Source organism: Indicator indicator, chromosome 10 (assembly GCF_027791375.1).
Source record: "Indicator indicator isolate 239-I01 chromosome 10, UM_Iind_1.1, whole genome shotgun sequence".
NCBI classification, from domain to species: domain Eukaryota; kingdom Metazoa; phylum Chordata; class Aves; order Piciformes; family Indicatoridae; genus Indicator; species Indicator indicator.
Window position 1 is genome coordinate 11,532,355 of NC_072019.1, and position 71,811 is coordinate 11,604,165.

Consider the following 71,811-nt stretch of genomic DNA (forward strand, 5'->3'; position numbering starts at 1 on the left):
TGCTTGTTCTGCTGCTGTGCCTCAGCTTAGCATAGCGTCTTGATTGCCAAGTGAATGTGGATTCAGCTAGCTCTGACCAGCTCTGGCATTTGAAAAAATCCTTTTTCTTCCGCTTGAATTTCTCTGCCAGCTGCCTGCGACTCAGGATTTCCCAGCCAACAGCTCTTGTTATTATCTGTTTTCACTTGCCTTAATATTTACTAGATTGGGCTGCTTTTATCTCTGTTAACCCCACATCACTGTGGAGCTCCAGTATTGCACTATATGCAGCTTGGGCACCAGGTGAGAGCAATAAATAAATAAATAAAAAATTCACCTTATGGAGGAAACAGCAAGGTCTAAAGTGCTAGCCAAAAATAATGCAAGCATTGATGATCTCATGGAAGAGAATAACTAAAGGCCAAATGAAGGTATTAAAAATCAAAGCTTAAAATAATTGACAGCTCATTAGATTCAATCTGAACTCTGCTAAAATTCTCCACCAGATTAAAATGCTGGTATGAAAATAGTGATGAACAGCTGAGAGCAGGACAATCTGGCCTGATTTTCTCCGCTCACAAAAGTTGAATTGCTGCTAAAAAGTGCTTTTGTTTGTAACCCTAGATACATCTTACAGTCATGTAGACTAGAAGATCTGATTAAAATGCCTCTAAAATATAAAGGGGAGATTCTCAATCTTTAAAAGGCCATAAAACTATTCTGGACAAGCACCTAAGGACCATTTTCCATCTCCAAAATGAAGAAAGATTTGGAAAAAGATTAGTCAGTATTTTCTTGTGATCAAGTTCAGTATGTTTTCAAAAGTGGTAGATTACATTCAGTTCAAGTTAAAATCCTCACCAGATCTGGTCACTTGTCAAGTCAGTGTTCAACAATGACTTGAGGATCTTGTGCCATTTCATTTAAATGAGGAAAAAAGTTTCTAATGATTTTGGGGTGTCAGTTCGACTCCTTCCGCAGTGTGCTGGGCTCAGTCCCCGGGATGGCAGTGGAGAAATTGGTCCCTGCGTCCCAAACAGCTGCTGCCCCTCTCTTCCCCCAAAGCTAAAGGTGCCTTTGACTTTCTGCTTCCCTAAAGGGCTCAAGATAGATGCAAGAAAACAATGGAGTTTTTTCCCCAGATAACATTTTAATAATTAAAACATAAGTTTAGCTTGTCACTGGTTTAGTTACCTCACGTACTACACTTCATTAACCTGCACAACGAGAATAATCAGACTCTATGATTCTATAAGCCGTTGGTTTTGCTGCAGACTTGCTTCGCTTGTTACCGCTCCCGCTCCAAGGCGCGCCCCGCAAACACCGCTCGGCGCCCCGGCACACAGCACTACATGGGGCCGTGCTCGGGCCGCGCTTAGCAGCCCCCCGACTCCCCCGTGCCCATGCGCTTGGAACTCCAACGCCCCGCGGGCACCTGAGCTCGGCAGCTGCGCGGGGGGCGAGCGGGCAGGCCCGCCCAGGCTCTCACATGCGCGGCGCCGCGGGAGCTATTGGCCGCCGCTGGGCCGCGGGCGGCGCTCTCGGGTGCGAGGCCGGCCCCTGCCGCCGGTGCTGTCCGTGCGCTGGCCCATGCTGGTGCGTGTTGCATGCGGAGAGCGCGCTGCAGAGCGCTGCTAGGAGCCGAGCCCGACGCCGCTGCGCCTGCCTCCGCCGCTCGCATGGCAGCTCCACGGGAGTGACCGCCCCGGAGAAGGTCTGTGTCCCCACGGCACAAACCGCACGGCCCGGCCCGGCCGGGCGGGTCTCCGGGTCCCCCAGCCCGCGGGGCCGTCCCTGAGGTGAGGCGAGCGTGGGGTTGGCGGGAGGCGGTAGGGCAGGGGTCAGAGGGGCTGCTGAGAAGGAGGCATTGGCACCGTACCTGCCGCTTCTCCCTGCAGGCGTTTTCCGTCGTGCTTGCCTTCCTCTTTTTCTAGGTTCAGAACGGCCTGCATTGGTTTGCTGGTGTTACTGCTAGCGCCGGTGTGCCTCGGGGGCTCCTCGGTCCCTTGGTAAAGCCGAGGATCCCGAGGAGCGCTGTTGCTCGCGGCGGTGTCTCGCCGGGGGTGCGCATCCGCGCTGGACGTGCCCGCATGTGCGGGGGGCGAGCGGGGCCCGAGATCTGCTGTGCCGGGCGGCGGCGAGACACGGCCAACCCTGGCTCCGCGTCTGCGAAATGCGGCTCAAAAAAAAAGCGAGCCGCCTTCTAAGACCGGTGGCGTTAAATCCATGTGGGGACCGCCAGCTTGTGGGTCTTTTGTATGGGGTCAACTGTTCTCGGTGCTGCACCGCACGCAGATTAAAGAGGCCTAAGCCAGTCAGTAAAACATATATATCGAGGACTAAAACCAGCCCATGTCAGAGAATCATCCGTGTTTTTTCGAGGCATGTCTCCTCCCTTCCCCCAGCTCTCTGATACGTGGCAATATCGACTCCGTAAGGATCCCTAAGCCTGGCACAGCAGCTCCTCTGTCTTGCAACCTCCATTTCCCCCCCGTCCTCGTTATCAGTACTGCCACTGCTGTTAAACACGAATTCGAGCACAGAAAGCTTGTGGCTTGCCCAGCATCCTTTAGAGAAGCTGGTCTGCGGTCAGTGGGGATGGATGCAGGCTGTGCATTTGCAGTCCGTGCCAGTTTCTCTTCTGGACGTTCCCAGTGTCTAAAAACCATGAAGTAGGTTACTCAGACTTGAAAATGGAGGACGGTAGTGGTAACCAGCCTGTTGTTTGGTGGAGTAAGTCTCAGCAGTACTTCCTGTAATGGTGGTGCTGAAAGTGAGGTTTTACTTGGTTTAGTTGCTGGTGCTGGAACGAAACATCTTAAGTAATAACTTTGGGATGCTAGCTACTCGTATGCATTGTTGGAGCTTTGGTTGTTTTGTTGTTGTTTGTTTGTTTGTTTTTTTAAAGGGAGAAGCATTTTGTATTTTTTAGTATTATGTCTGTCAGCTGTGATGGGAAGGGATCATCTTTTCTGCCTCTAAAACTGAAGGTGGGGAATGAGAGAGGGTGTTAGGATGCAAGAAATTTGAAGGAACAGAACAGAGATTTTGATGCCACCACTCTGAGCTCTCAAAAAAGCACTCTCATCCCAGACAGTGTAGCTAAATTCCTTTCTGTGTCTTATTTCCTTCCTTGTTTTTTGGTGGGTTTTTTTAACTCCCCTTTGCCCCTAACTCAAACTTTGGGTGAGGATTGGTTAGTGTTCTTCGCTCTTGATTGTTATCTTAAATTAATTCCCCAAGTCTTGGTGAGAGACCAGGATCATGTTCATTCTTTGTGATTTAGAAATCCCCTATAAACCTTTTATTGTTAGTTGAAACTGATATATGAGGTCCCGAACTAGGAATATGCTACTCTGGCTATATATCCTATACACCATTTTCCTGATGTTTCTGAGCAAGCATTCATTTGGTGCTTTGCCTGTATCTTGCTTATTGTGAAAAACAGTTGTGTGTTATGTCTGCTCCGTTTTCTTGCACATAATACCCAAGGAATATTTACACAATACTGTCATTTGCAATCGAGATTGCTTTGATAAAGATACAAAGTTTACAAAGGCTACCTGAGGTAACACAAGGAAGAGAGCATCATTAAGCAGTAATTTATTTTCTGAGATTCAGATATGCACAATAAGATATCTGTACCAGTCTTGACGTCCATGGGGGGGACAGTAATCTGTCCAACATGTTCAGATCTGGAGGAAGAATTCTAAAGCAGCAGCATTGGCAAGAGAGAAAGTCTGTGTGCTGTGGTCACAGAAAGGTAATTATTAATAGAACAAACCTGTGTAATAACAATGCAAAGAGTGAAAGTGTTTAGGTGCTTACTGAGGAGAGATTAACTAGTGTGTGTTGCACGAACACAGCTAAACATGTGAAATGCAGTTCTTGTAATCCAGCTCTTAGTCCTGTATTCCTCAGACAAGCCTCTCTCTTCTGTAGCAGAAGGTAGGTGATGGGATGGAGATACCACAACTGTACATCTTGTGTGTGGACAGCTTTCTTGACTGCATGCTCAGAGACTGTAAGAAAAAAGCTAATGCTGTTGGTGATATGTTAGCCCTAGGTCCTGCCAGTGACAGGAGGATAAGAAGGACCACGCATCCCTGTGGTCAAAAGCCTTTGTAACCGTGTGTGTGGTGGCTTGCCACAATTTCTATAAGAAATCACTGTACTGAAATTTCCCATCCCAAAGTTCTTTTAATTTCTCTGAGTCTTTCTGTTCCTTCTATGTGTCGAGGTCCCAGTTCAAAGTCTGTTGAAGCCATCAGGGCTAAGTGGATTTTGAATTCCCTCCTTGTGCTCTGATGGCACTGGCTGTTTTGCTAGTTCCTCTTGCTTCACACAAGTAGGCTGGCTTGGGATGTCTTGCAAGCAGAGTGCTGACTCAGCACCTCAGCCCAGAGTCACCCTTTGCTTTCTTCTGCACCACTAAGAACCAAAGAGAAGTTTTGATACAGATACATGGACAGTGTGACCACTGAGGATGAGTTAGTGTTCTGGTGTTTTATCAGTGTGGGGCTGGTAAGGGCTGTTTTATTGAGAAGTAACCCGAGTCACAAGTGATGTCATGGGAGAGCCAAGTAAGCCAGTTTCTCAACTGGTTGCAAACAGTAGAGTTTTAGAGTTAATGTTTTAACAAATAATGAACTCTGAAAGTTTTGTTTTCCTTTTTTTTAAATAATTTGCATTTTCCAATTAATTTGTAAAATTGCTGTAGATCCCTAAATTTTATAAACCTCAATTAGCAGTATTTGTGTTGTACTCAAATGTATATAAAGTGGAAAGAGCAAAACATGTTATTTTATTTTCTGCTGTTTCATTTTCTCTATTTCTTGCTAGCACTGAAACTAGTTTACATGGTTCTCCTTTTTTTTTTTTTTTGTTTGGTTTGGGTTTTTTTGTTTTAGTTTTATTTTGCTTTTTTATTGTCTCTTGGAGGTGGGAGGTTTATATCCTATTAAAAAAGTGCTGCCAGTGTATTAAGGAAAATGGAAATAATTTTCTTCAGAAACTATATTTAGGTAAAGACTTGTCTGTGCTTTCACATAACTAACATTTTAATGTGGTGGGTTTTTTTGGTTGGTTTGTTTGTTGGTTTTTTTTGTGGGGGATTTTGTGTGGGGTTTTTTATACATATCAAGCAGTGAAGAGTCTGGGGACTTCGCTATAGAAAGACTTGTGCATGTGATTAATTTTCCACACACACATAGTCTCATGAGCATACATGTATTCATTAAGGCTCTCTGGTGTCATGGTAAAGGTGCTTGATCTTGAAAGTGTTTATTATTGGCTGCGATGTTGAGGTGCTGTGAGCCTATGCTTTTAAGTGTTTCCGAGACAAGAAATGAAATGCAGAGAACAATGTTTGTGAAATACAGTTTTCTAGCAGATAACCAGCATTATATTTTTTAAAAGTGATTGTAATTAGTGCTTCAAAACTATTCTGTACCTCTTACCTTGAGAGCACTTTGAGACATGTTTTACCAAAGTTTGACTTGCTTGTGCTGGGGATGGGTTTGGCTCAACATCCTTTGGTCTAAGCAAATTGGGTGCATTTTTCTTTTAACCATGTAAAAAAGAACAGGTACTGATTGCTTGCCAAACATTTTTTTCCCCATCAGAGATTCCAAACAAATTTGGGAAAGAGCAAAGCCAGTATTTCTAGTGTTTAACTTCTTGAGAATCATCTTGGGTTTTGGCACAATGAAAAGGAAAGTGCGTCACAAGTCCAACTGGCACTTTCTCATATCATCAGTAATACTCATTTCCCCATCAGTAATTTTAACTGACACTGCTTCAATATTCGTCTCATCACAAATTTCTTTAATTAAAAGAATTGAAGCTCTTCTCGCTTGTTTCTATAGTCTCTTCAGCTGTATTCTTCCAGTCTTGAAAGAGCAGATTCCTGACCCCTTTAGGAAAAGGAGGGGAAGAGAAGCCCAAAGACCTTCATGTAGCAGTTGCCAGAATGTTCAGGGTGATGTCCTTGGAAGGAGGAATCATGTTTTCTTGGAATCAAGCCAGCAAAATGCCATTTCTGCCCAACACTTGGAGGTGAACTGTGGCATGGGAAGAAAGTATGGTTGCACCAGGGACCTGTTTGTTTGCACAGTAGGTTTTTTTTTTTTAATATTATTTTTTCTTCCTCTTCTTCAAGTATAAACCAGGGTATGAAAACATGTTCCTGTAGTCTCAAAACTGTTGCCTACCTATAATTTTCCTTATTTCCACTTGAGCTCTTTCCTCAGAAAAATATCACTTCTAAAATTGAAGGAGTTGTGATATTCAAGATTTCAGAAACAGTCATAGTGTAAAATAGACTCATCCCTTAGGGAAGGAGGAAAGTTATTGCTCAGATTTTTTCTTTTCACAGGCACTTTTTTTGGTGAGCGTAGCTCTGATGAAGGAGAAGAAATAGCAAGCTTGAATGTCTGTGGTAGCCTGCAATGGATGAGGCTAGTAACTACCTCTGTTTACCATGGTCCTGCATTTTCTATTGTTACCAACAGAAAAAGGAATGGTTTGGTTCTTGTCACCTGCCTTGGTGTTTGAGAAAAGAACCCTCTGTATATGGTCTTTTTGTTATGAGTTAGGCATATTATGTGTTTTTTCTTATGAAGGTCCTCTTGGAAGGAAAATACAGTAAAATGCAATGAAAGAATTCTCAGACCTGAAGGGTGGGCTTAACAGATGATTAAATGCTTTTGCTTCCTTTACCTATCGAACATCTCTTCAAACTGTTTGCTGTGCATTTAAATTTTAAAAAGAAATGGCACATTTTCCAAACTGGGGTTTTAAAATCCTTCTCTTTTCACCTCCCCTTAGGACTTTATTTTGCCCAGGTCATGTCTCCAGATGGTTTCCCTTGTATGTTGACATCATGGTTGGGGACACCTAAATACAGATGTCTCATCTATGATATTCAAATGGAGCCAATAAATGCAGTACGACTCACAGCAAACAGTGTCGTGGAGCATCTGCTGCATGGATCCTTTCCCTAAATTAACGGTGTAAAAATTCATGCAGAAAGGAAAAAAACAAACATGAAGACTTGTTACAGCCCAGCAGTGAAACAGCTGCGCTGGCTCCTACTCACCCCCATGGAAGTTAATGACTACTATGCCACAGCCAAGATGCAGGATTTGGGTGTTGTGCTGTTTTGGGTTTTTTGTGGTATTTGTTGTTTTGGCTTTGGGGCGTTTGTTTGTTTGTTTTGGGGGGGTTGTTTGTTTGGTTGTTTGTTTCCTTTGCACTTCATTCTTTACAAGTCAGAACTGAGATAAGCTTATCAGTAAAAGGTGTTCATGAGTGCCCTTGGGTTCTGCAGAAGCCATGACTGATGCACCTCCTGTGTTTTCAAGCCTGGTCAGTGCTGCAGGTACCGACATGCTCACTAAAAGCAGCACTATTTTGTTAAGGGGACTTTATTTGAAGCATTTCATTCTTGCTGCAGTGATTATAAGCATGGGATTATAGCTCTAATGGTTCTATAAGAGAAAACGAGTTCGTAGGAATGTATATGAATATGATGTCTCAATATCTCTCTGTTCATCAGCCATCTAAGGATGGGAAGAAAAGGGAACTTGCACTCTTCAAGTTGATGTGAGAACTTGTATAAACAACACCTGAAATAACCCTGGTGCAGACTTGCTGAAGAGATTGATGTGCTGGAGATTGACGCAGTTCTATAATCTTGCAGTACCTTAAAGGCAAAAGTTTATTGTGTGCCCATGCAAAGTTGATTTCATCATTTTGTCAACAAAAAATATAGTTCATTGTCTGTCTCGAATACACTGCTTATACAATTCTGATTTGCTAATCATTGAAAATAACCTTTCAGTTAAAAAGCTTCCTCTGTGAATATTGATATTTTATACAGAAGTATTATGTAATTGACATTGTGTCACCATTACAGCCCAGCACGGAGGAACATGTTGTTAAGCTGATGTCCTTTGGATTGTTCAGTATAAATTTGTCCACTAAACCAATGCAAGTGTCAGTGAATGATTAGAGTCAATTTTGTGTATTTGTACATAGTCCTTTGTGTACAGATCGTGGAAGGGGAGGATAAGAATTGTTCTATCCTGGCAGTCTGTGCATTAGAACTGGAGTGATAAGTGTGAAAGGTAGTGCAATGGCTTGCTTTGTTTTCAGGCACTGCTGTGGTTACAAACACTTTCCACATGCATTAGCAATTGCCTTCATAAAGATGCATGGAGGAACCAGACTTCATGTTTAATCTGACTGCTGTTTAAAAACACAAACCAAGAAGTCTACATACAGGGTTCCTCTCAATGGCTGCCATCCACAAACTTTCATGCACTTGCTTTCTATCTAATTAAATTAAGAAATAAAGACTAAATGATCTAGCTTAGAAAAGGAACAGACAAAGGACAAATGAAAGTTTTCATGCACAAGTTTTTTAAAGTAACTTTTGCTGTTTTATAAGCCAAACTAAATCTCTTCACTGCTTTACCTCATTGGCAGCATTGTTAGCAGACACAAAAGGAAAACTGGCTTGATAATTATGCTCCTCTCCTCGTACCCCTCTGACAACAAATGCATTGGCTCTTGAAACCAGGAGGTGGAGGAGGGCAGATACACAAATGCTTGTTGGTGCTGCAGAAGTCGTGAGTTTGGTTGGTGGTAGTGCCTTGATGGAAAGCATGTCTAATGGGAGTAGAGTAATTCCTGGGGGAAAAATTGGACTGGGAATTTGACAGAGGTGTACTAGTAATAAATCAGGAAAATGAAAAATGCAGTGGTTTGGACAAGACTGTATTTGCAGTGGTTAAAATTTGTGGTTGCACTGTGTTTTATTTTCAGTGTAATTTGATTTAGGATGTACCTATGTTGAATTTAAGAGCGTCCTTATTAGTATCAGTTCGTTTAACTGAAACGTATTTTAAACAAAGAAGCTGCTGGGGCTGGGGTTACAGAAGCACAGAAACAGTAAAGCGTACAGTAAAGCCAGAAAATGAGGCATGTAAAAATGCAAAAGAAAATAGTGGCAGTGTGACAAAGGAAAAGAGAGCAAAATTGTTGAGGTAAGTGTGAGTAGATAAACATAAAAGAAAATCTTAAAGGATGAAGTTTTATGTAGTGTTTGGCACTTAGTGTATGAAATTTGTTCTTTTGAGGGAGTCTTTTCTCCAGAAATAGGGCTTTCATGCTTGCAGCTGAATGGCCAGGCTCTGCCAGTTTGCAATCAGCTTGAAAGCATGTTGCTGTGTGAACATACGTATTCATTACAGTAGATCGAACGGGTACCTGTAATCTTACAGCTTGAATGGGTACAGTACAAGCCTGGTTTCGGCTGAATAGTTCTGCACCTGCCTAGTTTGTGTTGTTAAATTGCAGTGTATGTGCAGAGAGGTCCAGAGCAGCCTGATCGTGACTAGTATGCAGCTGGTCAGTGCTCCTATTCTGCTGTTTGTTTTATGAATGAAGAGAGGGTGGTGGCCCTCTATGCTCTGATAGCTTCTGCTTTCTGTCAGCCCAACCATGTTAAGCTTTTTCTGTATCATTATTTTCTTGCTTGCTGTCTGAAGTTGTAAGGTCGTAGATCTGGCTTGCTATCTGCTAAAAGAATGTCATGCTAGAGCTGCCAGCAGCAGCCCCCTCTCTTGCTGCCTGTGCATCAAACAGGTTAATACGTAGCACTGGGAAATTTTGCCTTCTTTGCCCAGCAAGGTTTGATTTGTTAATGGTCATGGTTATATTCTGACCTTCTGCAAACTTCTCCTTGCTTCCTCTCTTCTGTTGCAGAAAGTGCTGGCTCATGGAGAGGGGAACACAGGGTAGCTGCAAAGAGAAGAAAAAAAATTACAGGCAGCTCTCAATATAAAGAAGGTGTTGGGTGGTATGTGAAAAGCTCCAGTAAGGGCCTAGTATGGACAATGAACTCTGCAGGGAGCAGCAGTGGGATCCTGCAGGCTTGCATGGAGTAGGAGCAATGCGTAAAGTGCTTTCCAAAGAGAGGGTAGTTTCAAGACCAGGTAGAGCAAATTCGAGTTCATACTGCTGTTGAAAGGGGAGATCTGCTTTCCTGTCAGCTCACCTCTGCCTCAGTGGGGCAGGATGCTTCTCCCAGGCATACAGTGGGGAGAGAATGGGGGTGTTCAGCAGCAGGATGGCCATAAATCGGCTTAAGCTGGTTGCAGACCCCCACTCAGATAACCTAAACATAAATACCACATTTTGCTGCTATGTGCTGCTTTTGCCAATACTTCTGCAATAGGTTTCTGTGCTTGTTTGGGGTTCCTGTGTGGTGGTTTGTTATTGCTCTTATGTAGCAACAAGGAAGGAAGATGCATTTTAACCAAAGTAATTGTCAAATGTCTGTTCTTGGCTGGGTACTTGGAGATATGTGTAGAACTGAGAATTATTTGGTGGTGCCAAAATTAAACCTCTAATGACTGGAAATGCTTCACTTATTAGAAGGTGGTGGGTTTTTTTTCCCCAAATACTATGATTTCCCCCCTTCTACTTTCTTTACAAAATTCATAGCAATTTGTTCTGTAAGTACATAATCTGATTTTTTTTCACTATTAGCAAAGATTTTTTTTTTTCTTCCCTGTTAAATATGACCCCTGTTAAGCACAACAGAAGTAATGTTTTCCTTAGTGGAAAATATGTTTGATTAAGTGACTGCATATATGAGAGCAGCCAAGTGTAGGCTACAGGTTATAGGATGTGGCATTTGCAGGTTTCACTTGTTTTGCCTGAAGTGCCAAATGTCTCCCTGTGACGGAGATTAAATTGGCACTGGGTAATGCCAGCACTCTCATGTAAATGGAGTCTAAGTCTTTTCTTATGCTGAAGAGGCCTGAAAGAAGTATTAAATAAGGAGCACATGTACCACTTCTTATAACCTACTCCCCTCTGGCCGTCTTTCATTCCCTTTAATCTTCTCCGTACCCACTGTCCCACATATTGACTCTGTAACAGTGGATGTGTGTTCTTGTATCAGAACACATGTTTCTTTAAGTAAGGCATTATTTTGTTTTAATAAATTGTGGTTGTCACTTCAGGCCGCTGAAGGAAGAAGCATAGAGAGGATTTTTCAAGTAGGATTTGTAACAAAATTGACAAGGATTTCTGTGTCAAAAACTGGGGGAAACATTCCTTAATTGGTCTTGTCTCTGCCCAGTATCTGCTTGTGTACCGATACAATTTTCATGAGAATTTCTGCTTTAGATTGCATTTTGGTGTGAGATTGTGTGTTTTGAATTTTGTGTTTCAAAAACTTATGGCTGTGTTTTGTCATTTGTTTCCTTCCACCTCTCCTCCAGGTATGATCCAGCTCATGTGCTCAGCTTCTTCTGGGCAGGGGCGGGTGGTGGTGATGGACCTCAGCAGTCTTTCATATTGTGATACAGCTCTTGAAGACAAGCTGTCCTGTCTTTCCATGCATTACCAAGTGTGGTGGTGCTGCTGTTTGGCCTCTCCTGACACCTTTCCTTAAACGCTGATGCATTTGCAAAAAACAGCCTTCATTCTTTGGAGGTGGGAGCTGGCTTTGCCTTCTGTTTTCAAAAACTGTTTGTTGCCTTTGAGGTGGCTGCTGAGGAGGGGTTGGAGAGCATGGAGAGCTCTACTTAGGCCCTTCTTATGTGGGTCTCTGACCTTGTCAAAAAAAGTTACAGAAACAGGTGAGGTGATTGGCCCTGTGGTTATGAGAGCATTTTCTGTCAGAGCTTAAGTACAATCTGAAGGTCTGTTCTGAAACCTGTTTGCAATAGACCTTTGTGAAGTATCTAATCAGAGCTTTTTTAGTCTTGTGTATTTAAAAAAAAAAACAAAAACACAACACAACATAAATTCCAGTTCCAGTGAGGTATGCTGTAAAAGGGATTTAGTCCTCTAGAGACCGCTTGACCACCCCTACCTCTTTGAAGGAGGAAATTTTTCAAGATAAATATTTTATTTGTGTTTTTGGCAGTATCTTCCCTGTCTCCTTATCCTGCATCCCTACTGCTAAGCAGAAACCAGGAACAGCAGGTTCCTGTTGACCTTTAAAGTGCTCTCTGTGGAAAGCATGACACAGGGCTTGTTGCTGTGGACTTCTGAGTGCCAGCAGGTGCCAACCCTGAAAAGGCCTTGAAAAATAAATTAAGAGGGAAGTGTGTGTGTGTTGGTTTGGGGTTTCTCTTTGGCTGCAGTGGCCAGGGAGCAGCTTGGGTGATTGAGTGCGCTGTTCTTGGCACTGGGCATAGTCTGTTACCAGCAGAGCAGCTTTCCACTGCAGCTACCACCAATGTGGCAGGGTTAAGGCATGTAGCCAGTCACCCCTGCCTCTGAACCCTGTTCCTCACTTTGGGGGGCTGTCCCCATTTGTGGCAAGGTGCTGCTGCCAGCTGGGGCTTGCTAGCCTTGCAGCGAGCACCTTTACATGCTGGCATTTGCACTCTGGCTGCAACGTGTGGTGGTTGACGGTGGTAGGGAAGGGTTCACACGTACAACAGTGCAACTTGGCACAGCCAGGGCAGGAGAGGCATGAGAAGGGCACTGACGCAGTGGTGGCAGCCAGCCTGCTGTGCATGGAGAGTCTTGCAGGGTTGTGCCTGTTGCTAGGGGACTTGTTTCAGTTATAGAGCAGCATTGGTCTACATAGCAGCTTTCTCAGTGTTTGTTGATTGGAGGCAATTACTGTAAAATACTTGATTTATAATGAGGCATACTTAATAAGCAGCAAACTAAAATAAATACTTGTGAATTACCTGCTGGAGGCTTGCTGTTCATTTTGCTGTGTTGTTGCTTTCTATCTGTGAGCTCTGTTCAGTCCTGGAGCCTCTGAGTAGCTTGTGGTAATAGCTGTGCTGGGGTCTTGGCTGGTAGAAATGTTGGCTAAAGGAGGAATCTGTTTCTTCTCCATTTTGTTCATCCCAGGAATAGAGGTGTTTTCCAGGTAGCTTATTGACTCAAGGTGGACTGCTTGCCTGGCATAATTCTGTATTGCAGCAGTTCAAATGTGATCGAAGCAGTTGTGTGGAGGACATGCACTGTGCAAGTATTTGTCATTGGAGTCTAGTCTAGCTTTTATGGTGGTGTGTGGAAGTGGTGGCATAGAAATAGCAATGCTTTTGGTTAAGTTTGGATGGGCCAATATATTGAAGAAAATGTGGGAAATGGCAAATTGTTAGTTTGAGGGAACTTTGCTTTTCAAGAATATGGCAACTCCGTGTATTTCTGAAATTATTAAAATAAGTCTTATGCTTAGTCTTCCCCAAACATTGGGCACTGGTGGCAAAAGGTTGAATAAAGTTCTGCTTCTGTGTGACAGAGTTTTGGCATTTCTCTGACACTCCACTAACACCAACCCTTTATTTGGCCACTTTGATTCACAACAGTTTGTTTTTGTACAGGAGGAGTTCTGTGGCTCTTGTCAAAATGAGAAAGTGACCGTCAGCACTTGGCTTGGTATTCCTGTCAGCAAAACCTCCTGGAGCCAGCGCTTAGCCCAACTGAAGCCAGAGGAGGAAGGAGGAGAAGCACAGCCTGATCAGGTACTGAGCCAGGAATGGGAAAAGTTGCCTGATGCAGAATTGAAGTGAAGCTGTGGATGATCATTATAAAAACAGAGTTCTGTTTCTTAAAAAGTCATGTCAACATGTGTGATACAATGGTGTTTCAGTAATGACAACCACATCATTTGTGGGCCTGGCACGGGTGCATGTTACATGCTTGATTTCTGTAACAGATCTGAAATAAACTACTGCAATCTTACCTTTTCTAGGGTATTTGATTTACATATCTTATGTGCAGTGCATATCGGTATGTGTTTGCAAGTACCTGTATCTGGATATGAGTTGAAAAGAGTAGACCAGGAATGCTTTTAACAAATGTTTGAATGTTGAAGAACAATTTGATGTCGTGAGGAAAGAGTTTTTCCTCAGCTTTTATTCTCTGTTCTAACAGGGAGATAAGTGCTAACTTTGGAGGACAATATGAAGTGACAACCATAGAGCACAGAAAGGTAGCAGACTGATGAGTTTTAAGACCAAACCAACTGACAAGCTTGTTAGCTGTGTTTTTATTTTTTGAGATTCCAGTGACCTGTTCCTAGAAACTGTTATTTATACTTGCATTCACATATTTCAGATTGTCATACTCAAAAATATTTTAATTAGGTTCATTTGTTTATACAAAGAAGTTGAAGGTTTTGGTTTATTGCATTTGATTTTTTTTTTTAAACATAATTATACTTTACATTTTATGTAGAACTCTTCAGAACATGGGCCTTAGAACCAAAGACATTGCATATTTATATGCACTTTTTGGAGGTACTTTAAGAATAGGGCTACTACCCATGCAGTCTTTCAATGCTTAGCATGGCAGTGGCCTGCAATTCACTTCTAGAGGGAAGCATTCTTTGAAGAGGCATGGGTTTTTACACCTCAAGTGATACTTTCTCTCCAGAAACACCGTCTGTTCCTTAGACTGTCTGAATTTATTAGTCACATTTTGATGGGTGGTTTTGTTTTTGTTTTAAATTGACCCTTGTGAAAGCTAGGGGTTTGTTTAGATGATCTATTTAGAAAATTGTTCCTTCTGTTCAAGGGATAATTTCTAGGTCTGTCTGATTGTATTTTCCTTGTGTGGTTAAAAGGAGGTCCTTTTATAGTGTGCATTGGGAATCCTTCACTTATTTTTGTCTTGGGAAATAAGAATCAGCATTTATTTGATTTAACAACTAGCTTCCTGCTTCCCAAGGAAGAGATAAAGGCTCAGTTGCCTGCAGACATCCCTCCTGTGGAGAGGCTTTGTTGGGGAGTTAGAAGAAAGCTAGCAGTTACTAGTAAAATAGCTGCATGGCAGGATGAAGAGGGATTACTGAAGCATTACTAGGAAGTTCATGGCTATGTGTAAGACCTTATGTACTCCACAGACAAGCTGACCTAAATTCTGCAGCCAGGCCTTACTGGTTTCTGTGATGACGTGGTATGGCAGGCTGGATAACCTGCAGCAGATCTGGGTTTTTAGAAAAAAGAAGAGGACAGAAAATATTTATATTTGAGTAGAAACACAGACAAGGCAGCCTGTAACTACTGAATCTATCTTAAGCTTTGTTTTCTAACCCATACTTCTCTCTATTTTTTTTTTAAATCTATTGTGTGCTTTTCATAGAGTCAGGATGCATTTGTTTTATAAGGACACTCATTAGGAAGAGTGGAGAGGTTTACTCCAGGATGGGTGGTTTTATGCATAATAGGTTTTTACAGATGGTTTGAAGTTGTGAGATAAGCTTTAGTAAAGAAATGGTGGTATCACAGAGAGCTGGGGTTTAGAAGGGACCTCTGGAGATCTAGTTCAACTCTTCTGCTAAAGCAGGTTCACCTAGAGCAGGTTGCCTGGGTGGGTTTTGAATATCTCTGGAGAAGACTCTGTAGCCTCTCTGGGCAGCTTGTGCCAGTGCTCTGTCACCTCTAGAAGATTTTCTTAAGTTCAGATGGAACTTCCTGTATTCCGGTTTGTGCTCGTTCCTCCTTGTCCTGTTGCTGGGCCCTGTCCTCCTGACATTCGCCCTTAGATACTTATTAAGTATTGATAAAATTTCTCTGTCTTCTCCAAACTAAACAGACCCCTTTCCTTAGAAGTAATGCATCTCTTAGGAGATAATGGGTAAGATATGTATCTTCTCAGGAGGGAAATAGTTGTCCCAGCTGACAATCGGCTGTTGCGGGGAGGAGATTAGTATCTGCTTGACATAAATGGAATGTCTTGCATTTACATATTTAGACAGTCTGTTTCTCAAGATTATAGATTGCACAAAAAACATGACACACAAATCCAAACAGAAGATGAAACACCATGTCTGTCAAAGTACAGTTGGTCAGTATGACCTGTGTGCAGAATTTACTGCTGTTACTTCTTGTAGGAGGATTGTGACTGCAGTTTAGTTTCTGCTGGTGCAAATCTGGTGTGAAGGCAGTTATAACTTCCACCGTTCTTATGTCGACTGATGCAGTGCTCTCATTTGCCTTCACCCCTCCTGTGTGCATGCTTTTGTTACCCAATCTTGCCACTTCCTCTCGAGGTGTTGCTGTGGCTACTAGAGGAATTTTTCCGCTGGTGGCTGTTGCTGCTTAAAATGTGTCCCTATGACAGGGAGAGTTTATGCAGGCAAGAAAATTTCACAGCCACTAGAAAGGCTTCTGCAGTAAGGTTTTTTGCTGGCATAGTTGAGAAGCAAGTTAAAAAAAGAAAAAGTTTTGGATGATACAGCTAAATCAGCAAGATGTTAGGATGTGGCTAGGGGCTTTCCTGTGCAAGTGTTCTGTATTCAGTTGCTGTAATGGAGTATGTGTGTGTATATAAAATATATTTGTCTTGAAACCTCTTTTGTGGAGCTTAAGTCAAAATTGCATCTCTATATTTATACACCTAAGGAAAAATTTACTTCTGCCTTGAGGCAGCCTTGTCAATAACATTGTTGCAAGCAGAAACTACTTCACTGCTTTGAGGGGAGTTTAAGTCCATTTAATATATTTGTCGATTCATAAAGTAATAATTACTGCTTCTGGTATTGAAACACTGAGAAACAGTCCTTGCTCTCCAATCCCCTTGCTATACCAGGTATTGGCAGGGAGACAACAGGGCTGGCATGTGGTGCTTCCTCTGCTGATCACAATGAAGGAACCCAAGGAAGAGTGAGTTTGCTGTGGTTATTTTTCATTTCTTTTGTCCTGCTTTACTGGCATTTCAGTGTGCAGCTCCTTCGTGTGGTCTAAGACAGTGTTCTTTCTCCAGAGGTAGGCAAATCTGATGGATTTACTTGCCATCCATCAGCACTTTCCTTGAGTTGATTTTAAAGAATATATTGATGACAAACTTCATGTTAGGAGGTAACCTGTTAGCTTGCTCTAATGTGCTCATGGAGTGAGTGCCAGATGGTCCTTAGTGTTTCACGTGTTCCAGCCATGTGAGCTTGGGGCAGAGGTGGAGGTTGAGACTGGAACTCGCTTGCTTGTGAAAGTAAAATCAATTTTGGACAATGGCTACCAAAGGGCAGACAAAAGATGGACGTCGTGAAGAGCTGTGTGTTTTGAAGCATTCCCCAGCCTCTGGGGGAGGGTGTGCAGTTCCAGAAGCTGGACCTTGTTCTCACCAACAGGGAAGGGCTGGTAACCAATGTGAGGCTTAGAGACAGCCTTGGCTGCAGTGACCATGAAGCAGTTGAATTTAAGATCCTCAGGGCAACCAGGAGGACATATTCTAAGCTTACAACCCTAGACTTTAGGCGTGCAGACTTTGATCACTTCAGGGATCTGCTGGCCAAAGTGTCATGGGACAAAGCCCTAGAGGGAAGAGGGGCCCAGGACAGCTGGTCAGTGTTCAAGGACCACCTCCTCTGTGTCCAGGAGCAATGTATACCAACAAAGAGAAAAGCAGGGAAGAATGCTAGGAGGCCTGCCTGGATGAGCAAGGAGCTGCTGGACACGCTATCACTTAAAAGGAAACTACAAGGAGTGGAGGAAAGGACAGCTGGAATGGGGGGGATATAAGGAAGCTGCCCGAGCAGCAAGAGCCCTGGTTAGGAAAGCCAAAGCACAGTTTGAATTGAATCTAGCCAGGGAGGTTAAAGGGAACATTAAGAATTTCTACACGTATATTAATGGTAAAAAGAAGCCTAGGGAAGGTGTGGGCCCCCTCAGAAAGGAAACAGGTGAAATGGTCACAAGGACCTGGAAAAGGCTGAGGTTCTCAATGACTTCTTTACCTCAGTCTTCACTGCGAGGGCCTCCAGCCACACTTCTGGAATAGTCATGGAAGCTAATGACAAGAACCAGAAGGAAGAACTGCCCATCATAAGTGAAGATCAGGTTCGTGACCACCTGAAGAACCTGAAAGTGTTCAAGTCCATGGGACCCAATGGGATACACCCACGGGTACTGAGAGAACTGGCAGGTGAGGTTGCTAAACCCCTCTCTATTATATTCCAAAAGTCCTGGCAGTCTGGGGAAGTCCCCACTGACTGGAAAAGGGGAAACATTACTCCCATTTTCAAAAAGGGTAAGAAGGAAGAACCAAGGAACTACAGGCCAGTCAGACTCACCTCTGTGCCTGGTAAGATCATGGAGCAGATTCTCTGGAGGCACTGCTGAGACACAAGAATAGTGAAGAGGTGATTTGGTACAGTCAGCATGGGTTTACCAAGAGCAAATCCTGCCTGACAAACCTGGTGGCCTTCTATGACAAGGTCACAACATTAATAGATGAGGGGAGAGCAACTGATGTCATTGACCTGGACCTGAGCAAAGCCTTTGACACTGTCCCACGCCACATCCTGGTCTCCAAACTGGTGACACATGGGTTTGATGGGTGGACCATGAGACGGATAAAGAACTGGCTTGATGGCCACACCCAAAGAGTGGCTGTCAATGGCTCCATGTCCCAGTGGAGGCCAGTGACAAACAGAGTCCCTCAGGGGTCAGTCCTGGGACCTGTCTTGTTCAACATCTTTGTTGGTGACGTGGACAGTGGCATTGAGTGCACCCTCAGCAAGTTTGCTGATGACACCAAGCTGTGTGGTGCAGCAGACAGGCTGGAGGGAAGGGATGGCATCCAGAGGGACCTTGACAGGCTGGAGAGGTGGGCACAAGCCAACCTCATGAGGCTCAACAAGACCAAGTGCAGGGCCCTGCATCTGGGTCGAGGCAATCCCAAGCACAAATACAGGCTGGTCAGTGACTGGCTAGAAAGCAGCCCTGAGGAGAGGGACTTGGGGGTGCTGGTGGACGAGAAGCTCAACATGAGCTGTCAGTGTGCACTTGCAGCCCAGAAAGCCAACCAGATCCTGAGCTGCATCAAGAGAAGTGTGGCCAGCAGGTCAAGGGAGGTGATTCTCCCCCTCTACTCAGCTCTGGTGAGACCCCAACCTGGAGTACTGCGTCCAGTTCTGGAGCCCCTATTACAAGAGGGATATGGACATGCTGGAACATGTCCAGAGAAGGGCCGCCAGGGTGATCAGAGGGCTGGAGCACCTCTCCTATGAGGACAGACTGAAAGAGTTGGGGCTGTTCAGTCTGGAGAAGAGAAGGCTCTAAGGTGACCTTATTGTGGCCTTCCAGTATCTGAAGGGGGCCTACAAGAAAGCTGGGGAGGGACTTTTTAGGATATCAGGTAGTGAAAGGACTAGGGGGAATGGAATAAAGCTGGAAGTGGGGAGATTCAGGTTGGACGTGAGGAAGAAGTTACATCAGAGATTGGCACAGCATTGGCAGCCTGGGCTGCGGGTGGAGGGCAGGGCTGCCTTGTGCCAGTCATTGCCAGTTCCAGCCACCTCCACAACCACAGGGGTCCTGCTGTGTGCCAAAGGGAGCCCAAAGACCCTGCAGGGACTGTGACAGAGGAACTGTAGGGAAGCTTTGCAGGATATGGATGAGCATTTGAGAAGGCAGAGGTGGGTAGTGGTGGAGCAGAGAGCTCTTGGAAGGGACAGCACTGTGGAGCAAAAACCTTGGTGAAGTTATGGGAATGTGTTGGCTCATTCCTCCTCTGGATTGTGCTGTCCTGGTATGTGTATTTAGAATGAGACAGTCTGGACTAACTGGCTGTCAGCTTGGTAAAATAATCAGGTTGCCAAGAGCTCCATCTTTTTAAGCTTCATTTCAAATTTATGGCAATGGCATATTTTTCAATCTTTAATGCAGTCAATTTAAGATAGGCAAACGTGTTTTTTAGCACTCTGGCTGTAGTTTCTCTCCCTACAGCTCTTGTAAAACCTTAGTTTTGCACTCTTGCTTTACCTCAACCAGGGTTCAGTCTGAAGGCAACAACTTTCCCCTCTAGGTTGTAGGGGGATGGGAAAATGAGAACTGGAGCTCTCATCCATACACATTTACCAAAACTTAGTTCAATAGCCAGTTCTGTCTTTGTTATAATAACTGGAGCTATACCAGCCTAAAAAGCCACAAACCTGCTTTATTTTGACATTTAGCTAGACTCTTGTATGCAATATCAGGGGTAGAGTTACTTCTATCTTCCTTGTATGTTGGATAGTACATACACCATTGGTGGGACTCAGATCTGTTGGGTTTTTGTGCTGTGCTGGGTTTTTTGTTTTTTTTTTTTTTTCCAGTGTTATTGAGTTTCTTTTGTTTGTGTGGATTGCTCACATAACTGTGTTAGTGGCACTTGAAACAGAAAAATACAAGGCAAGGAGTGTCAAGTATTATGCATATGCTCTGTACCTTGTATGCTGAGGCCCTGACCTATTTGAGCACTCTAGGTACTTCTGCAATATAAGTTTAGCAATGCTAAATGGCACTGTCTGCTCACAGAGAGTCAGTGTGCAAGAGCAACACCTGAAAAAGCAACCTTTAATCTTTTCCCTGGAATGAGCTGGTTTCAAGGTTTCTGTTCTTTTGGGAGAGGGTGCTTCCACTCAGTGTATACTGAAGTGATACTCAGGAGCCAGCACTTTGTTTTTAATGCTTGTCAGCAAAGTAATATTGATAGAGTTGATTTAGTTGCCTTTTCTTTTTTCCCCTGCGTGTGTGCTGCAGTAATTCTTTGAGTAGATGTACTTTATTTTGGGGTTTTATTGGGTTTTGTTTGCTTGTGGTTTTGTTTGTTGTTTTCCCAAAATAGTCAATGTACCAGGAAAAGCCCTAGTCACCATTAACACCTGAAAACAACAAAAAAGAGCAGAAGACCTGGAAGCCTTCACCTAGACAGTAATCAACAACACTGGGGTCAAGCAATAAAGTGGTCAAGGAGAAAGCTGCTTGCAGCCAAGGTTTCTTGCGATGGGAGAGATGGATTATGGAAACCTGACAGTTATCTTTAATTTTTGAAAGAGGTCAGATGTAGTTGAGTTCTTCAAATAAATGCTTTGAGGAGCCATGTTACTGAGTGTTTGTTATAATACTAAATGGCTGAGCTTCACAGATTGTCGGAAAAGGCCTTGGAACTTACTCTTTGCTTGTTAGGTAGTCAAAGATGATGGAACTAGGCAGGTTACGGGTCATGGCATTTTAGAAAGAGATTCTCCTAAAAATAACTGAAGGACCTTTTAGGGTTGGAGGGATCCCCAAGATAAGCTGTTTCTGATTGATCTGAGGCCAGGATTATGAGTGTTTCTTGCTTATTGAATACATCAAACATTGACATATACAGGGTTAAAAGGTGGTATGGATCAGCACTGGTTGAAAATGTTTTCTGAAGTTTGCATGGGTTAAACAATGTTACAGATACTTCTTGACACCTTTTCTGGAATATCACCTACCATACTAAAAGTGTATTTATGAGATGGACTTGTTCTCGTTTTGTACAACCGGAGGGCACATAAGGAATGCACATCTCGTTTTCAGAGCAGTTACAGACCAGTTTGCAGGAGCTGAGTCACTGCTATTTTGTAAGCAGATTTTGCCTTTCTTTAATGTGGTTCTGCGTTTTTCCATTCCCTAGCCCATGGTTACATAGATATCAAGTGTTCTGTTGTCAGCCTGCTTCCTAGAGTAGTGTCTCAGCCCCATGTGCATGACGTGTATGCAGGCTGATTTGATACTGGCAAACGTGATTTTTTTTCTTTTTGGTTTTTTAATGTCTTTCTAGTTGGGTCTTCATCAAATTATTGTACAAAGACACTATCCCTGCAGCTAACATGATCGCTAATAAAAGTATTATTAATCATTTGTGGGGGTATCATATTTAGTCTGTTATTGTTACATTGCCTCAGTTGTGTGGGCTTGTTTGCCATGTTTCCTACATCATATTTAAGACTTTTCTGAGTTTCAGACTGATTGGCTTGTTCTGCTTGTGTTTTAACTGAGCTTTGCTAATGGGATGCCATGGTAGAGTGAGACTGGGAAAAATGGGCCACTGTAAAGAGGGAATTCGAGTTACAATCTCTGGTACATACTGCACCTTGAATTGCAGCACTGGATTCCAGTACTGACTTTCAAAATCAGTTGAATTTACTCTCACACCTTAGTAACACTTCATTCATAGCAAGTCAGATATTTTCCTGTAATTGATCGTAACTTTTTATTACTTTTACTTGGATCAGTTAACATTATTTTATTTATTTGTAGGCAGCTTAGGAGAAAGCAAGGACCCAGCAATCTTCAGCACTGTTGTCATTTTTGTATTTGAACTAAAAGCTTTTTTTCTGAAAGTAACTGTGCAGCAGTGTGTAAATCAAACTCTTTCAAGAGGTCTGCTACCTGTGGTTGATTTTTTTTTTTTTTTTAAATAGCTTTGCTAAGGTAATGTTGAAAGGTCTGATTGTTTTAATTGACATTTTTGCAAAACCGGTGTAGTTGGAAAGATGACAAGAGTCATGTGAATTTTGTGTTACTTCTGCATGATTAAATTCAAGGGCAGCTCTTTGGACTGCAACTAGAAATAGTCCTAGCAAAACTATACGACAGAGACTAGGGTAGTGATAAACCAGCAGATGCTTCTTTTTACTGTTCCTTTTTAATCTAGTGTAGCTCCAAGGCTGAACATAGCAAAAGTCAAAAATTGAAACTATTCATGGAAAAAGGGAGAGATAGTAGCTTGGATAGATAGTAGCCAGGAGGCTGTGGAGGAGGGAGAAACAATAGGAAGCTTTTTGTTTCCTGAATGGAGTTTCACATTTGACACTGATAAGTGGGAGCCTGATCCAAAGGCGTTGGGCTGGTAGAAAGACAACACTTTCCCTGGGAGCTGCTGGACTTCAGTCTGGGTGTTGGGGCAGGAAACTCCACCCTCTTGTTCTGTCTGTCTCTGGTATGTTTTCTAAGCCTTGATGTCATCCTCTTGTTGCTGCTGGCAAAAAGTTGCGTATGTGGGAGATATGGAAATATGTTTTAATGTTCTGATATAATTTTAGCACAAGAGAGCAAGCTCCGTACATAGGTATCATCAACTGAGCTCTAGTCTTGCAGCTTAGTTTATTTAATAGGGCTGTTAACTCTGAAAAGAGGTTTACACGGATGTGGGATATAGGATCAAGTTCTTAATTTTGTAAGCTTAAAAAGTAATTCCTGTCAAGCCATGTCTCCAAAAAGCTCAGTTCCTTTACAGATAGTAGGAAGTGTTTGTGTGCATGTTAAAGAATTGAGATGAGGATTTCTGATTATATGAATTCTGTCATTGCTTGCTGTGCTGCAAGGGTACTGGCTTTTCTGAGTAACTGAGTTGGACTTTGCCTTCTCTTGTTTCTTTCAGTGTAAAAGTTCTAGATACTGTTTTGCTTTATGAAAGTATTTGTCATTTTTCTTTTCACTGATTTCAGGTTCACTTTTTTGTTTTGGTGGGAGAGAGAAAGGAACCTTCTAAAATCCTTTCTCTCATGCAGCATGGTTAAGTATTGCACTCAGGAGGCTAATGTACCAGTAGAATTGCAGTCTTCTCGTAACCATTTAGACTTTGGTAAAGAAAGTGGATGACTCATTATAGGGTTTGATGGCCCAAAAGATTGATTAATAATTAATTTGAAAACAAGAAGCCCTTTCCTCTGTCCCAGCTTTCAGCCCTTCAAAAGATCTATCAGATTCCCACATACAGTTGAGCATTTGACATGTTTGCTATCTATGGGTGTGTTTGTTTCGATGTCTTTCCCTGAATGCAAATGTTGCTTTTTCTTTGCTTTGGCTTACATGTTTTAATAAGAGATACAAACATCAAATTTTGCTCAAACCTTTTGATGAGGTTACAGCACTCTGAAAAAGCCAAATGTTCTCATTTTGCTGTGAGTGTTAGGATTAATTATACTTGCTTCATTACCTTTTTGAATTGTGCTGGCATACTAGGTGCTTCATGGACAAAGGCATTCTGGTACTTTAGTATTTGCATGCTCTTGCATACAGGTTCATCAGCTTTTCCTCAATAGGCATTTGTCAGTCAAGGCCTTCTATTTATACAGGTTTATTTGAGCTGTGTGTCTAATGGAAAGCCCTAGGTCTGTGGTGTCTTTTTGCCTTTATGCTTTTGTGGTAAAAAATGGAGAATGCTTCAGTTGGCAGCGTAACCTTGAAAGGCTGACTCAAAACTGGCCCTTGGAATTCAGATAAATTAACTACAGTAGGCCAAAGGCAGGGGGTCAATAAAAAACAATTTGTGAAAGGCATGGAAGCTTTTGCAACCTTTTGAAATCCTTTAAGATGTAAATCAATACCCTCTGAGTGCTCCTATCCAGAGCAGATCTTTGATACAAGGTTAGTCTCTGATCCTAGAAGAGGTAATAAAATGGGGTTTGCCTTTTTTAATTAAAACCATGCTATGTGCAGTCCTGAGCATTTTTTATATTGAATTTTGAATGTTGAGGGTGTGGTGAATACACATCCAAGGCATTTGTTAGGTGACAGTGTACAAAAAGCCACTCTCCAACCTTCATTTCATTTTTGTTTTGTAAGTGTGAAAGGCGGATGAAAATGTGTAATGATTTTAACTTGAGCTGTCACTGTCATTCCTAATTGGAACTTGAAAAGCTTCACGTTTTCAGTTCAGTGATCCCCTTAGCCATTAAATCCTGATTTATGGCTCAGCTGTAAGTTGTCTGATCAGTATTCTTTGGCCCTGAGAGATAGCTACAATCTCTTGGTGTTGGCATTTGTGACATGATATTTCATCAGATACGTAGGGTGCAGCAGCTGAACCTTGCACTTTTCAAGGCTTGAGTCTGTGAAGAGTTGTCTAAATTTCCCATCTTTCACTTTGGCCTACTTTAACCATGAACTTTAATTTGCCTTAGTCAGAAGTTAAGATTTAGTTGCACTGCTGTATAAAATCTTTATAAAATCAATCGTGTGAAGCAGCGTTACTATGAGTAGGATTTTTAGAGCAGGAAAAAATATGTGCAGGACTGCTTTGCAAGGAGAGCATCAAAGTTAGACTACAGTTAGTTTTGTAAGAAGAAGTTGCTTGACCTTTGTAGTAATTCATTTGTGGAAGGAGAAGGGATTTTTCTATTTAATTTTTGTTAAAAGGATGGAAAATGGGAAATGTGGAGAACATGAAGAAATTTTAGCTGAAGAAATATTTAGATAAGGATATGTAACTGTTTATAAAATTAGACCTCCTTGAATGCTTGTTTTATTCCAGTAGAACTTGCTTGGATAAAGGACATGTGCAAGATTGGGTTGGGTATTCACCTGCTGGGTTGTAGAGAGAGTAGGACAGGAAGGCAGTTTGCCCTTGAGAGGTGCTGGGCACAAGTACATGTTTTCATGGCTTCAATTAAATAAAACTTGCTCTGGTGGCATTAGGAGCAGTGGAATTTGACAAGAAGTGGGAGGGGAGGATATGTGTGACTAGGGTGATGCTTTGCATCATGGAAGGAAGAAGCAGGGTCTGGAATTTGTAGTCTAACATTTTTGAACGTGTAAAGTAAGCCAAAGGAAGCTAGTGGGTGTTGGGACATGACTGATTTCCTCCCAGTTTGCAGAGTAAGTATGGACAGAAGGACAGCCAGAAATCACTGGGCTGTGTTTTAACATGAGAGGCAAAAGGTTGTGCAGCTGTACTGGTCAGGAGGAGACGTCCCAAGGCACCCTGCCCTGCTCTAGATCCTGGTACTTGAGCTTGGCAGTGCAGCTGTGTTCAGTTCTGAACTCCAGAATTGCATCATTCTGGATTCCTGCAGATAGAAATCTGATACAGAGAAGGTCCCAAACAGAAGTAGTTGCAGTCACATTTGCTTTTCCTGTGGGATCGCTGCAGAACTCCTGGACGGATGAGATAGAGGTCAGAGATGACCTCTGTTTCCTCCAGACCATGGTTTTTCTTACTTGCAGACTTGCATGAGCGATTTGTGTGTTGAGCAGTGGTGCTGTAAGGGCATTCCATGGCAGAGTAGGTCGAGCTGGCTGTTGAAACTTGCCCAAAGGAGCAGAGCTTACCAGAGCAGCTCTCACCTTGTATGCTTGATCCAAAGCCTGTAAAGCAAGAGTTAACATGCACAAATTGTGTAGCTAGACAATGCTTTTTGCATTGAACTTCTGTGGCTTTTCTGTTGTGTCTCTCCTGCTAATCACTTCACTGCTGAATAGGTGAGAAATTAAAAAAAAATCCAAACAATCTTTATTTTAAGATGAACTGAAAATAGTCCCAATAGACTTTCAGGATTGGCCATGAGAACATTACTTGTCACTGTGGTGTAACATCAACTGAGAAATCCTCAGACAGTAAGCCTGCTTGGATTTTCTGACACTTGCCTTTCTCCTAGCCTTCCATCACAATTCTTCCATCATTTGGACTGACTTCTCTTGTATATTTGGATGATGTGGGTGCAGGGTGGCTATAACAAAGCCTGTTACTATCTGAAAAACAGTTCTAATGGAATCATTTTTCACATGTACATTTGCATTAATAGCAGCTGACTTCTAGTTAATAAATACAGTGCCCTGTGAAAATAATAGGTTCCTGTAGTGCCTTTAGTGCTGCAGCTTTCACTAGCTAGCTGTGCTTTTGCTTCTGTGCACAGCAGAGTTGTTTACATGTTAGGAATATGCTGGAGGCAAGGAAAAAGGAACAGCTTTAATGTGATGCAGCTTAGATGCTCTGTGGGGGAGGCCTTGGAATTGTTCATAACAGGACCAAATGTCAATCAATGTTTCAGGAAGAATAAAGCTAGTGCTTATGAGAAAATATACTATTAGTCAATTACATGCTTTCTGGCTATCTTAAAGCCATCTATTTTTGGTCCTGCTTAGGAAAATGTCCCTCTTCTGTGCCCAGTAGTTTCAGTGATGCTTGGTAGAAGCATGTCTGGACCACTTGGGTTTGCCTCCAGCTGCTTGGCTAGGCTGCCTCTGATAAGAAAACAAAGTGACAGCTTCTTTCAGCTCTTCCATGAAAATCCTGGTGATCACGTTGTTGAGGGTGCTGCTGGAACATTGTGGCTACTATTAAACTCATTTTAAAGGCACATCTGGGAATGTAGTGGCTCCATGGAGTAAGCAATCAGTTACCCTGACATCAAACCATGAGTATGAGAAAGTGGCTTCTCCCTTATTGCAAGGTAAAAAGCTGTAAGGATAGGACAAAGAGGAAAGAGCTAGAGAGGACTGGAGAAGGAAACAGCTGAAAACCTCCTCCTCTCCCTCCAGAGCTATTTTTTGTCAGTGACAGAGAACTGTGGGATGAGCAAAGCTGATCTGTATCTGCGGCAGGCTGTGCCTCTGATCTGCAAATGTATCCCTGGGAAAAAAAACAATGTGAGCCTAGCTGCGGGGGAGGGAGCATCCGAATTCAAGGCACTTCTCTGCTGGATCTGAACATCCAATTCCTTTTCCAGGCTACAGTGAGTTGGATTCAGGTGATGCTTGAAATCTTAAAACAAGGGACTGTTGTGTTGTAGTTTGTGCCCCATGTGTTGTCAGCTGTCCGAGCTACAGGCTGGGGTTGGGAAAGAGCAGCTGGGGGTGCTGCTTGGGCAGAAAGGGTAGGGACAGAGAGGGAGGGAGGGAATAGAGAGGAGCCTTGGAAATTTGTGTCAGAATAAGAGGTTTCTCAAACTAAGGCTAGGTGTCTGTGGAAAGTGCTTCACTAAAACAAACCTGGCAAATAGTTACACATTTATTTACTAGAACTCAGGCTTTTCTGATTGTGTGGTTTCCTGCATTCTTCTATAAAATGGTTTGGTGTTGAACCAACATTCTGATGTGTTGTCTGTCTGTCTCCTGAGGAAGATATTTCAAACAGTTACTCCTGAGTAAATCCTCTGTCTAGTTCTGGAGCTAAGGACTTGTCTTCACATGCCATTGAGAAATTGAGTCAGCTGAAGGTGTAAATTTAAAGTGAAGTGCCCCAACTGCCCTACATATCAAGCAGAAAAACTGGGAGTCACTCTGATTCTGGATGAGAGCATCTGAAGAGTCTCAAGCAGTTTAATCAATCAATTTTTTAATTTGCATGGGTTTTGTCTCTTAAGTAATCCAAAGTGCCTTATTCACACAAAGCCTCAAAGTGGATTATAGTATATGGGAAGGTTGTTCTTAAGGATTTGGGATGTGTGTTACTAGTCAGGAATAGCACTTGTATTTTAAAGTCACTCTGTGCTGTCATCTGAATTTAATATTCAGGCAACTCTTTCAGACTCTGCTAACCTTAATCAGAAATTATGAGAGGAATGTGAACTGATTTTAGTCATTGTGATAGACCTTTGAAACACTTATGGTTCTTAAAGCTGTCATTAACTGTGGTGACTGAGAGTTTCAGCAGAAACTTCTAGTTCCTGTATTTAATCTTTTATAGTGAATAAAACAGGCTACTTAGGTGAGTAAAACTACTGATTTCTTGTGAGATTTTTCTAAACTGATGGGGAGGAGGGTGAAAGAAGTTAAGGAGTACAAGCCCTGCCAGCACATCTTGAACTTCCAGCCCAGCTGAGATTCTTCACATTGTATACAAAGCCATTTTCTAGGTAAGTGTATGAAGCAGAGAACTTTATCAAAAGCTGAATGGGCAGGCTTTGGGCAACCTGCATAATTATCTTTACCTTAGGCCTGAGAGGAGGGGACAGAGGAATCCAGACACAGGGAGTGTAGACTTCAGACTGAACTGTCTGTGCAGACTGGTGGTTTTGAATATTTGCTGCCTAATTTAGGGGCTTTTTGTTGTGGAAGGTATGGGTGAGGCTCTCAATTTTGCTTTTTAGTGTACTGCTACAGTCTTATCCCCCCTCCTTCACTTTCCTTTCCATTTTGCTGTTTTAATAAGAAGAGAAATGACTGAATCAGTGTACATATTTTTCCTTAAGTCATTATTCGTTGTGCAAAATACTGCACTGACTCATGTGCAGCAAGAACCTGGTTATTTTCTTTTCAGCTATTTGCTAATTGTCGTAGGGAATTTCTATTCTAACTAAATGCATGCAACTGTGTGTTTCAAGAGCCATGTGGGACTCCTGATTCTGTGGAAAAGTCCACCATGTATGTTAAACTGCAGAATTATGTCTGTAGACTGCTACCACCACCCTTAAGATACTTAAGAGGTGTGAATAGTTAGCATTTATTTAAATAAAGTTGTGAAACTGGGAGGTTCCGAATGCTTTTCCTACTATTGTGGCTATCACAAAACCAAATGCTGTGGTTTTCTCCCTTGAATATATGAAGTTTTATTGCCCTGTTAAAGACTTGATCCTGGAGGCTAAAAACTGATTCTGTACTAAAGTCAATTGACTGCATATGCAAATCCAGGTAGAACATAGGTGCTTTTACCTTGAGCAGGTAAGGTATGTTGTGCCTACACTCAGACTGTATGCTTTGCACTGCCTTTCTTTGCTCAGACTGTTGAGGAGCACTGCAGCTTCTGTGCCATACTCGGGTAGAACTGAGGTCAGTTTGTTTTCCCTTGTTCAGCAAACAAGCAGCAGATGGCTGGTAGTATGCAGAAGGTATTAACCTGGCTGAGGGTCAGGCTGAGGGGGAGGAGCCTGAACGTGTTTGTAGTCCAGTCTGACTCACGAATTGGTGACTAGGTAAATGCCTTACCTTTACACTCAAGGAAGAAGAGGAGATAAAACAGATGTTATTCTTGTTTACTGGGTTTTGGAGGTGTCCAGATTGACTAATCGATAAACATACAGGTTTGTTTCTCTTTATGCACTCTGTTTTGTTCTGTTGCTTCTGAGGTGCTGAGCATCCTGTTTGCAACGTGGAAGCATGTTCAGTGCCTCGGAAACTCAGCCAGTTGCAGGTCAGCTCTTGTTTCAGCTCTTCAGCTGAGACCTACTGTGGACTTTGGTATCACACAACTGGAAGCTGATGGTTTCCATGGGACTCAGTTATGTGCAGGATGGACAAACAGAGAGCAACCCCAAAGAAATTATACTTGTTGCTTCGAAAGAGCATTGTTTGTCATCACAAAGGATTTGATGTTATTGTAGGAAGAAAAAAATGTGACTGAAAACAGAGATTTCTATAAGAAGATAGTAAATAGCCCAAAACATTAAATTCTGGTTTAAAGAAAAAAAGACAACAATTCCACTAACGGCCCTCTGGCTTCAGAACACATCTAGACATTTCAAAGCTAAGTACAGTAATTAAGGGAAAATGCATGCATGAGAATTAGTGCACATTAGAAGTTAGAAAGTAAGCTAGAGAATTAAATCCACATATTTTCTACAGCTGAAGTATGTTAGGAAAAAAGAAAAAATGCAAGAAAAGTAGAGATATTTGTTAATACTGTTCTGTATTTAGGAAGGTGCAGAATGTGATACCATGAATGCCATTCCAACAGATGTATTCAGATTTATTGCCTTACACAAATAGATATATGTAAATCAGCCACACTATGACTTGATTGTTTTAACTTGGTATTGAGCATCTTAAAATTAACAAGGCCAGAGAAGACAAATGAAGGGTGGGTGACCAATTGAACCATGTTCCTACTAGCTTGACATTGATGCCCATCAAAAGATTGGAAAAGTTAATGCAAAATTCAGCTGATAAAACATTATCCAGAATATCAGTCTGCATCACCTTGGGAAACATGTCTTAGCAAATGTGGTGACTTGCTGGGAACTCGAGTTTTGCTTGAGAGAGACCTGCATGAGATATTGGTAAAGCTGTGTCTTCAAGAGGCATCTGTTGTCGGGACAGGGAGACAGTCCAACCCTTGCAGTCCCCTATACTCCCTAGCTCCTGCCAAGTGGAACCTATAGCATGCTCTCAGCAACAGCAGAGGTAGTCAGGACTTTGACACATACCTCTTTGGGACTCCTGTCCTGACATGTCAGTGCTTTTGCAAAAGTAAATGAATTAAGAACTAACTGATGTTCAAAAGTTAGTCATTGGTGAATCATTATCAAATGGGAATGCTTCTAGAAATCTGTTTTAAGGATTGAAGTAAGGCCAGATTCCACTGAACCTTTTCATCAAGAACATGGAGACAAGAATAGGATCTGTACTGGTTTAAATGGCAGCCCATATCATGCTAGGCAGCATGGTAAGGAGCAAGGACAAGGAAGCTTGTGCAGTGTAATCTGGGTGTCCTAATGAGCTATATGAATCCAAATGTTTTAAAACTTGAGCAAATGCAAGAAGTAAAGTGTCTTAGCATCTCTGTTCTTGTAGGTGGGGATGGTTATTTTATGGTCATCCCATTCATGGTTCAAAGATGGGAATAGTGAGGGGACTTAGAAAGAGCTTTAAAGAAACAACTCAGTCCTACCTCCCTGGGCTGTCTGGCTTGATTATAGCACTAATCTGGCAAAGCATCAAGTAAGGATACTGGACCTTTGAACAGAGGAAAATACGTTGTGAAAGCCACATCTGCTATGAATTAGGTCTTAAGAGCTGCATCAAGAAGCACAGGTGATGTGTGATATTTTGTGCCTCTTGTATGAATTCCATTTTCCCCCGCATGCAGTCATTCCAACAAAAGTTATTTTCTGTTTTGTTTTGTTGTAGAAAAAGCTTAAATATTTGGAATGCTGAATCTGAAACGGGTGATACACTGAGGCAAAAGAATCCCATGGGATGTTTTTATTAAATGGATTTTGTTAAATGAGTTTTCAGTAGTTTTTCAGTACATGTTGTTGTATCGCCTGTGTGATGTCTTAGTGTCACTGGCCTGATCTGGACTGTGATGACTGAATATGACTGCATCATTTGGTAACTGTAGAAAGATGGCTTGATCCTTAGGACACGTTTGTATAATGTGCTTTTGTTGTAATGCAGCTGTAAATCTTGAATTAAAAATGCTCAGTTAATGCCCAATGTGAGCTATATTATAGCTCTTGGTGTTCTTGTCTGCCTGCAGGAATTCCAAGACTCAGACAGGATTACAGAGGAAACTGAAGCTGCTTTTGCCCTTTGAGGGAGAGAAAATAGTGAAATAAGTTTCGTAGTCTTAAGACATCTTGAAAATGGAGACTTGTTTTTTAAGTTCTTTGTTCTTTGGGCTTCTACCAAGGAACATGCTGCCACTTTGGTTTTTTTATAGAGAAACAACCACTTTGCTATGTTTTGGATGTACTGGTTTTTGGTATAGTTGTGGTAATTTTTAGTTTTATACCACGTGGGTTTGCAGTGACTTAAACTGGAATAAGAAATAGTCCTGTGGTGGTTGGTGAGATGGTGCTAGAGTTGTCGGGGGGACCTTGTCTAAGAGTTGGAGGACTAGACCTGTAGTTGGTTGTGATATCTATCTCAAAAGGGAGGGTAGAGTAGCTGGCTGTGATGACGTAACCTAATAGATTATTCCTTGCTGACCTTTTCCTTGGACTATACAAATGTTGAGCTCCTAATTAAGAAGTTTAAATGCAAGTCTATCCTATGAAGTTTGAATATTTTCTGTTAATGTGCTTATACTTTTGCTCATTACTAATAAATTTTCTTTTTGAGTGGGTATAAGGGTCTTTATTCAGATCTCTGTTCAAATGGAAGCTATTCACAAACAGCAGCTCAGAAATAATAAATAATTTCATGTAACTATAGTTTCAAGCATGCTATCGTCACACAACTTAGTTTTTTATTGTTGTTAATTGAAGGCAGTAAAGATTCCCTAATAAATGAGTCATAACAGCATCATTTCTCTATTTATAAAAGAGATCTTGTAGTCTAAGCTTGTTGGCCTTTACCTCCATGAGTACTTTATTTTTTATAGGAGATTGTTTTTGTTTTAAAGCTGCTTCACGATTACTTATTTTGTTTTCTTATACAATGAGTTGTGTCTTCTACCTTCACGGATGGAAGTAAAGCTTTATCTTGCTTTATCTTAATTTGACAAAGTGAGTATCAATGAATATGGCCAGCTTCAGCAAGTAAGCCTATGCAGAGCACTAAGAAGTGATATTCTCAGATTAATGTGTAAACCTCAGCTACAGTTCCCGAGGAAGAGTTCAAAGAACTGGGAAAAAAGTTTTATTTGTAAATTGTACACCCACATGGAAATAGCAAAATTTCCTGCTAACTTCTGTATTTCAATGATTTCTTTGTTAAATCAATTTTCAGAATTGAATCACATATTAAGGAATAATTCCAACTGCTAATGCTGGCAAAGCTCTTTTAGGGTGCCTTTACTTTGTGATTTTTCCTGTGGTAAAAGATAAAAGGCTGTTTATTCCTGTTTTTTAGCCCACAGCATAAACTTTATGGTTCTTTTGTCTATGACTAATCACACTCAAAACTTTGCCTTCCTCAGACACTGTGCCATGTTATACAGTATGAAATATGATGCAATTCAACGGAATTTCAGGGCCCTAATCTTTTTGAGACAGGATTACACAATGCTTAATGTAGTAAGGCTTTGATATGGAGTAGCAAATTGAACCTTTCATACAATGTAAATACCAAGTGCTAGCAGAGTCTAGCTCTTAGTCCAAAAATCACATTATTTTTTTGTTTGAATGTGAAGGGACTCTGACCAAGGTCCGGGATATGTGTGCACCACACAAGGAACACAGACCACACAATGCAAGTATTGTGAAAGGTAGAGGTATCTGATGCGTGCCATGATGAGACAGAGAGAGGACACCCCTGATGAGTCATTAGCAGTATTGCTATAATGATCTGTTTTACAAAGAATGTTTTAACCCAAGAATTGCTCTGCTGCTTCTAACAGCAACAATAAGCTATTAGCCATATTTTGTGGCAAGGCTATAAAGAAATATCAAGCCTAAAGACAACGTCTGTCTGACTGCCAGACAATTGTTGTGCTGGCTTTTTTTCCTTTTCATGGCTTAAAACCCAAAATAACATTAATCTCTTCTTTGCCTATGAGTGGTGAGCAAGGATCCAACTTCAATATTTCTGCAAAAGCCTTGTGATCTAGGGTCACTTCCCTATGAACGTGGATGTGGTCGTATCCATGTAGGAAAATTTACAGCTTAAGCAGCACATCACCTGCCTTTTTGAAGTCACCACTTCAGGCCTGTCCTGCACAGTGAGTTGATAGTGTGTATGGATGTCCTGAGCCTTGTGAGAGGAGTAGAGAATGAGCCTTCATTTTGGCCTCCTCAAGCAAGTCAGTTCTTGGGAAACTAAAACAAGTGAAAGCTTAAAGCAGTTATATAATTAAGTTTTGTTAATCTGAAGTAACTTGATTGCTTTATATCTAAGAGAAAGGGATTTTATCATTAGCCTTTGAGGAACTTAGAGATTAAAGTTGCTGCCTAGCCAGCAGGGAACAAAATCTATCCTAGAGTTCTGGGCCTTGATAACGTTTTTCTTATTTTAAAAAAGCATACTTGAAGTATAATTTGACAGTCGAATTTTTCATCAAAAACAGGCTACTAGAAAACTTGATAATAAATTAAATGGATAGTTTTGTTCATGTTTTGGTCTGGCCATGATAAATCCTAGACTCTTAACTGATGGTTTATGGGAATGTAGTCATATGTATATTGTTGCTGTACACCCACATGCACAGGCAGTAATCCAAGTGTGCAGTTGAGATAACAGGAACTCATAAATAAAGTGGTTGGCTAGTTGTCCTAACATTCTTGAGTAGATCCTTGTTAACTTAGTGCCAGACTTACAAATAGATCTGGTGTATGGAAGGTCATTGCGTGGGCAATTTTTGACCATTTTTTGTTGAGCCAACGGTTTGAAATGCAAACCAAGAGGCTCAAGTAATCCCTGCTGTCCCTTGATAGTTGCAGGTTGCCTCCAGACCAGTCTGTTCTGAGAGAGGGATCTTTGCAGGCCCATAGATCATAGAATCATAGATTCTAGAGATCTGTGCCACCTGATCATTCAGGAATGTGAGGAGGCCTCTGCCTGCCTATGGGAGAGAGGCACTGTAATGATCTTGTCTTCCACTGCCACCACTGCACTAGAACTGATGTTTTCTGGTGCTGTTACAGGATAAATTAAGATTTGCTCCAAATGTTCCTACTTCATGTATATGAGTAGGTGGTGCTCTGTCCATCATACATGCCTATAGAAATACTGCTGGAAATAATGTTTTTAAAACAAACAAACAAAACCCAACCAACCAAACAAAAAAAACCAAAACCATTTGCTTTAGTACAAGTCCTGAGTCTCCAGTATTCCGCACAGGACAGTGAGGCAGCAAGAGGGCTAGACTGCAGTTCTTCCAGAAGGCCATGGATTATGGTTGAAGGCACAGTGAAAGCCAGGACACTGACATCTGTGGTGATGTACTTGCACAAGCTCAGACTTTCAGTTTCTCCTTTTTTTTTTTTTTTTTTTTTTAAATCTGGGTATGCTGGTAGAAGGGTTAGGCAGGTGAATTAGGAGAGGACCCTTCTTCCAAGTCAGTATGATACCCAGTGCTCTGTCCTGACCTTGCCTTGCTGGTTACCCATGCTTGCACAGAAGTTCCTGGGAACCTGACTAGGATTTCTGGAGGGTGTGAAAATTACTAGTTTGGATGTGTTTTGAAATAAGGGTGACAACAAAAGTTGTTTTGTTTTCCTCCAGTTAGGGCAATTCTCCTTTTCTTCCTGTAGCAGCTGGAAAGAGGCTGTTGTGCTGCTCTAAGTGATCAGTAACTTGCCAAAACTGGTTTGAATGCTGAGCACCTGGGGTAAGGGGAAGCTGCCTGCAGAACAAGAAAAGCTGCTTCTGAACTGATTTCCCCATTTGACCGTCCCAGCAGATAGCAAGTTGGCTGTGAAAGTCAGACAGACAGTGACACAGTACATGACTGCATGTCTGTGAAGGTGGCTGCCAAAAACATTATTGCTAGTGCTTAGGGAAGGCTGTAGTAATTTAGACAGGGTGGTTAAGTGCTGGAGCAGGAGTGGCATCTGTCCATACATGGGATTTGAGTAAAATGTCTTCTTTCTATATTTTTATTTAATTTATTTGAGTTAGGGAATGTACTTGGAAAGTGTCATTGTGTGCTTTAAACCAGATTTGACTGGAACAAAAACTTCATTGTCTGTTTTACTGGAGAGGTAGTTTTTCAAAAGCTGGTATGTTTAGTGCCTTATTTCTGAAATAGCATCATCCTCAAGCTAGTGGGAAGGAGTATGGCTAAGTATATAGTAATGCTTTAACTGTAAATAGATTTATTTGGACATGATCAGCTTTATCAAAGATAGTACATTAAAAACATAAGCTTGATTATGCTTCTAATTGTGCTGCTATTCCACATTTTCTTTGTTTTTTTGCAAGCCTGATGGGTTTCGTTTTTTTGCTTTGAATTTTACAACCACAAACATGCTTGTCATTGCCTAACAAATAATCACTGTTAGATTATAAACCTGCAGGGGCAAGGGTTGTCTGCCCGCTCCCTGCTGGAGAGGCCTCAGTGCAGAGGTTACAATTCCAGCTGGAGCATCTAGATCAAATCATAATATAAAATTAACAACAGGAAATATTCACACTGGGGGCTGTATGGATCTGTTTGTGCTGGTGAATGGCAGCAAGCAACACAACTGAGCCTTACTGAACCTTTTTGCAGAGCTAGAAGCTTGTTTGCTAGCTGCAATCTCAGGGAAGACAGCAAGTCTTTTGGAACTTTCTGTTCTTAAGGCAAGATTTTGAATGGGGTTTTGAGAAAATAAAGCATAAAAAGCAAGGAGGTGGTATGAACTTGTCAGCAAAACTTCAAAATTACAGCCTCTTAAAATGTGTTGTAGCATAATTCCTTTTTATGCTTCAGTACTGAGATTGAAGTACACACCCTGAACAAAACAATTAGGGGCCTAGATGGACTGCGTAAATAGCTTACCTCTTACAGAAAGCAGCTTAAGTTTAGAGGAGGAAAAAGGAATATAGTAAACTTAAATCCCTTTGAGGATAAATGCTTCTGCTGCAGGCATTTTTCCTGGCATGAAACTACTGGAGATTCAGCTATTTGAAGCTTAGCAGGAATGCAGTAACATTAATAAGTCATCCTTCATCTGTTGATCAGAATTTCGTGAGAAGTCATCATTGTTGTCTCCTGTCAGGATGTCCAAAGACAACCTCTTCACTTGATAAAGAGCAGGTAGGACTGGGAGCAAACTGTTCATTGTGTGGAGACTACCCAGGGTGGGGGGGAGATAGGGTGGTGGGAGAGGTGGTGTTGGAGGCAGCATAGCAGTTAACCTCGAGCAGTTTCTGTGACATGGCTTTACAGCTAGACCTTGGCTTGAGTGAAGAAATCCTCCTGTCTCCCTGGGAAGAAAATAATGTGTATGACACTTAAGTAGGAGCACAGTTTGACTATTGTCCCTTAAAGAGTTGAAGAGACTGTGTATTTGAAAGCTAAGGCTGCAACCAATTTGTTGAGTTGTAAATTTGCCCCTTTTTATCCCCCCAGTCAAGCCACTATGTTGGCGTAGTGAGTAAACCAAAGGAGGAAATAGTCTGCTTTTTCATATCCAGATTCTCTGCTGCATTTGTACCATCCTACTGCTTTTGCCATAGATACTAGCAGAAAGAGAGGAACTCTGATGTGTGAGTAGGAGGCTAGTGTTTACTTGTAGCTTCTTGTGCTGCTGGGTGCTCTTTGGTAATGTGGGGTGTTGCGTGTGTGTTTAATTTGCTTTTGTTGTTTTATTTTATGAAATGTTGAGTGTGACCATTCCTAGATCACTTAGGTAAGGTTGTAATGGAAGTGTCACTGCAGCTACTTGATAATACAGTAGCTTATATGTGTGTAAATCTTATATATGAAACTTGTTTAATATATAACCTAGTGAGAGTCACTGTATTTGCTCTTTTGTCTGAAGAGATGAACCAGCTCAGGCAGGAAACAATTGTTCTTCAGTTAAAGGAACTTTTTTTCTACTTTTGTCTGTAGATCTTCATGAGGATGCTGTAAGTGCTCCAGTGTAAGTCCTGTGCTGTCATGTCCATTAAAAATAAAAAGAAGGAAAGTGTTTATTGAAAATAACTTTAGTTACTCAGTAAACCTGCTTCCATTCTGATGGGAATACAGTTTAGGTTTACTTAATTTCTAGACTTTAGTACCATGATTTAGGGTAGAAAGGTCATTTTGCCCTTAAGAGGGGCTATTAAAGCCTACAGCAACGTGAACTTCAGCAACACATTTCTCTCTTTGGTAGCCTCTCCTTCCTATCGTTTAGGTATGCTTAGGATGTGTAGTTAAAGGTACTAATACATTCTGTAATAAGATTTGTATCTTTATATTTTTGTGGCTTAAAATCATCAAACTAGCAGCTCAGTTCAATTTCTTACTGCTTTTGAAGTTGCTCCAGTTGCAAGTGAATCCAGAACAAGATCAGACAGATTGTGACTGTAGATGAGAAATGAGTAATTTTTGAAGTACTTGCATGAGTTGCTCCATGCCATCTCTACCTGAGATCAAGCTATTGCATGTAACAAACTTTATAGCCATGTAGACTTATTTATGTAACAGCAAATTTAAACAATGTCTCAAGGTCTAAATCATTAAGTGTTCTGTTTTCAGAACAAAAAGGGAAATACAATTTTGTTACAGTTTTCTTCCTTTTCCTCTTCTAATTATTATAATTACTTTTTCAAAAAATCATATCACTGGGTTTTGGGTTTTTTTTAGTGATAAAAGGCAGCCTCGAGGGACTAGAGTTACCAGATGTGCTTTTATTTTGGTGCAGCTTGCTTCTGCATCTTGATTAAATTCCCAAAGTACTCTGGTCAGTAGAAGTGCCAGATGTTTACTATGTGTTCCTGTACTTCTGATAGCAGACATGAAAGCAGTGCAGAAACATCACTGGCTAAAAGATAGGGGAACAGCAGATTTTGAAATGGCAAAAGGATTAAATGCTTAACACTTGAGTGCACAGAGCTGTTAGGTGCTTGCTGGATGCTGTAACTTTTAATTGCATGGTGTGTTTGTCCATGTAGGCACAGGTTAAATCAACTGCAGTAACTTTCAGCTGTGTTTGTACTTGAATATAAGAACTTGGTGTTAAACTGAGGGTTTTGCACACACAAGTTAGGCTCGTTAATTTTGACATGATGAGGAAATTGTGAAATGAGATACAAAGTGCTGGCTCACTGTTTTTGCCCCAGTCTGGCTAGCTAAAACAGAAAATGCTGTTGGAAATCTGGATTCTCAGCCTTAGCCATCAGTGGTGATGTGCTGCCTTGGATAAAAGAAGGGTGAAACAGTATTGTGTAAATAATGACAGTTGTAACAGCAATGTAAGGTTTGCTGTGCACCTTCTGAGCTATGCCAAGGTATGTTCTTTGTCTGCAAAGTTCTTGTTTTTCTGCTGTAGGATTTAGGCAGTTGGACTATTCATGTTCTTCCCAAGAGAAATTGCCTGTCAAATGTCAGTGCGCTCATGGACTGTTACAGATACAAAAACTTAAGTTCAGTATTTACCCTTGCTGGGATCTAGCCTCATTAGTCATCTCTCAATTTCTTGCCTGTTGCCTTGCTTGGTAGCTTGTTTTATAACTAAAATAACATGTGGTTAACTGACATGAACTGTAACACAGATAATTAGAATACTGAGCTCTGTCAGCTGCAGAGACCCATGCAGAGGGATGCTCAAGGGCCACTCTCCACTCTTTCCTTCTCCCATCTTTCATGCCCTTAATGGTCTCTGATGCTACTAGCATGTGCAAAGTAAGGATGGAGCAGTTTTCCTGAACATTCAGCATTAGGATCTCTCCAAGCTTTTCAAGGTCACAAACTGAAAAGTCATATTCTAAAAGATACTGACCCTCCTGCACTGAAATCTGAAGCCTGGGGATAAATGTGAATAAAACCTGAAGTTTATACTTTTGGTCAAAGCAGCACTTTTGTAAGAGCTTGAGTACTGCAGCAGGCAAAAATGGGAAGTTTCTAATTTTCTGAGTTCTGAACACACCTCACATGTGGTCACTGGAGAGTTAATTGTGCTAAAAATCTTAGGGTTCTATTGAGAGCTAGTAAGAAGTACATTTGGCTCCTATTTCAAAAGTCATCCTAAAACAGACCACTCCAGTCATTTACAGTGAGGCAAGAATGAAGTATGAGTCAAGAGTTTATTGTTAGAGAAATTAATGCCACTAATAGTGCTTTTTAAATATCGCATTGATTTACAAAACCATCTGTGTAGGAGTGGTGTATAGTTCTAGACCTTCAAAGAGCTGGTAAACAAGGAAAATTCAGTATAAACACTTTAATAGCTGCATCTAAAAGTAGGTTATGGTTTTACACAGCCTAGAAAAGCCCAGTTTTGAAGGGCAGAATTAAGATTTTAGAAAACAAAAAAGGGTTTTATATATTTAATTTTTGTAAATGAGTACTAATTTTAGGTTGATTATATAAAGCAAGAATCTTATTTTTGTCGCTGGCTTACTGAAACTTAATACTTCTGCATGCAGTCTGAGAGAAATTGGATTTTGATAATTTTTTTTTTTTTGCTAAATTACTGTGTGTTCATAAAGATGATACCTTAGTTGGGGAATTTATTTACATTCTATATCAGAGATTGTTTTCCCTTGAAGGGAAATAACAAATTACAACTGTGCAATTTGGGCAGTGGGATGGGGTGAGATGGGAATATGGGCTAGTTCTGGGGGGTTGGGTTTTGTTTGTTTGTCTCTCAAATTACAAGTGTGTGAGGGGTGCTAATTAACCCTCCTTGTTATCAAATAACAGCATCATGTTTTCTCATATTTGTTTATATGATGAAGTTTAGTTATTGAAAGCTATTGTAGAACTCTTGTTCCTTAGTTGGCATTTTTCTCTTTAGGAAACCTTTCAGCCTTGTGTGTTTTGCTTTCTCCTTACTCAGTTACCATCCATTACACTAAGATTTTGTGGTACGCTATCTCTAAAATACTACCTTCAGAATGATATGCAATTAATTGTAAGAAAGTCAAATCATGCAGTTAAATATCTCATCCCATAGAATTTTGCATTTAGCCTGGAACATCAAATAGGCCAAACAAATAACAATTTGTTTGGTCAAGAGGTAGCCAAACAAAAATGAACCCAGATCTTGCAGATCGATCTATAAACAGAGGTAGATTTGGTTGCTATTAGATGTTTAGGGAAGAAATAGCAAACAGGAACTTATTATTCTAGTTTGGTGGAAAGAAAAAAATAACAGAAATCTGTTTCTATGCAGGTTGTTTTAGGTTAAATCTGTTTCTGATCCTCCTGAAACAAAAGCACTAATCGGAAAGTATTTGGTGTTAATGTTCTGCTGATACCTTCTGTTGCTGAAGAAGTAACAAAACATATAGAGAAGCACTATAAAAATACCTGTGATGTGTTTTATTGGGAAATGTTTCCTGGGTTTTCAGGCAATAGGGGCATTCAACATGAAAATCTATGCTTAGCTGAATTTGGGGATTTGATTTGCACAATGCTTGAGAGGAGAAGCTGCAGTCACAATTGTACCAAAAACTGGTTTTGTAATTAGTAATCCCCTGTAGAATAAAGCAGCAAAGAGTTAACTTCTGTCTTTGAAATGGGCTGCTGCTTTGTTCTGTGGGGAAGGAGAAGGAAAAAAAATAAGAGATGATCTTTGCAGATTGTCTGTGAAACAATTGATATTCTCAGCTCCTGGCTAAGAGGGATCTCATAATCCATTCTTATCACATTAAGGTCTAATTGCCTGCCTTAATAGGATATTATGGCAATAGAAAAACAAAGGAAGTAGAAATAGTTGGTGGAAAGAGAGAGTAAAATATACAGCGGAAATAAATTCAAACCTATGGTCTCTTGATCAAAAGCAAGCTAGCAAGGCCTTTTAGCTATGGGAAAACTTTTCTTCTCCCTGATTTCCTGTGGGAAGGGAGAAAACAATTTTGTTCATGGTAGCACTTTTTCTTTTCAGCTAGAAATGGTTGTGTTTTTTTTTTTTTTTCTTTAGGAAATTCTTGACCAGTTGCAGTACAAGGTTAATTCAAGAATCTTTTTGTTTCCTGAAACAAAGTAGGCTTGTTCAGAGCCTTGGGAACCTGAAAGTAAAATGAGGGGTTCATGTGTTACAATTCTATTTGTTTGTTCTAACTTTGGATTTGCTTGAAGTTTGAATATGCTTTTAAAGCAGGAGTGCCAGTGAATTATAGGGGGCAGATGGATGAAATTTTTATCACTAAGTACAGGAAGAAGAAGGATGAAAATAAACATTAGTGACATAGCAACCTACTTCTTCCTTTTCCTCTAACTTCTGTATTTAAGCTAGAACAGTTTCTTAGGGAAAAAAACAAAACAAAACAACAGTATATCTACTTTGTATTGCAGCACTTATACTCTGAAATATGTCAGAAAAAAATCAGCAGGTTAATGTCAGCAGGTTAATCACATTCTGAGTTTTTTCTGTTACAGCTTTTTTTCAATGAAAGGATTATAATTGGGTAGAAATTATGATTTATTAAGTTAGTTGTTACCCTTGCTGATTTAATATGGGCCTCTAACTTAGAACTGTATTGTCAGTGTTTTTATTCCATTTTCACTGCAAAACAAAGTGGTTTTAGTTCTAGAGTTCCATATCACATTAACAAGTAAAAGGGACGTAGTACTATGCTGCTTTCAGAACTTTTAAGTTTTTCTTTAGTTGCAAGAAAGAGTTGTGCTTTAGGAAATTCTTTAGCTTAAACAAATGCAACTGTTCTTTTTCCTCCAGGAGAGAGAATGCACCCAGTAGATAGCTAGAGGTCATAGATGGAGCTGGAAGAGGTCAATGTCATGCCAAAGTGTCATCCAAGTTACATAACTGGAGACAATGGGTGTGGGAGGAAAAATGATTATTTGTTGAAATTGAAGATCTTCCTCATTTTGTGTAGCTGTCTAGCCCTACAGATCATACTGCAATATTACAGAGTTAAAATCTGTGCTTATTAAAACTAAACTGAAATACAGTATTTTAAAAAGGAGACTGTGTCTTGAAATTCTGTATCGAGAATTAAAAATTTTTCTCTTCAAGAACCAGTTTTCTACATTCTGGCTTTTCATCTGCAGAGTACTTTGTTCTCCATCTTGAGCTACCTGCTTACAGACTTTTTTCTTTTTTTTCTTTTTTTTTTTTAACTTCTGGATTGTGAACAGAGCATGCATGGTTCTTGAGTGAAGAGTACCTATTGCAGGGAGTTGCAGGCTCTGCCTGCCAGGCACAGGCTGGTGGGTTTTATTATCACTGTAGCTTATGAACCCCCATCCCCAATCTGGCACCTTTACAAGAAGGTGAAAATTAGTGGTGAAATGCTGTCTACCTACTCCCAAGGAATGGTCTGGACAGTAGGCTGTAAAACAGGTTTTAAAAGTTTTATAGTTGAAATTTAACTGTGGGATTAAAAAAAAACCCAAAACATTACAATACTGTAGGAGACTTCTTATTCTGAGTACCTTTTAATAGTTTGATTTCCTAGTACCTGCAAAAATGTCAACTTCAGTAGAATCAAACACCACCACATATAACGATGCACTTAAGAGAGAAAATATCAAATTTATTTGCATTCTGTCAGTCAGAATTTGTTTTATACTGCATATAGGTTTATAGTTTTCAATTTTTTTTTTTGTTGTTAAAGCATTTAAATAACTGCAATGACATATTCTCAGCTCCTGAAATTGATTTTTTTGCTACCCAGAAAAAGGTCTGCTTCTTTTTTTTCCATGAGAGGCAGTGTTAGACAGCAGTGCCACAGAGGGGATTTTTTTGTTTTATAACTGCTAATCTCTGAAAACAGCAGCTCTCTGTGAGTATCAGTAACTTGAAAGAAAAGACATGTTCAGAGCATTGACTGTGGTGCTTCTCACTGTAAAGCTCCTATTACACTATGCTGCCTACAGCCTCACAAAGATGATTACACAGGCTGTTGTGTCTCCTAACCTTTTTGTAAATCATTTGGCATGTGGGCAAGACAGAGGTCTGGTAGAAGTGAGTTTTAGCTTTGGCTTTTATTATCATGTCTATCTGAACCATTTTGTGCTCTCATTTCTTTCCCATTATTTCAGGTGCTTAGAGCAGCCCCATCTGCAGTGCAGGGTTTCAGTGCATTGGTCATGTGTTCTTACAGAACTAGTAATTTAAAAATAAAAAAAATCACCTTCATTCTGTGCAAGGAAATCTACATGTTGCACCCCAAACCACGATGAATTAACTTACCATGATTAGTATAGTGATTAATTAGTGCAGAGTGGAGGGAAAGACTAGCCCCAGAGGCACAAGCAGTAGCAGCTCTCCATGTTCTTACAGCATTCATCTCCTTCCTCCTCCTGCTTGCTTGCCTTCTCCTTGCAGAGTGCCCAGCAATATGTGCAGAGGCATGGCTTTACTAATTGTGCATGATTTGTCCTTGCTAAGCATTTGGCTGTGCTCTTCTGCTGAACTATTAACATTGTGACTGAGAAGTTCCTGTGGCTGCCAAGGTAATCAAGACCACAGTGAAAATTGTCTGGAGATCTGCAAGAGAATCATTTCCACACAGCTTCCAAGAAAGAAAAATCCATGCAGGAACAAATCCTGACACCTCTGTTGCTGTTTTGTGGTTCTCTTGTCCTGGGCAGGTGGCACTTGTGCCTTGGGAGTAAGGAGGGTCCTTTTAAATCTATCTATTCTCATGAGTACACATGACTAATGCTATTGTTTTGCATACGATTGTTATTTAAATGTCAAAGGTAGCAATTCTAGGGCAAGCAGTCATGCAGTGACTCAATCTAGGTAAGCACTGGGAGACATTAAAGAAAAGGGGAGTTAGTAGCTAACTTGAAGTAAAGCACTGTGAGGCTTTGATAGCTGTGGGGTGTGTTACTGGTCTGTATCCTTCAGCATTTCCTTGTAGCAACTACAGCCCTGGGGAGGTACACGGAGTGAAGCTCAGGAACCGTGCTGCTGGGACGAAGCTCTTGTGGAGCTAGGAGAAATCTAACAGCCCAACAAACTTGTGTTTCTAATAAGAGATGACTGTTTGACATTCATTTGCCCACTGGAAAATAAAGAAAGAGCTGGAAGTTCTTTATGTCCATTCTCGGGGAAACTGAGCTGTAACTTTTGCATTTTGGCAGTTGTGCCAAGAGCAGCAACTGAGATGAGTGCTGCAGTGAGATAAAACCCTCTCCTGTCTGGCTGCCTTCACCAAATGCTGGCTGGGTATGCAGAACTGGTAAAAGCTGGTGTGTGGGAGGCCAGGGGCTGTATTCCTCCTTGTGGTGAAGGAGACACTTTGACGAGCTCTGTGCCAATCTCTGTAACAGTGACCACTGGTGTTTCCCACAGACTGAGATCATGGGAGTTGCTTGGGTTGGTGTGAGGAAGGAGAGGGGCTAATACATGTCTTTGTCCATGTAGACAGAGGCTGATATTTGAATGCTGCCAAAACATCTGTTTTCGTAGGAAAAACGTGGGCTAGAAATAATTATCATGTTATCTGTTCATTGTCCCTTACAGTTTGCAAGGTGCAGTTCTATACTAACTGGTATGTTACAAGTTAATACATCTGATGTGTCTTTATACCATCTGTTTTGATCTCCTTGTGCTCTGCTAAGCTGTTCTTCTCTGAATCAAGGGGAGCCAGACTGTGATAATGTATATCCTGCCTCTTTCCCTACTCTGTGTGCACACAAGCTGCATATTTTACTTCAGAAATGGCAAATTTGGGTCACAAGTTCATCAGTTAAAATGATGATTTTTACCACATCCTCCTTGCACAGGAAGCTTATTTTTAAAAAAGATAAGTTGAGTTCTTGATTTTTGTCAAAACAAAAAGCAAAGCAAGCTCTTTAAAGCTCCAAAGAGGTTTGGAGTCTCGCATCATCACTTTGCTACTTTGTCCCACAGTGCATATGTTTAATTTAAAGTGAAAGGCTTTCAACCTTCTCCTGGCCCAGAAAAAACGGATTTTTACACTCACAACCTGTGAGGACAGTCATGAAAAAAAAGTCCCCATTATATTATGAAAGAGTTATGGGTGCTTTGTCTTTATTATCTGGGTTGGATTTTTCTGAGAGAGGATTATTTCTTCATTTAAAAAAATGTGTACAGTATCATTTGGTCCAATGAGTAAGTGATAACTGTTTCTTACTGTAAAGAATCCAGGTATGTTTAAAAAAAATTGTGGCAAATATTCACATTGTAACTGCAAGACTTTGACTTGTGCAGTGGTACTTGAGGGAAAGGACCCAATCGATCTGGTAAGCAATGTGGAAGCTCAGTAGCAAGGAGTGGGAGATATTGACTGTTGTTAGATGAAAACAAATGAGAGACCTTGCTCATAATGCAATGAGAGATCTAAAATGTGCTGTGCAAGTTACAAGCATGGTGCAAAGCATATTAAAAAAAAATGGCTGTTTTGTTAAAAAAAAAAAATGGATTTCACACATTCAGACTCAAGCAATCATTATGACAGAATTGATTTTGTGTGATCAATTATTCCTGTTATTAATACATATCAGCAACAGCACTTTGTCTTTCAAATATTTCAGCTGCCCAGAGCAGGCCTTTAGGGCTTGTATTGTGAAGTGGCAAATATTTGTAAATATCATGTGTACTGAAATGAGAGGACTTCTGTTTTCATGCTGAAGTAATGCTGAAGTATATATCCTTTGAGCAAAAAACATTGAATGGAATGATGGACAGTCTGTGACAGGCAACAAAACAATGAAAGCTGGAACCTTCTGAGGATCTGTATGTTGTGGTGTGATTGCTGTTAAATAGGAGAATAACCTGCTCACTGATCAGCAATACTGATTTTTGTCTTTGTTTTCTTGTAGGAATGTTCACCCTTGCAGAAGTTGCATCGCTCAATGACATCCAGCCAACCTATCGTATCTTGAAACCATGGTGGGATGTGTTTATGGATTATCTAGCTGTTGTTATGTTAATGGTTGCCATTTTTGCTGGAACCATGCAGCTGACCAAAGACCAGGTGGTCTGCTTGCCCGTTTTGCAGTCTACTGTAAATTCAAAAGCACAACCTGGCATGTCAGGGAAGGCTGACTTCACCACTGTCGAAACAACCACTGGTCAAGGAGAAGACATGTCAACGAGAACGGTTTCCTTTGAAAGTGCACCTACTGTAACACCTGACATACCTCTGAGCAGACCTGCCTCTGATCAGTCTCAACCTCCTGAGTCAGGCCAGGAGCTGAAGAAGGAGCAGAAAGATTCTTCAGGCCGTAAAACAAATTTGGATTTTCAGCAATATGTATTTATTAATCAGATGTGCTACCATTTGGCTCTTCCTTGGTATTCAAAGTATTTTCCCTATCTGGTTCTCATCCATACTATCATTTTAATAGTCAGTAGCAATTTTTGGTTCAAGTATCCCAAGACTTGCTCAAAAATTGAGCATTTTGTGTCTATATTAGGGAAGTGCTTTGAGTCCCCATGGACTACAAAAGCATTGTCTGAAACGGCATGTGAAGATTCGGAGGAGAACAAACAGAGGTTAACTGGTGCCCAGTCCCTGTCCAAGTATGTCTCCACTAGCAGCGATGAAGGAAGCCCAAGTGCCAACACTCCCATGATAACAAAGTCTGGCTTCAAATTTTCAGCTGATAAGCCAATGATTGAGGTTCCCAGTGTCACTATTTTAGATAAGAAAGATGGAGAGCAAGCCAAAGCGCTGTTCGAGAAAGTCCGCAAGTTCCGTGCTCACGTGGAAGACAGTGATCTGATCTACAAGCTCTATGTTGGCCAGACCATCATCAAGACTGTCAAGTTCATATTTATTCTCTGCTATACTGCAAACTTTGTCAACACTATTAGCTTTGAACACATCTGCAATCCGAAAGTGGAGCACTTGATCGGCTACACACAGTTTGAATGTACGCACAACATGGCTTACATGTTGAAGAAGTTGCTTATTAGCTATATTTCCCTCATTTGTGTCTATGGTTTTATCTGTCTCTACACGCTCTTCTGGCTGTTCCGAATACCTTTGAAAGAATATTCCTTTGAAAAGGTCAGAGAAGAGAGTAGCTTCAGCGATATTCCTGACGTCAAAAACGATTTTGCGTTTCTCTTGCATATGGTAGATCAGTACGACCAGCTGTATTCTAAGCGATTCGGTGTCTTTTTGTCAGAGGTGAGTGAGAACAAACTCCGGGAGATCAGTTTAAACCACGAATGGACTTTTGAAAAGCTGCGGCAGCACGTTTCCCGCAATGCCCAAGACAAACAGGAGTTGCATCTCTTCATGCTGTCGGGGGTCCCCGATGCAGTGTTCGACCTGACGGATCTGGATGTTTTGAAGCTCGAGCTGATTCCCGAAGCAAAGATACCGGCAAAAATTTCTCAGATGACCAATCTTCAGGAGCTTCATCTGTGCCACTGCCCTGCAAAGGTCGAGCAGACTGCCTTCAGCTTCCTCCGGGACCACTTGAGATGCCTTCATGTAAAATTCACAGATGTTGCAGAAATTCCCGCATGGGTGTATTTGCTCAAAAACCTCCGTGAATTGTACTTGATAGGCAACTTGAACTCTGAAAACAATAAAATGATAGGGCTTGAATCTCTCAGAGAGTTGAGACACCTTAAAATTCTCTATGTGAAGAGCAATTTGACCAAAATTCCCCCCAATATCACAGATGTGGCACCACATCTGACAAAGCTAGTCATTCTGAATGACGGCACTAAGCTCGTGGTACTCAATAGCCTTAAGAAGATGACTAATGTTGCAGAGTTGGAACTGCAGAACTGTGAACTGGAGAGAATCCCCCATGCCATTTTCAGCCTCTCTAACTTGCAGGAACTGGATTTAAAGTCAAATAGCATACGCACAATTGAAGAAATCATTAGTTTCCAGCACTTAAAAAGATTGACTTGTTTAAAGCTGTGGCACAATAAAATAGTTAACATTCCTTCCTCCATTACTCACATAAGGAATTTAGAGTCTCTTTATCTCTCCAATAACAAACTCGAATCCTTACCAGCTGCAGTGTTCAGTTTACAAAAACTTAGGTGTTTAGATGTAAGCTACAACTCAATTGCATTGATTCCAGCAGAAATAGGTTTGCTTCAAAATCTGCAGCATTTCTACATCACAGGAAACAAAATCGACACTTTGCCAAAACAGTTGTTTAAATGTGTTAAATTGAGGACTTTGTGTCTGGGACAAAACTGTATTACCTCAATCCCAGATAAAGTTAGTCAACTGTTGCAGCTGACTCATCTGGAACTGAAGGGAAACTGCTTGGAATATCTGCCAGCCACTCTGGGGCAGTGTCAGCTTCTCAGGAAAAGCGGGCTCGTGGTGGAAGATCATCTTTTTGACACTTTGCCCTCAAAAGTTAAGGAGATGTTGAATCAAGACACAAGCATTCCTTTTGCTAATGGGATTTAGGCTGAGGTGAAATGCTTGGTAGCTGACTTCCAAATGGCAAATGCTGAGAAGCGTGGCGGTTGTTACGACCATGCATTTTAGAAAGCAAAATTCCTTGGGAGGCAGGACTACTAGCAGGATTAGAAGAGGTGTAACTGAGTGTTCAATGTTTGCAGTGTTTTAAAAGATTATTTCCAAAATTTTTGAAAGGATAAAGAACCTTAATAATCTCAATTCTTTTTTCCTTAAATTGTTTGTAACTTGGATGCTGCCGCTTTTGAATGTTTACAAATTTGCTTGCCTGCTTAAAGTAAATGATTAAATTGACCTTTTCTTACTATGCAAGTTATTCCTTAAGGTCTGGATTTACTTTAGTGCATTATGGGGGGCTGGAAAACAAGGACAAACATTGTATGTGGTATGGTTCTAACAGCACTTGGAACACATGGCAATGTGTGTTGTTATCGTTTAGCCATTCTCTGCAAACGAAACCAGTTTGGCTGTGCTTTTGAATTGCACCAGAACCACCATTGTCCTGCATTAAGGTATGTGGTTTGCATCAGGCCAAGTATGTTTGCCTTCATTCCTCATTCTCAAGGCCTCATGTTGTTGGATGAGGTTCCTCCTGTGGTTTAGTGTGCTATTCCTTCACACCTGCAAAGACTGGTCTCACTTCTGCAGCTGGTCTTCCCCTCAGCTTCTGTAATGTCCTTCTGTCCCACACAGCAGTGGGTGGTAAAAGGGAGAATACTGGCACTTGGCTTTCTGGTTGGGGATAGTGTTGAGCTGTTTTGCAAGGTGACTTCGAAAGCCATTAAACACCAAGTGACTTTACTGCTCATGTTTTGCCCCTCTTCTGAGTTTTCATCTGGGAAATTTTAAGGCATTTTATGAGTTGATGATTGTATTATTTCACAGCCCTTGCTTAAGAAGTGGTGCATCTGCTCCATTTACTGGACTAATGACAGAGACATAAGAGGTACGATTTACCCAAACAGCATTTAGCTTTATCACCTCTTGTGGTGTCTTCCACACCTGGACTTTAATCATAGAACCACTCTTCTTCCCCTGCCCCAGCCCCCAAGTAGTTTGATGTTTTTGAATACTTACGCACTGTTAGAAAACCCTAACTGTGTGCCAGAGAAGTTATCAAATAAAGTAAAAAGCAGATAGCAGTAAGCATGGGATTCCCCCCCCCTTATTTTTTTTTTTTCGCTGGTGGTGGTTTTTTTTAACTGAGTTTGCATTGCCAGAACTATTAAAGAAATATAATCCATTAAATCTGCAGTATCATCAGTTGTAAATCTTGGCCATTTACATTCCATGTGTGCAGAAAAGAAGTACTATGCTGGGAGATGATTACATGATTACTCATGGTTTAAACACAATTCCCTATTGTAGTGCAGTCAGGACTGAACTAGTCTGTAGTTCAAGGGACTGTTGTTCTCACACAGAAATCCTCATGCACAGTGATTTCTACTGTAACTTCACCAGAGCTGCCCTGACTTACACCACTATTCATGATGGGATAGTTTAAACCTAGGGGCATTGAGCAGTCGGGAACATTTCAAATACTGCTCTTCGGAATCTCGCGCATTTTTATCGTTAATCATTCACTGTTAGTCGTGCTGGGAGGACTGTTCTCAGCTGTAGGTAGCAGTCTCTGAGTACATACCTGCGTGGCAAGTTTATGTATATCAGAAGACCAGTTTATGAACAGTGGTTTTCCCACATCTGTTGAGGATACAGTGTTTCCTACTTGCCAGCAGGTAGTAAACTCAGGATGTTGACAGTCCTGCAAGAGCAAATCACAGGTTTGGGAGAATGCTTGCAGTTACTGATGTGTCCTCCACTGGGAAATGTAGTGCTACTCCTCAGAAAATTTTTTAAGTAGAAGTTAAGGCTGCAGTGGATTACTATTTTTTAATATTTTTTTTTTAATAAGAAACTCATATGTTTGTTTTTTGCACATAGATCACTTTACAATTGCTGGACTATTGACTCTTTAGAAGAACTGTGGAATATTGATGTATGCTTTGTATTTGCTGTTGAGTGTCATTTCAACTTCCAGGAAGTTGTGTGTAGGAGGGAGGAAGAGTGGAAGATGACAAAGTAATTAAAGTATCTAGAAAAATAGGGGTTTTTTCATCTTTTTGTCCTAGTTTAATAGCAGAGTCGCACAGAATGCTACTGTGGATTGATCCATCTTTTAAAAGCTTCTAGTTTTTGGTGTTACTGTCCCCACTGATGTTCAAAAATAAACCCATGTCTGCTTCATATGAGTATGGTATACATAATTTAGACCACTGTTTTGACTATTTATTAGCCAGTTGTACTTCTTTAGACAACTTCTCCAAAATAAGTATGTGTTGAAGTTAATTTCAGACTTGTGATGCTTGCTCAGCATAAACTTGATTGTTTTTAGAAGAGCTTTCTTACAGTAGGGTGGAAATGCCCATCAGCCCCATGCCACCTCCCCCCAGTCCTTCCTCTTCTTTGTGACTGTTCATAATGTTCCTATTTCCTGTGTCGACTGACACAGTCTTGCTTTAATTTCTTCCAAGGTCATCTCTTTTCTGTGTAAGGCATGTGAAATATATTTTGCATTTCTATTTGATTTAATAAATAAGATGTTTATATCTTCCTCTAATCTTTCTTTTTTTTAAATGGTGCAAATGTGTGTTTGCATAGTGATTTTGAGTAACTTATGCTAAACTTATTCAACCCATAATCTAAGAAGGAAGAGGTATGAGTTGCTGCTCCTGCTACATCCTATAAATACGACTACATCCTATAAATACGTTTTCTAACTAGAATACAGTACTTCAGGGTAGATTTTTTTCATATACATAATCTAAATGACTTATGACTCTTTTTATTTGGCTGATGTGGTTTCACAGAAAATATATATATATTATATATTATATATATATATATATATATTATATATATATATAATATATAAAATATATATATTTTTTTTTTCTGTGAAACCACATCAGCCAAATATATATATATATATATATATATATATATATATATCCCTTAAAGAAAAATCAGTATGTTCATTCAAATGAAAGGAAGTAGGAGATTGCTCCTTCTACTGTAACACTATGAAGATCCTTCAGTTTCCTAACAAATTGTCTTCTTGAAAGATACTTCCTTTGATGCAAACAGAGCTATGGATGTTCTGAGCTGAAATCAGGCCTCTAGGTGTAAGGGACTATGCTGACACTCATGAAATGCTCTCTGCTACTAAATAAATGGCTTGGCAGTCCTGAGTTGCCCTCTCTGGGAGCAAGCAGGGAAGCTTAGACAGTCTAAGTCATGGGCTTGTCTTTTAAATAAAAATAAAAACTTACAGAAATAGTTTGGGGTTTTTTACATTGTTTTTATGGATGGTCACAGAAATAGTGGTGTGCAGTTATGTAAAGGCAATGGGCTAGACTGAGATTCCTTTACTTAGTCAAGATAAACAAATGAGGTGCTACTACAGCTGTGGTGTTGACTGTCATTCTGATTTCTTGTGGGAGCAGATTTTAGCTTTCAGGCTTCTTTGTTCTCAAGACAAGTTACTGTTCAGCAACCTGATAGTCCCAGGTAGAACTCTTCTCTGCAACTTGTTGTGAACATGAAAAAATGATACTTCTGTCACGGCTGTGGGATGTGAGCCTGTGAGGGTACTAAAGATTAGAACAAAAGTCTTGAATATGCTGAGGCACACCTGTCTTGATAGCAGAGCCATAGTGCACAGTGACAGTGGCCTGAGGGGTAGTTTATCTGGGCTGCTGTTGTCCAGTGTGATGGGATCATTGCCTCTGCAACTAGTCATGAACATAACATGGAGCAAGGAGGGAGGCTAAAAACTGTAATTTGAGGCTACTTTGGTTTTGGCATCACCTCACCTAGGAAAAAGGACATTAAAAAGATTTAAATTCCCTGCCTATAAGCTGGGGCTTCTTTAATGGAGATAAAATGCATGAATGATTACAAAAAACACAAATCCTGTGGAAATGAGGTCATGTAGAAAGATTCAAGAGGCACAGGCACTCTCATAATTTGCTGCATGGCAGAGCCCTATCAATGCGTTTGTAATGTGTGATTCCAGAACTGTGAACTATCACAGCCAGGACTAGAACATATTTCAAGATGTCTTTAAGTCTGCCACCCTGCCTCATGCACAGAATAGGTTCTAATTCATTCTTGCTGGATGTTTGGCAAGATGTAGGAATGGGTTACACAGTGATGGGAGATTCCAGCCTCTTTAGGCAAGCTGTTTCCTTAATCATCTTCCTCTCTGAAGAAACACAACTGGAACCTTTGCCAGATAGCAACTGCTGATGCACTGTTTCAGCCAAGCCAACTGATTAGAATTGTATTCATCTATTTGCTTGAAGAACTACAGACTGATTTCTGCAGGGACACTGCATCCCAAACTATCATTGATTTAGTTACAGATACAGTGCATAAAGTTGCATCCTGTAGTGATGGCAAGGCTGTCCATGACCATGGTGCAGTGCATTTATGGATAGGCTGCCTCATCTTAAGCTCCTGGTTAGCATCCTTGCCCTTGCAAAGCCAGCGTGGTCCGTTTGTTCAGAAAGACATTTTGTGAAGGTATTTAAATAAAACTTTTCTTGAGCAAGATTGCTTTAGAACCTGCAAGGTGATCCTTAAAAGAATTGAGACAAGTTCTGTAGTGTTCTTAACATTAACCCCTTGTCTCCCACTGAATTGATAAAATTGCTGTATGAACTACTGCTTGGCATGCAGGGCTTCCAAAATGATTGGCAATTACAGCACTAGAAAAGAGCTCCCAATTCAGGCTGTCCACTTGTGCTTGTACAGCATGTTCAGCACTTAAACCAAAAGCATCAAACATTGATGTTACAAAACCCTGCAGGCTTATGCTGTGACCAATTACCCAGGGCAGCAAATTATTCCTCATGCTGCTAAAGGGAGGGAAAACTCTTTATTGAGTGCAGTTGTTTCTTTAGTGAAGATGAGGCTTTAGAACTAAGCTCAGAAACGAATTTTCCAAGCTGATTACAACCATGAACCCCTTCCATGATAAAAGTCACGAGAGATGTCATTTCTGGCAGAGAGATGCTGAAAATAGTTCCTGTGGCTCAGCCAGGCATGGGTGCAGAAGTGGCAGCTCCTTAATGCTCATCAACACAATACAACTCAAGTGAGGCTCTTTAAAACCACATGCACTGGAGTTTGGCCAGGCTGCATCTCTCTCCTCTCTCTGAAGAGAACAGCCCCTAAGCTCTTTTGCAGTTACTACAGCCAGGACCTTTGTTCTATCTTGCCTCCAACAGCACGTTGCCCCTTGATGCTGGAGGTAATGTAGGGTTATTGGTTTAATAATGACTGTTTGGGAAGAATGCCATCTTCTAAATTAACACCACAGTTGCTTGCAGGAAGTCCTTCAGCACAGAGCAGGTCTGTTCCCATAAAATGAACATGTTGTGCCCATAAACAATAAAATCTTGAGTTGGAACTTGGTTGCATAGGCCACTAGAAATAAATTAATGAACATGCTGCTGTTCTGCTAACCAGTTCTGGGTAGTTCTGCTGCTTTGGGTGGTTTGTAAAAGTGGATTTTAAGACCTTTTCCCCTCACACAATCTTGCAGTGTCTCTGGAGCCAATGTTGCTGGCCTGGAGCATGCTGGCTTGCCCCAGAGGGTTTTGCTGGAGCTGTTCTGGCAGGATTAAGGTAAGAGAAGGCCTGGGTGTCGTGGCTGCTGCCAGCACTTTGTGGAGGCTTCTCTCAGACGGTTGAATTTATCTTGCCTTTCCTAATGCACGGATGGAGCAGGTCTAGAGGAGGGCCATGAAAATGATCAGGGGGTTGGAACATCTCTTCTATGAAAACACAGGCTGAGGGAGCTGGGGTTGTTGTTCAGCTTGGAGAAGAGAAGTCTCTGGGGAGACCTAGTAATGACCACCTTGTAGGCCCTTTTCAGGTTCTGGAAGGATGGAGAGAGACTGTTTACAAAGGCCTGTAGTGATAGGACAAGAGGCAATGGTTTCAAACTAGGGAAGAGTAGATTTGCTCTTTACCATGAGGATAGTGGAACACTGGAACAGATTGCCCAGGGAGGTAGTTGAGGTCCCATCCCAGGAGATTCATAGAATACCAGGTTGGAAGGGAACTCGAGGATCATTCTAGTCCAACCTTTCAGCCTAGGAGTATAGATTAAATGAGATGGCCCAGCACCCTGTCAGGCTGGGTGTTGAAACTGATGTTGAGAGTGAGGCTTGAGAAGAGTCAGGTCAACCTGATCTAGTTGAGGATGCCCCTGCTTATTGTAGAGGGGATTGGACTATATGACCTTTGGAGGTCCTTTCCAACCCTTCCATTCTGTGATTCTATATCTATGGGAGATGCCACATGAGATTGTGTCCTTAACTACAAAATAAAGGGAATGCTATTGTGTGTGACCTAGGGCCAAACAACATGCCTGAAGGATAGTCATCGTGATAATAGGAGGAAATGCAGAATAAAGGAAAGAAAAAAAAAAAAAAAACCCACAGAATAAATAGTCCTGAGCGGAGGTAGAGGCACCACCTCCAGCCTGAAACTTCAGAAGTTACAGAACGCCAATGTAAAATCTGGGCTGAAAATTACAGCTGCTTCTGCCTGGAGCCAAGCTCAAACCTTTACGGCACTCTATGGCTCTGCCTTTTTTTTCTTTTTTTCCCCCCCCATCCTTTACTTCTGTTCCCTCTAGTCTCAGACAAGGGACAAGGCCTTAGGATACCTGTGAAGCTGCTGCTTGTGTCCTGTCCCTCCTCTCCTGCTCCCAAGCAAACATCTGTGATAAGCTGGTCCCTGCATAACCGTTAATGCTTATCCTAGTGTGGCCATACCCAGGCTGCTCCCCCTGTCCTGGCTGCATGCTCAGAGTGCTCTGCAGGGAAAGCCCTGGTGCTATCACGGGCCAGAGTCTAATCTTGGAGCTGCAGCTTCTGCTTATGAAGGGATTCTGCTTTCTTCAGCTGGCAGGCAATACCCAAGTCGGGTAGAACCCTGCCAGCTCCAGGTTTGCTGCACGGAAGTGCTGCACAGCAGGTGATGCTAGGGCTGGAGAGGTCTACCTCCAGCTCTCACAGCTTGAGAGAACGGCATGCTTCCTGCAGTTCTTCAGGTAAAGGATTTTCGTAACATCCTGAAGTCATGATTTTGATGGACATCTCCACAGGTCCTGCTGTTGTGTGTCCTGACAGCCTCTCTCTAGGGTTGTGTGTTTCTTGCCATGTTCCTAAAGGATGCAGTGAACACCTGATGATTGTTGCAGCACCCTTGGCTTCTTCATTACCCCCTTTTTTTCCCTTTTTTCTGCCCCAGGTTAAACCCCTTCCATCAGCACTTCTTTGTGTGTTGCTTGGGGGTGTTTGGTTTATAACTCCTGCTGCTCTCTCCTCAGTCCTCTCAGTTGTGGCAGTTTAGGCTGGGTGCCCCCTGCCACTGCTACATGAGATACACCTCTGGTGTCCTGGGTGCCCACCCACAGGGGTGGACACAGGAAATGGCGTATTTCTACCCATAAATCCTGCGCCCTATAAGGCCATCTGCAGAGTCATTCTCTTCCTCTTTCTTCCCTCTGCTCCCCTGGGAGATGTCCTCTCTTATTGGGTAATGCTGGGGGAGTATCCTCAAGGCCTCTTAGGCCTGACTAGGCCTAATGCCAGGAGGAGAATGGAGGGGGGGGCAGTCTCAGACCTGGCCAGCCTGAGACTTGCCTAGCAGTGGGAGGGGGGGAAGGAAGAGCCCTGAGGGATTGGGTAGACCCTCACTTGAGAGGAAGGGAGCACTGGGAAGCTTTTGGGAATTCTGTGAGGGGGTTCTGTATGCTTTAGGATGTTCTTTTCCACTATGCTTTGTAGTTTGTAGTTTTCTGTAGCTTCACCAATTCACTTTTCCATTTAAACTTTTCCATCACTCTCCAATCATTGCGTGTGTCATTCTTTTGTCCCTTTCGGGGCAAGAGATGTTCTGGCTGGCCTCAAACCAGCACATCAGTTTATCAAGTCTCTTGTCTGTATGGTGTCTGTAACGGGATGTGTGCCCTGGGATGAGGTCAGTGTAGAGCTGCTGACCCTGGGGACAAGCAGCCAGAATGAGACTCCCCAGGAGCAAGTGCTGTGCTATGCATCTGAGTTGCTCAAACCTCATGCTTGCCTCTCCTGAGCAACTGGCTCTGCAGAAAGCCAGAGCCAGCTAGCATGGTCTGACCCAGGAGAATGAGATATGTTTCTAGCCATCCTGGTACTAAAATCTAGTTAAGTAAATGGACTTTAAAACTGAGTGCATCAGACAGGTGTGAGGTAGCACTGTCCCTGCAAGCCAGCAGTAGTGTGGATGAAGAATTCACAAACTTATTACCTGGGAAAAGTTCCTCAAACCTTCAAAAGAAATTTATGGCTGAGTGTGTGTCCCTCTCTCTGCAAGTTTCAGCCTTCACACACAGCATGGCTGTTTTCCCCAGGTGCTGGTGTTCTGAAAGCACAGTGATTCAGTGCCATCTCTGCGACAGAGAGGTCAACTCCAGCAGTCCAAATAGGCATTGCATAAGAAGCCTTAGTGTATCCTCTCTCTTTCGGTTTAGAACCAGGAAAGCTAATGGGCTGCAGTTTTGAACTAGAACTGTACAGAAGAGTAGAGTTAATTAAATATTTTAAAAATATTTAATTAAATAAATTAATTAAATATTTTTTCCTGAAGTAATTAAAAGACTGCAAAATGATCGTGTACACAGCAGTGCTGCACCACAGTTTGAAATCTGCTTTTCTTCTCCCTGCCAGGCAGTCAAGCTAAGGTTGGCCACCTCTTCCCCAGCAAAGCAGGGGAAGGGGCACTCCCAAGTGGGGTGTCTCTGCAGGAGTCACCCCACTGAAAAATTACACCCACAGTGCAAGGTAAGTGCATCTTAAGAGGAAGGCATTACAGGTTACCATCCCACCTAGACAAGCTCCTTGTGGCTGTGGGGCTTTGTTTATCTTTATGCTTGCATTGATCAGCCTTAGCAACATGTTTAACTCTGAATATATTCATTTAATTAAATGCTTTAAACATTCATTATGGGGCTGCTAATTGCTGACTCCCTCAGAGCAGCTCAGCAGCAGACAGTGGAATATGAAACACTGGTGAACAGCCTGGCTGGGGCTCAGAGGGTCGCAAAATGTACATTTTAGCTTTACAGTCTGCTGCTCTCCCCACACTGCTGCTCTGCCCCCACCAGCCTGAGGAAGGGTTGGCTTTGAGGAGACCTCAGATCCAACATTGCTGCAGTTTTGTTAGGCTGTAATCAGTGCTCCTTGAAAGCCTGAAGGGTTGCTGCTATTATTAGCAAAGTGTTGGGAGTGTGATTAGCTCTGTGGAAGATGTAAGTTCAAAGGAGCTTAAAGGTTGAACAGACAAACACAGACTGGACTTAGGTACTTAGTTATAAAACTATGGCAGTCTTCTGCAATGTGGAAAAAGGTGTGTAGATGCTGGTACACTTGTAATCCTGCTGGCCACAGGACTTCCAGTGCTTAGCAGCTAGTGGGCCTCTGTGTGAGTTGCTGCTCTTTGCTGTATGAGAGTGGAGCAGGCTGGGGCAACCGGAACAGATTCTCTGTGCTGGGATGTTCAGCAGGGCTGGGCAGGTGTACAAGGACTTGGCATAAAAATGCCCTAAACCCCAAGGCCATTTGCCCTCAGCAGTCCCACTGCCTGCAGGGCTGTCTCTGTTCCTGTTGGTAGCTGTGAATTAAAGATCTTGGAAAAGAAAAACAACCCTAAACACTCCTTTGGTGCAAAAGTATTTTGGTGTGGTGCTGTTTTTGAAGTTTGCAGCTAAGAAACTCCTTGCTACAGGGTATTAGGGATGCTACGAGTTTTCACAGTCTTAAGAGAATAAAAAGGAAGTTCATGGGAGCGAACTTCAGGGAGGGTTAGTGAATCCATGGAAACCACCTCTGCAATGGCATGGCCCTGGCTTTTGCCCTAATTTTCCTATTATCTGCAACACCTCTTTTGGCTGCTGTCAGAATGGGTGGCTCTCAGACACAGTGCTTTGGTGGAGAGCAAAGGGCCAGTGTGCAAGCCTCCTTCCCACCCTTGAGATGCACTTCACCTATAGCATACACTCCCCAGAGTGCAGCAGCGTGACTGCTAGCCATGGCAATGGTTTCAGTTCCTCCATCATCACAGCTTTATTGTGGCCTGCTTGGGATAGCTTTCTGTGGCAGAAAAACTAATTTCTCTATATGTCTCTGCCTCACTTTTGTCCATCTTCCACAGCACATAGTCACTTGGCTTTTTCTAGACCAGCCTATGGTGGTGTTTAGACATGGAGGGAATATCTCCTTGAAAAGAAGAGATATTGCTCCTTGTGTTGTGTGAAGCTACAGCCTTTGACAGATACTTCTCTGGTTGTGTCACAAACAGGCCCAGACTGCAGTATGTTGCCTATCTGCTGACCTTTATTCTGTTCAGAGGGCTGGCAGTAGCCTCTCTCTTTCCTGCCTCATCCAAGATGCCCTGTCATTTGCCAGTTCCTGAGCAGTCTGAGCTTGTACAGCCTTTCAGAAGCTGGCTACAGGCTGGGTTCCTGTACAGAAGACAGGGCAGGAGTTTCAGGTGCTGCTGGCAGAAGGTACTCGAGTCCCACACCTGCTTGCACAGGGTCTTGAGGGACTGCCTCTGTCCTCCCTGACTTGTGCCAAAGACACCCGGAGGAGAGGGAGGCACAAATGGCTGGTGCTTGGCTTTTGCCGATTACATGTCTCCAGAGCACTGTGCACAAAATGACCCAGGTGGGGCTCCTCCACCTGCCAGGGTTCCTGCTGCATTTTGGAGCAGTGTGAACTAAGCATTTTGGAGCTCTTTGAAGCTGACTTTCAAATACAAAGGTGTTTCCAGCCTGTGCAGAGTAGGGTAGCTCTCACTGTCTCCTGAAGTAGTTGCCATATTTGAAGATGTAACTTGTTTACTTTTATGAGTTCTTGCGCAAAGGCAGTGGCTAAGTGGCTGTCAAGAGCCAGGATGGTGGAAATCTGTTTCTAATGTTGAGAAGCTGAAGTTAGGCATAGCTGGTGCAATTAATGTGGTGATTATAAGGAATTTGGAATTGGTCTGAACACATCACAAAAAGCAAAGAAATCCTGCCGTTCAGTGTGCTGACTGTGGGTAGGGCTGTTCTGCCTCTTCACCTCTTAACATTCAGAACTCTGTCATATAAAGGGTAGGGTTAAATGAACTCCAGTTAAATCATCCTCCAAAAAAACTGGGATGCTTCTCAGAGCTTGATCACTAGCTGGGGTAAAGGTGCACTGTTTCTGCCCTGACCCCTCTTTGTGGACTTTTTTCTTTTCCCAGCCTTTGGCATCATATTCAAAATGATTCAAAGCTCTTTTTTTTTTCTCCCAGATACCTCTTTTGAAAACTACACACACAAACCATTGTGCATGGCAGCTTTGATTTCAACCTGATAAAAGTTTGACAACAATCTCTGAAGTCTCTATTTTCTCTTCTCTTTATTTGGTTTCTGAGTGCGGTGTGGGTTTTGCTTTTGATTTTTGTTTGTTTGATTGATTGTTTTTCTGGCAGAAATTTCTTTGTCGCAGTTAGGCTGACAGTGGCTTACAACGTTTTTGTTGGATTAAAAGACATATGGTATTTGGAATGGTCTTTTGTATGTTTCTGAATCCAAATTACTTCCCTGTAAGAAACTACAGGCTGTCCTGGAGCTACTGAAGTGAACCATTTGGGTGAATGCTTTTTTTCTTCCCTTTTTTTGCTGCCAATTTGTAGCAGTAAAAAGTCTGGCTAAATCCTTCCTCCCTAATAAAATCTGGTGCAAAACTTGCACTTGTTTGAAGGAGTTGTTTTGCAGCAGCACCCTATCAGTATGTGGGGACAGTTTTCTTCCCGAAAAGATTTAATTGTACCTTTACGCTAACTTCATCAGAAAAAAGGCACCCTCTAAAATTTATAGAGCAGAGACCTCAGCCATGTTGGAGATGCTGCTGTCCTTCATTAACTGATTTGCTGGTTTATTGAAACCACATACTTGTGGGGAACATTTCTGTGCCAGACCTTCTCAATGGGCTGGTTGTGCAGGTAGATGTTCAATGCTGTAAGGGTTGCACAATCCAGCCCTTTAGCTTCTGTAAGAATATCCTTTTACAAACTCTAAGATCAGAGAAGTAACTGCAATAGTCTGTCTTTGGTACAGTTCTTTTAAGCAATGAAGGACTGTGTGTATGGGATGTTTACTGGACAAATACCAGGATTTCAAGGTCCTGCAGGTGAAACTACCTTTATTGATTTTTACTGTTCAAAGCATGCCAAGAGCAAATACAAATACAATATAGAATGTGGATCTTCAAATGCTATTTGGGGATAAATATTTACAAGGACATGAGTAACAGGCAAATAAATGTGCTTGTGGCTGAAAATTTTCCAAGCTTTGTTGTCCCTATCTTGGGTGATGTGGTTCAGCCAGAGAAATAGTAGTGAGCTTCTGACCAGTCAGTCCTACTGTTGTGCCTGGATCCAGAACTAGGCAGGGAGCAGGTTCGAGGCTGAAAAGGGAGGTTGTTGCTTCTATCTGCTCTGTGTGTTACTCTGAAGCCTGAAGAGGAGGGCCAGCTGGTGATATCTGTGACACTGATAAGTGGACACCAGCCTGCTGGGAAAAGATCCAAGACTGTCAATTAATTTTCATTTAATATGCATTGGTTAGGTGGTGAAAGTATTGATTTAATCTGAGACCTAGAATTGACAAGGCCATATCCACAGCTGCTGATACATAGCTCTGCTTTTCTTGTGACTTAGAGCATTTGGTATGTGGCATTAAATGGATGACTTGTGTGTTTTCTTTGAGGAGAGAAATGGAGAAGGTCCATGGAGAAACAGTAGCTCTGGCACAGCCCTTGCTAGGCTGGATGGACCCTGGGCAGATGGGACATTACTTTGGTTGTTGTGGTCAGCTTATAAATGTGTTTATCTTGTGAAGGAATCAGGCCTGAGAGGGCTATAGAACTTCCTAAACAACTGTCATTTTCATTGTCCTTACACAGGTCCTTACACAGGTCCTCCCACATTCTACAGCTTACATTCTAGGTGACCCTGTCCCACATTTAATAGCAATCTACTTTCTGTGTTTTAAATAAATACACAGGGATCTCTGACCTTTTCACTGGAGGTAAACAAATATGCCAAGGGAGGGTGTGATCATAGTGCAGCATCATGTTCTAGTGCTGCCTTTAATTTGCTGATCTGACTAGCAGTGGCATGGATGTCAGCAAGGGATGTTGACATTATATATCAAATGTATGCAGAAAACACTTTTCCAAATGTTGCTGGCATGCTCCTGGCTGCTCATACAGGAGCCCCACCTTCATCTGCTCACAGGTGGCTTTGATTCCCTATGCTTCTGGTGCAAAGGAATTTTGCTTTGTTTTGGTGTAATGTGGGCAGAAAGTAGTATTCTGTGTTTGTTTGTGGGTTTTTTGTTTGGTTGGTGTGTGTTTGGGTTTGGTTTTGGTTGGTGGTGTTTTTTTTGTTTGGTTGGTTGTTTTGTTTTTTTGTTGTTGTTGTTGTTGTTTTGGTGTGGGGTGTGTGTGTTTGTTTTCCCGCTTTGCTTCTTTTGCTTTTCTTCCTCTGGTATCTCTTTTGGAGACCTTCTACATCTTAATGAAATTATGCAAAGGGGAGGTGTTGCCCAGAGGAAAGGAAAAAGTGAAAAGAAATTATATAAGCTTCCAGAAATAACATGGAAACCCTTTTTATTTCCTGTACTACTGAAAGCATGTTCTAGATGAGTAAATTAAAATTGTAACGGTGCCTGCTAGGAACACCTACCTGGGTGGGATGCCCACCTGTACAAACACTGCCACTAGCATTTCACTGGTGTAGCCAGGGGCTTTTCACAGGACAGACGCTGGGGTGGCCTCTTGCAAATGCCATCTGATGAATCACACTTTTCTGAGGTGGTTGTGGAGCAGTCTTGGCTCTGCATCAGAATTCCACTGAACAAACACAACACAGGAAAAATTTCTTATACATAATACAGGGAGAAAGCTAAAGCTGGTCTAGCCTGCATCAGTCCCTGGGGCTCTGAACCACAAGGAGCTGGAGCTAGCCTTTGCACGTGGGTGTGAGCTGAACAACCAGAGTGCTTGGGGCTGTGTCAGGCTTTACCCATCGTGTATCCCTTTGCAAACCCCAGTACTTTACACGCAGGAATGTGGCAGGAGGCAAGGCAGACCGATTGCTTTCTGGAGTGCTAATCCTCATGCTCTGGGCTGGCCCGGGGTATCTGGGCCTAATGCTAAAATAGGCAGGTATGTTTGCATTTGGGTTTTGGCTCTGAAAAATACATAAGCACATATCCCTCATGCTGTACCTCTATGCTAACTTACCTGTAGTTGCTGGAGCTGTAACTGGGAAAGGAGAGAGAAAGAGAGGCATATCTTACCCAGGGGGAAGATGTGGGTCAGAGCCCATAACAAAGCCAGTTCCAGTGTCTGGGGCTGGAGGTGACTGGGGTGGGTAGTTAATGTCAACAGAAAGGAGAAATGTATATATTTTTTGTTTGAGTCCTGATTTGACCTTTCTGTCCCAGAATGCTTAATACAAGCCACATAGGAGGGAAAAATTACAAATATTCACAGCTCCTTCCCACAGATACCTAAGATAATTCTGTGCTTTGTGAGGGGTATCCCAGCAGTGAGGGTGTGAATTCATTAACCTGGCCGGAGTTGAGGTTATATGTCCCTTGGCAGCAAAAATAGGTGAGGAAAAATCAATTTTGAAGCCCCCATTATCCCCCAATGCTCACCCTGCCCTTCTTCAAAAGGTCCTTTCAGGAGAGGTAATTAACCTATTTGTGTAGCTGCTGGATGAAAGGATGAGACTTGAAAAAGCCCTCAAAAGTAGGGTGGGGTTGTGCACCAGTGCAGAAGATGTATTACATATCTTTATTAAGATCTATAATGATGGTTAGATTATCTGCATTTAAAGTGCTCCCGGATTGGGACCACAGACAATGAGACTGGCTGGAACCAAATGCATAGGATGTATAGGGCCCTGGAACATGGAGATGAGTGAAATCCATGTTTCCCTGGGATTTTCAAGAGGCAACCAGCACTGGTTTCAAAGTGCTTTCAAGTATTGTGAAGAAAATGTTTGCAGACACTGCCACCCTCACACTGATGAATGTGCTTTTAGGCTGTGAAAAGTACCTCTAAATTCATGCCAAGGCTTGAGAGACAGAGCAATAGATGCAATGGAAGAGGACAAGGAAGCAACAGCTATCATTTTCTGGGACAAGCTGCTTTGGGCTCAGTAGAAGCAGTGGTCTCCTGGTGAGGCAGAGCCATGCCTCAGAGCACATCAGGCAGAGTTACCAGGGCAGAAATCATTTTTCAGACCCTGAAGCGAAGCTTTCCAAGGCAGAGCTAGGGGTATGTGAGACTTTTGTCATTGTCAAGCTGCTTCTTTCCCTGACACACTGTGAACTGCTGCCCTGGCTGCTGATGTGTGAGAAGGTGATGGGGGATGGCCCAGCACTCACTTTTTTGCAGCAAACAAAACTATCCTCTTTCTCCAGACCAAGGCTCCAAAATGGGTTTAACAGCACAATTATTGAGCTTATCCTGAGATGTTTGGGTAATAATTAGGTGTTCCATGAAAACCAGAATGTTTGGATGTGATACTCCTCAGTGCAGATTACTTCATAGCACAACAAATGGAAAGCACTATTTTCAACAGTAAACTTTCAGATTGTACTAAACATGCACAAGACTGATCTAGAACTGTGTGCAGCATATGCAGATCTTATGAGCCTTAAGTGGTAAAGTGTTTGCTGAACTTTCTGCCATCCTTGAAATGCACAAGAATTATCACACATGCAGTGTGAGAGAGAGGCTGTAACTTTCTTGTACATTTTAAAGGATTCTGCATATGGTCCTTGTTTTCATGAAACTATGCAGCAATTCCTCTATAAAATGTCAGTAACCTGGAGATAAACTGTTACACGGAAGCCTGTGCGCCACCATCTTCATCCTATATCACAAATCCAGCAAAACCAGATGGCAATTTTCCCTTCCTGCACTATGAGAAAGTATCTTCTGGACATCAGCTCTTTTGTTAATACCAAAAGTTAAGAAAAAAAATGCTGAGAGCTCTCATGGCAGGATCTATAGGGAGACATGGAAACTGTTCCCAGAGTGAACTACTTTGGAAACAGAAGAAAAAAAGATCTGAAATGTTATGTCAAAATGTATGTTGACATTCTGATGCTTCTATCACAAATCTTATAACATTTACTGTTTCCTGTACACCTCTGCAGTCTGACTTGAGAGAGCACAGAAGCTGAAGCTTTAAATAACAATAAAAATGGTACATTAAAAATCAGAAAAAAATGTTGAGCAGAGTCATAGTAAAAAGTTCAAGAATAAAAGTCCAAGAGCAAAGGCTTAGAAAGTGGCCTGCAGCTGCAAATAAATATACTCTCAACCTTTTTTTTTTCTTCTCTCTCTCTCTCTCTCTCTCTCTCTCTCTTCTTTTTCTTTGTGAGTTCATGGCAATTTTGAGGATGGAGGCACAGGAGCACTTGCAGCCTCATACCTCTGAACAGTTTCTGTAGGAAACCCACATCCTAAACTTTTCTAAGCTTGCTACAGCATGGAAAAAAGGGTGACATGACGTTTTCTACCTATTTCCCTACAAAAGCAGTAACAAGTATGCTACCATATGCCATTAACAGTATAGAAAGGAGGCCAGTTGTCAGAGTAGATGTGGCAGCTTGCTGCGCTATGGCAAGGATAAGTTTTCTGGTTTTGAAAAGCCCCTTCATGGGGGATTGCTTGGAGTAGGAACCTCCCCATCTGGAGCTCTCCTCTTCAGGCTTCTCTCTTTTCTTTCTGTAGTAAGCTCATGGGTTTGTCTATACTAACCACAATCACAAGGACTAGAGATCATGTTAGTAGTCCTCAGCCATTTGAGTTGCGTGAAAAATGCATCCAGTGGGTTTTTTTTCCCCTCTAGATGATTATGTGCTTTTTCACATCTCTCTTATTAAGCATTCCTGTCTTAAGTGACAGTATTCTAGCTAATAGTGACTTTTCTTTTAAAAGGACATGTATATAAATATGCCTGTATACTTGAGCTAAGTTGTCTGACTACTGCTGTGTGCTGCAAATGTTACTTATCTTTGTGTTTTTTTATCTTGGAACCTCCCAGTTTCTGCTTCTATCTAAAAAGTATTTCAAATGTATATGCAGAGGCCAAACTTTCCAGGAAAACAGTGTGAATAAACCCATGCTGTGAACGGCACATTGCTACTTCAGCTGCTTGGGGTGTGCTACTTCAGCTGCTTGGCCATGTGCATAAAGTCTACTCACATGCAAAGTTTCCTGTGAAGGTACTGGGTTTGTATCCTTTCTGAGACATAAGCAACTCTACAGAAGGGCTGAAAAATACTGGCTTTGTCAGTTACATTGTTTGGCTTTTTTTTTAAAGGATAGGGGAAGTTAGAGAGTATGGCACAGACATCTCTAACTACAGAAAGACATTGAGGTCCTGGAGCAGGTCCAGAGAATGGTAACAAAGCTGGTGAAGTACCTGGAGAACAGATCTATGAGGAGCAGCTGAGGGAACTGGGGGTTTTATTCTGGAGAAAAGGAGGCTGAGGGAGAGAGCGTCTCCCTCTCTACAACTACCTGAAAAGAGGTTGGAGCCAGGTGGGTGGCAGTCTCTTCTCCCAAGTAACAAGTGACAGAACAAGAGGAAATGGTCTCAGGTTGCACCAGAAGAGGTTTGAACAGGATATTAGAAGAAACTTCTTTGCTGAAAGTGTTATTAAACACTAGAAGAGGCTCCCCAGAGAGGTGGTTGAATCCCCATTGCTAGAGGTGTTTAAAAGAGGCACAGATGTGGTGCTAAGGGATATGGTTTAGCACAGGATTTGGTAGAGTTACATAGTGGTTGGACTCAAATGACTTTAAAGATTTCTTCCAATCAAATCAATTGTATGATTCTAACATGGGGGACAAATTGACATATAATAGCAACTGAAAGAAGTGCTCAAGGACATCAGTGGATTGACTAACAGTTGAAAGGCTAATGAGCAATAACAAGTCCAGTTCTGCCTTTGTTTAGGGCACCTATACAGCTTTGACTGGCTATGGGCTGTGTGGTAGTGTAGTGGAAGTTGATATCCTCTCTCTATTCTAAACAAACTAGGGATTGGAAATTATGCAAAACCCAAACCAAAGACTGAAACAGGTTCTGCCACTCTTACTTCTGTGTTCCACTGTGTCCCAAAAGTTACAGCCATTGCTCTTCCCAGTGAGTGCTGACTGCTGCTTGTGGGACACCGATGAAGGCATAATGGGGTCCGAAGCAGCTGGTCTATGCTATGGCACATTCTTTCTTGTAAAGGAGGTACACAAAGAAGTTTGTTAAGCTTGGTTGATTTTTAATCTATATTGTAAGTGGGTTTTTTTCCTGTAGGAAAGGAAAATGTGATTACTATGTTTCTGTATTGTTTCCACTCCCTTCTGAATTTTAGGGCATTTGTTATGCTTGTGTTGTACAACACATACATACAGACGATATAATGTTTCAGCTTTGGAAATACCATATTAAGGCTCTGATTTATGCTTTGATGTCAGACATAAGAGCCCAGTGAAATCAGCATAGCTCTAGATGGTTACCGTGGTTCTGCGAGGCTCAGATGGAAGGATTCATGTTTATATTAATATCTAAGAAGAAGCAAATGGAATTAGATTTCATGTACTACAAAGAATCAATACAGTTTTCATGTTCCTGCCCCACTCCCCACTGTCTTAAAATGCACAGAAAGCCAGCTCCCGAGAAATGTAAAATGTCAGTAGAGATATATGTTAAAAAATTACAAGAAATATATATGTATTCCATTGCTCTGAATGGTGCTTTAACAGCACTGGAGAGATGCACTGTTGGAGAGATGTGCTCCTGTAGATGTAGACATGATGTCAATCATACCTGCTCTAAACTGAATTAAGAGGTAGAGAACTTTCATCAAAGGCCAGAAGAATCCCCACTCCTGTTACTGTCAATGAGCTTTAGATGAGCTCCACTGCCATGAAATACAAAGGATTTATCAGCATTAGGCCTCCACAATTGCAAGTACCTGTTTGCTAACCACTGTTAGCATTAATTGATAGTAATTTTACAGCATTTATTCAGTTTGTAGACAATGCTTTAAATGGAATGGTGGAAAACAGCACTTGGAAAGAGGAGAGGGTGTGCATCGTTACAGTATTGAACTACAGAAGATCTGTATTTCAAAATAACCATGCTGCTGTGTGTGCTTGGAGAAATCACTGATTGCTCTCTTACCCCTTTGCTGCCTTCAAGAATTTAGAAAAAAAAATCAAACTAAGGAAACAAGCCTAAGGAAGTAGCAGAGCATGAATTCCAAGAGCAGAATGCAATTGCACAGGGAGATTCTACACTCAACTGAAATATTCATGTTTTGGATCATTGAGAATGAGTGAAGTACAATACCGGTCTGTTCCCTTTCTTATGTCTCCATTTTGTTTTGCTTTGCTTAGCTTAGATTTTTTTTTTCTTTTTGGAGTCCTGCAGGGAGGAAAGAAGGAGCCTTTGTTTTAAAAAGCCTGAAACCAACAGTGGCCCATTGATCATAATTAAGTCTAAAATAATACGCTTTTGCTGACCTGTTTGTATCGAGTCCAAAACAAATTGCAGGTCATACCTGCTGTAGCCTTGCTCTGTCCCCAGCGCTCTTTTCTTTTCCTTGAAGTTCTGGTTCTGGGACAGTAACTATAAAAGCCCAAATATACCTGTGTGTTTGCAGGGCTGCGCATGAAACTCCCTCCTCGTCTAGTGCCTGGATGATGATACTTTACCATTTGGATTGTTGTGTGTTTCAGACCACCTTGGAAAATCAGTTTATACCCACAACATTTGTACTGAATTGTTACCTAGGACATCCTTTAGATTCTGTGCAAGTATATGCTATTTTAAAATTATTTACATTTTTAAATTTACATTCAGCAAAATGCATAGAGTTGTGCCCACGCATTTACTCATACAGGACAAATCTTCAAGTATGTTTGTTTTTTTTTGTTTTTTTTTGAGAAGAAACATCTGTGCCAGGTTGTGGTGAAGTGGCAGGCAGGCCCTTGGCAGTCTTGCAGAGGCAGATGCCCAGTAGCGGGTACCTTCCAGCAAGAACCTCTCTGACTGTACAGCCCCCACACTGGTCTGCCCCCATCTGCACGGCAGTGTGATGTTGCTCCTTGTTCACAAGCACAAGACTATAAATCACGTTGAACTGTGCAAAAAAGGCTGCCAAAAAGAGGCTGTTGTATTGCAAACATGAGGCACACTGACCTGAACATATAGAAAAATGGCTGTTGTAAAAATCTCGTGTTCAATGCAAGAAACTTGTCTGGTCTGCACAAAAGTGCATGTGTAGAGGGATGGGTGCACAAACAAGTCTTTATGAGGCCCATTTGGACCTTGAAATCACTGCTCTGCCCAGGCATAATGTATCGGTGGTGAAGCCAAAGGAAGGATTGCTTTTGGTGCGGAATAACCATTTTCTCTACATGTATTTATTCTGTGATGCTGGGAAGAGAAGGGAGCTGAGAGCTACCAGAGAAGGGCTCATGAGAGAAAACTGCAGGCTGTGGTGCTCTTCATGGCTGTAGCCGAAGCCTGTGGTTCAAGTACATTCGCATCTGCTGCCATCCAGAGCTCAGGGAGGGAAACCGCCTTCTCTGCCAGACTCAAGATTTTAGTTTAATACAAAACAGGGACTCTGGACCTGGGTGAGTCAAATTTTCCTTTCCTGTAATGGGGCTTTTACTACTTTTCAGATAGGGAGAAACTGGAAGTTTTTGATGCCATGGTGCCAGCCACCCAAGTCCGAAAGCAGCCTTGTTTCCTCCAGAGAATCAAGCCCTAGCAGATAACGCTTTGCCCACCCTTACGATCAGAGTTCACCCACAGCTTGTCCTCAGAGACAGATTATGAAGTGTTCTGTACAAGATCTGTTCATTACTGTCTCACATGCCTTTTTTTGTTTCTTTCAGGCTTGTATAAAACATTAAGAAATTATATGGAATTAAATACTTGTCTGCATGAGATCTGCGCACAAGACTTTTGAGATTTTTTCAAATTATGACATGTCTGGAGCAAAGTCTGTTCCTCAAATGTTTGGCTGCATAGAGGAGCACAGTGCTCTCCTACAACTAATTGAAGTCTGTGTTTGCCCGTTAGTCAGTGTTTCAAAGCAGCTTGCTGAAATGCTCTGCCTTGAGATTGACAGATAAACCAGCGCTATGTTAGGCTCATATGAGGGTGGCATTACAGGAATGTATTACTTAAATAAGCATTGGGTTTTGTAAGACAATTTGGTTCGTTTAACACAGCAGCAGTCCCTGTTGGGGGCTAGCAGGGCCGTGGCTTCTCGCACCCTGGGCTGTGGAGCTGCAGGGAACCCACTTAGACCTATCTCCGACCAGGCATTGCCTGACTTCTAGCTCGGCACAAGGACAGGTATTAGTACTTGTGAACAGGGTGGTGTGTTTTGTGCAATGGCCGCTTCACCAGGGCCCACGGATGCGTGTATGGGTGGGTAAAGGTCTGCACGTTTCGCCACTGCCAATCCCGGAAGAGTTTCAAGCACAGCCTAACGCCAGAACGTAAAATGGTGGCTGCCAGAGCCTAAGATGGCCACCGCGCGGCCTCCCTCGTGACACAGTCAATCCGGGCACCCTAGGCCAGCACATCACTCGGCGTCGCCGCCCGTCTCGGGCTCCTTCTCCTTGCAGGTCAGCGTGATCACGTGACGCCGTAGCCGGACCAATCGCCGCGCACCGTGGCTGCGTTGCCGCGCGCAGGTTTCGCCTCACCTCATTGTGGCGTAAGGCGCTACCGAGAGAAGTCGAGGTTGTTGCTGTGCTGCGCTGCTGCGGTCGTCAGCTCTTGAGGGAAGCAGACTCCGCCGTCGCCATGGACTACGGGGAAGGTGAGGGCGCACCCCCAGAGCAAGGGTAGGGCCCGGCCGCCGCCACTGCTGCTGCTGCGGGGCCTGGCCGCGTCTCAAAATGGCAGCTGCCGCTTTGTTCCGTGCAGGACAGAGCCCCCCTCATCCACATTCTCGTCTTCCTTCTCGCCGTCTCTCCCATATCGGGAGAGCTGCGGCGGCTGGCGGCGGGAGGGCTGTGCGGGAGGAGGGCCCTCCCGGGGGGCGGTGCGGGGGAGCGGGTGGCGCGGGCGGGGGCGGCCGTCCGCGGGGCGAGGCGCCCTGGGGCGCGGGGCGAGCGGGGGGTGTGCGGGAGGCGGCGGGCGGGGGCGGTGCGGGCAGAGATGGGGGGAGCTCGGGGTGAGCTCCGTGAGGGGGTCGTGTCAGGAGACTGGAGATCCGACAGGAGAAAAAGCCGCCTCTTGTTGCGGCTCCCTGTCTCTCCCCTCCGGCTCTTGCTAAGCACTAAGTCATTCTCACTGACCCATCCTCTCCAGCTGAAGACAGAGATTGGAGATTCCCAGATACCCCCATGCATTGTGGTGTGAACATGCCCAGTGGGTCAGTCTCAGGTATGAGCTATAAATACGTCTAACCTGTAAAAAGCGTTGGGGCTGAACAGTCAGTGTTGGCAAAAACAAAAATAAAACGAAGCAACAAACGGGATATTAAAAGTACATAACATGATTTGACTGCACATGTTTTCTGGAGGAGTTATAACTTTATAAC

The 71,811-nt window shown here is 42.1% G+C and overlaps 1 protein-coding gene across 2 annotated transcripts; it reads left to right on the plus strand.

Annotated features, from left to right (window-relative positions):
* Positions 1-13,472: 13,472 nt before the first annotated feature.
* LRRC8D (leucine rich repeat containing 8 VRAC subunit D) lies at positions 13,473-49,052 on the plus strand. 2 transcript variants are annotated; one of them, XM_054384269.1, is made up of 3 exons: positions 13,473-13,490; positions 46,480-46,784; positions 46,827-49,052. In XM_054384269.1, exons 2-3 carry the CDS (start codon positions 46,482-46,484, stop codon positions 49,050-49,052), a joined length of 2,529 nt encoding a protein of 842 aa, XP_054240244.1. In that variant the 5' UTR covers positions 13,473-13,490; positions 46,480-46,481. The 2 variants fall into 2 exon arrangements, with proteins under 2 accessions (XP_054240244.1, XP_054240243.1); XM_054384268.1 differs by having other exon boundaries at positions 46,480-49,052.
* The last annotated feature ends 22,759 nt before the right edge of the window (positions 49,053-71,811 follow it).

Bases quoted from the DNA above. Each gene is read 5' to 3' on its own strand.
- LRRC8D (XM_054384268.1), top strand. From the start codon at position 46,482: ATGTTCACCCTTGCAGAAGTTGCATCGCTCAATGACATCCAGCCAACC.